Here is a 72,089-nt window from a genome sequence, read left to right as displayed (position 1 = left end):
TCAATAACTTCTTTAGAGACTATCTCCGATTTCCCTCAAAATATTTTATTAGTTAATGCAATTTATACGAATGAAATTTGATTATGAGTAGGTTGACATTGTTTAAACATTAATAAAGGATTAAAGGGTATGCATTAAAGAGTTTTGATTGGATGTATATTTAACGTTAGCGAACATGAATAAGTGGTTTACATTCTAGAGTGTCCATGGCCTAATTCTCAATCACAAATTATACTATGATATGATACCCTAATATGGTGAGACCACATAAAAATGAGCATTTTATGGTAAAAATTTAGCTTTTGATATTAAAAGTTATCACTATATATTTTGTTACTAACAGTAATTACTTAAAAGAAAAAAACAATCATTTTTACACATAATGTTCACTATTTCTTATAAATTGGTCAATTTTACCAGTCTATATTCTACTTACATTGATAAAAGTGATCAATTTCTTATTTCTTATTTCTTATAAATAATAAAACACAAACCATAAATATCTTTTTTAATTTCCCGCCTAAATACTCACCTCATACTAGGCACAATTTTACCAAAATTCATTAGCCCACTAATCAAATGACCCACAATGATCACCAAATTTATATCTACTAACTCATACACGACTAATATTGAATGAAATGAGCCCACCATGTTAACAAAAATGAACCTCAAATTGATTTTTAAATTGATTTTGTACCAATTTCTACCAGTCAAATATTGAATACCTTGAAAATAAAAAATAAATTTAACTCAGTTTATGACTTTTGAATATGTACATCAAAAGATATGAGACACGAGTAATGTTATGGGACATAGAGACCAAATATGTTTCGCGATTAACGGGTCGTAAAGTAATTTCAAAAGCTCAGAGATGTTTTAGTATGATCATTTACATATACTGATTAGTATATCAAATAGAAAATAATTTATAGAGATATCATAATGTTTAATTCATAAGCGTTCTTTCCTTTTACGCCAAGTTTTTAAGTGTATACGTTAACTGATATTGTTTTGACTTAATTCGTAATTCTACTTTTTATTTTGTCCTCATTTCAATTTTAATTTTTGTGCAAACATTTCAAAACTTATCCTATATGGTAAAATTTGCCGATATTTGAAATTATTAACATGTTTTAACATAGGTGGAAACATGTCGGCATATGCATGCTCTAAACAAAGATATGAGATACGACGGGTGTAAGCATAATATACAACAAGAGTGTAATTATGTTTTTACAATTAATACTCTCTTAATACTAATGTTATTTAAAAAAAAAAAAATTAATACTATAATTTAAATATGTAGATTATACTGTTATAGAAGTATTGTATTTGTAATTGTAATTGTCAAGTATATAATTTCCATGTAACATATGGGAAATCCATTACCTCAAATAAGAAACCAAAACAATGTTGTAAATCTAAGAATTTACGAAAATTTTTAAATACACAATCTGTACACGCCCGTGCAACTTTGCACGGGTCCTAAACTAGTTGTCATATATTTAGTGAAGACTAATTTTGAGTCCTAAGAAGGTTAGGATAATTAACTTGGGCTTAAATTTGATTTAAGTATTGTTTTGTGATTTTAATAAGTTATTATCATGTATTTCCACAAAACCGGATTATATATGATATAAGGTATAAGTAGGGCTATTTGGCACATTAATTTGGAATGTTAGACACATATATTTATGCTGCATATCTTATTTATGAATGTCATATTTTAATTATGTAATTTTGAATTATGTAATTTTATCTAAGTATGGCCTAAGTTTTAATCGGTATTACCCGTAATGTAGGGGAATACCGATTCGGTTGTAATTTTAATGTGATCTCGTATCACTTTTATTTTTATTTTTACTAGATTCATTTTTACAAATGTATAATAGAAGTGCTATGTAATTTTATTATTATTTGTAATTCCGGAGTTCCCTCAAGACGGTGCCATTCGGAAAGATATTTCGATCAAGACGGTGTTACCTTAGGAAACGTGCCACTTGAAGTTCAAGGGACCAATGGAGTTGATTTCCGAATTTGTAAATAGAATATTACATTTTCTATTTTAGGAAGGCCATACTAGGAAATTTATTTATTGCTTTGCATTTATTCTTTATATATTTGCATGCATTGCCAAATCGTCATAAACAATATATGCATATCATATCGAGTCCTCGACCTTGTCAATTATAATTATCGTTAGTTCAAAAATTTAGTTCACTTAAATTTGATAGATAATAAATTGACTCGACCTCACACATTTTAAAGATTGAGACTTAGCCTTACCAAATAGTAGGAACCCATGAGTCTCAATTTCATAAGGGTACAATACGATTTTTCGGGGGGCCTCCTATTGACGTTGGCTAAGGGGGGCTATAAATAGTTATTACACTTCGAAATTTGGTTGAACTCAACGGAAGTATTAGCGACCGTAGCCGCAATAGGTCCGGGCTAAAGATGAACTTAACGTAATTTCATCGACCGAGAGTTCTAAGTGTAGAATCGGTTAAAGAGTTAACCCACCAAGTCATATTAATAAGGTTGTCATTATATAAATGCTAAAACATGCTAAAATGTTTTAAATATAACGTTGAATTTTTTTCTTTTCCCACTATTTCGTTGTTTTATGTTGTTCGTTATCATTTCTCCTATTAATATACGATATCAATACGATTGTAACGCGAGTCTCCGCTAAACCTCTATTGCTAATGACAAATAGAATCTCTTTCAAAATCCTCAAATGAACCGTTTAAATAGGGCATGGACTAGTTCCATAGGAATCGTTCTATTTCATAGAACTCCATAGGAGTTGTCTTATGTCATATAAGATTAGCATCTTAAATTCCTAACATCCCTATGTATGATTTCTTGTGAAGATGTGTGAATAAAAGTAATAATTAGTCAAAATATGTTTTGATAATATCTTCTATGCATCCACTGTTCAAAAGTCTTATTGCTCAAACTAAACACTTGTCATTAAGCACTTAAATTATTAAGAACATGACAATGTTAAATTGGCAAATTGATTTGTTAGAAATTTCGATTAACCAAATACCACAATAGAGTTAATCCTTGTGAAGGATTAACTAGGAATATATATAAAGATAAATCTTCATCAAGTATAAATTCTTGAAGTCAGTGGGCGCAATAAGAAGTAAGTCCCTATCTGAATTGTTAAGGATAGAACTAGGCTCGAAAGAGAAGGTGTTAGACACTAAAATAGATACAAACCCCAATAAGTAAAGATCAAGGAAGTTGATCGTGTGACTCCAACATATTCCTTTTTGAAAATCTATGACATTGACATTGCATTCTTGCCAAATACCACATCATGAGTATTTGATACAAATTTGTGGATTTCATCATAATATTTGGCATTATCGTATGACGACTAGCAAGAATGTTGTAGTGTACTCATTTTAGTTTAGAAATGTACCTCAATAATTGTTATGATGTACAATATGTATAAATAAGAATATAAGTTTTGTATAAAACGCAAAGGATTTCTCTATTATGCAGTTAAAACAAGCGTTGTGCCCTAACATACCACGATTAGGTTTATGGTGAGACCATACAAGTCAAGGTAATTATATTCAAACTAGGAATAAAATGTCATATATACAAGACTTATGTTGGTGACCCCAATCATTTCTCAATTCTCGATTGAAAATCACATTTAGAAACTAGTTTTGACTAGTCTCCCAAACCATTTGATTGGGAATCTTTTGGTGTGTACGGATCTTGTATTCAATGCAAGTTAATTCATGACTTTTTCAGGAAAAGGATTACGAATAGAGCAAGATATTTGCCTTATTTACACTTTGATGTGTATGGTCGAATACAATTTCAATCAGAGAAGGTTATTACTTCTTCATCTCTTTTACCAAAGAATTAAGTAGATATTTGATATCCACTTAATGAGGTAAGAAGAGAAATTCTTTGAATAAGTTCAATGAATGTTTAAAAGGTATCAAAACTTACAGATTATAAAACCAAAGAATTAGTACTTTGTTAAAATGGGAAACAATAAAGTGATGACTTTTATCTACACAAAAAAGAGTGTGATATGGTATCGCAAGTTCACTTTCATTATGATATGATTGAATCTTTACATTACAGTTGGAGGTAGTTTCTATTATAAAATTTGTCTGGCATTTAAATTTTCCACTAATATAAAACATGGTTAAAGCAATCATCTACTTTTCATATGAGATATGGTTACGCATGGTACCTAAATTGTAGCTTGTTTCGATAGTAAACATGTGCTCTCTTTTCCTACATGATCACGAGAACAAAGAGTTTGTGGCTCGTGATGCTGTCTATTAAAGAAAAGAGGATTATTTCTTAAAGACAGAGTGGGAGAAAATGTTCATGAGCCACAAACTAAGAATAAGACGTAGGAAGATGTTCCTTCTTGGTCAAAATCAGTAATTATTTCTTCGAAACCTAAAGTGGACAGGAGTCATGTTATTTTTGAAAGTAACAAACCTGTAACCTATTAAGATGCTTTATCTAGTTTCAACTCCGCAAAAGTCTGAACTGAACATAAATATTAAGATGTTTCCATAACTTGGTAGATTGGTGGTAAGAGGTTTACACAAATTACAACGCTTCGTTAAATTCGGATTTAATAATATTATTTGACTGTTGGATTTTAAAATCATCTTGCATGAGTTTTAAAAATCGCAACTATCCTAAGGTAGGATGAAAACTTAAGAAGAAGTCTTAAGTAGAAGTTAAGGAGTTGAATTGTATGTTTTGATCATGTGATAAACTTTTCTCGAATAGTCGAGTAGTTCTTTTTATACATGGAGTTTATTGGGAGTAATGTGGCGTTACTAGTCTTATATGTAAGGGACATATTGATCATTGTGAATGATGGAAGACTTAGGAGAAGAATAATACATCTCTAATGTATCCAGACCTATAAAGATAGTTCTAAGAGGATATTAGCGTTAAATGAATATTCTTATATTGATAAGAGTCTAGACAAGTTCAAAGGTGTTGAACATGTAGAAATTGAATCCACATGCTTCCGCTGCGGGAATAATTCATTACGCTAAGATGTATCACTATTCTTAAACTTCGTATACTTGGAGTATGATGAGAAGTTATAAATCGAATCTTTGAGAGAAGTGTCTATATAGCCACATAGTTCATTAGTTAGTACTCAGGAAGTACTAAAGATATGAAGCTAATCATTTAGAAATAAGATGGATTTATGTGCAAGGAGTTACACAAAAATCATATTCTAAACACATAAGGATGGTTAGAGAACCATCTTGGCTATATTATTTAAGGAGGATATCTGCTAGAAACGTCTTAGGCAGTTGAACAATGAGATATACACAACGAAAATTAAGTACACTTGCAATAATGAGATATGCAAGAAGTAAGGGATGATATTAGGATTCGGTTTTGAGAATTAGAGGAACTATGGTAGTTCTTTTCAATAACCGAAGGTACTATCCCTACTCACTGTGAGGACAGTGGGAACTATTCTAAGGCAAAAGAGCCTATGTCTAGATTGGATCTAGACACGTACTCAAAAGTTTTATAATAAAGATTATACATAACAAATGGAAAAAGTATATAGTAATGTTAGAAAAGTGCAAAGTGTTGCTAAGACTTACTAACCAAAGCCTACTCATAGGTTTAACATGATAATTCATGCCATATCAATTGAATTGAGATGATCTACTATATACAAAATTAAAATTGAATTATAGATTATGTAGTAATTGATATTGAATCAATTTTATATACGTGATAATGCATTCATCGTTTGAGTTTTATTATAAACTCTTTTATTACTTTGTTACATCCAAATAGGATTGTAGGGACAATATTGAACCCTATTAAAGTGATACTGGATTAACATAGTATTGGCCCCTAGTTGTTTATATGAGGTGACGTCTCCAAGTGACTAGAGTGTGATGCGATTGATGGTAAGTTCAAGTGCCATAGAGTCATAAGAGATGACTAGTCGATCACATAGGCAGACTATATGGGACACTCTGTCGGGCAGTGACCGCTTATAGAGTTCTGGCATCATTTATATAGGTTGGTCGTGGCGAGAGCTATTGTAGTATTCTATTGAGTCGATTCTTTGACTAGAGACTGTTCGCCCAAGGTGGCATAGTTTCTGAGTGACTTTGATTTATGCTCTACCATTTTCGTAACTGAGGTCAAATGGGCATCTTTTGGGTCATGATGAGCTGTGGTTGTTCGAAGGGAGCAGTGCGATAGAAATTGTCCACCCCTTGTCAGGGTTGTTTAAAATCTTAAGGCCACTCGAGGAGTAGTGAACTGAAAATGCGTGGCTACGCTCGGAAGGAATCTACGGTAGATAATTTCGGTCAGACAGTTACTCTCCAGATCGAGGAAACCACTCAAGATATGATCAAATGCAAGTACGACCTGCACAACACCTTGCATTGAGTGGGAGATGATGTAATAGGACAAGAGAATTGGTGACGCACACTTGTCTCGGACGAGTGGTAGATTGTTGGAGTATGTGTCCTCAACAATAGTGCGATCACATATTAAATCTCGTAATAAGAATACAAAAGGGATGATTCAATTATATAGTCAACAGATCAACATTAATCGGTAATGATTGGCTAACTAGAGTTTGAGATTACTGTCATTTGACGGTGGTGATCAGTTGATCCCTTTAGGTCACACCTATAGGACGATTCCCAAACAAGAAAGTTAATTAACTGCATATCGATACAGATTAGTTAATTCCTTAAATTGAACAAATTTAAACTATAAGAGAGAGCTTTATATCTTATTATAATATTATTAAATAAGATTTATTTTCGTAATTAAAATGTTAAATTAATAAAATTGATTAATGTTTATGAAACATTTGAGATATGAATTATTAGTTAGTTATAATTACAAAATATTGTAGATTATATTGACTAAATTCAAAATGACCCATTTTACATATATGTAATTGTGAATTACCTTTTAATTTGTTATTTGTAAGTTATTTGTTAAAGTAATGAAATTTAATTTGTTAAATATGTATTAATATGACTTATGACATGTTATGTGTAACATGTCATATGTGACAAATGACAAAAGACATTTTGTAAAACGGAATCCATTTTATAATGGGGTGGACCGATTTTTTTTGGGTGTTTTAGAGTTTTTGTCTTATCTTTGCATAAGATGCTCAAAATATAATAATGACACCTACTACTAACCCTTACACACCTAGTTTTTCTTGTTAAGAACAAAACGCAAAATTGGGAAGAGATGTTTGACTACTCCATGTGCCATAACCGGTTGCCCCTACTACACCAACAAGAGAATTGTTCTCATTTGGTAAGATTATTCTTATGCTCAAAATCTCTTTCTCTCTCCAATACTCAACATAAATTGTTTATGCATAATATTTGTCCTAAATCTAATAAAACCTTAAAAATACTATATTAATAATGAAAAATCACATTAGATCTAATTATTTAAGGTTCTGGTAAACACTATCTAGTTAATAATTTTACTAGAGTTTTGGGATGAATCTTGGGTGCAACAAGAGGAGACTTTCTAATTTGAAAGTTTGAGTTCATGGAGGATCATCCTAATGTTCTAAGCTCAAGAACAAGTGAAGGTGGGAGATCTTACTTGTGCCCAAAAAATTCGAACCATATACAATGTAAGAAATGTGATTTTCTTCTTTATTTTGTTCATTTAATCTTGCATGCAACTAGATCCACATAAATATAAATTATGAGTAATTTATAAAAGATTAGATGAGTCTAATAGGAGTATATGAACCCAACACACTAGTGGCTACTCCATTAGTATTCATCACTACTCATACATGATCAAGGACACTAATAGGCATTTAATTGACACACAATGTGATGCAAAGATTGAAACCATTACCCACACACCAACACATGTTAACCATTTCCCAAACACGCTAATATAAGCATTAAACTTTCTTACACATGTGAAATTTATAGCATCCAAGAGTCTAACCACAATCATATCATTCATTCAATCACACAACATTGTCTATATCATTAACCATTACTTGTGACCAACCACGTAGTGACCAACCGAGGCAATTGGCAGTAGTTTTGACATAAGGGCGCCCACTCTTCCAAAACCGATCTCCTATTGTAATCATGCCAGGTTCATTTTATTAAACCCACCTAGGTTCATTTTGGCTAATTGGTTTAGGTTCCAAAATCGAAGCTCTGATACCAATTTGTAACAACCCCTTCTTACCCGGCCAAGGTAATGGGGAGATGTTACCTTCTCGGTTTCCCGAGGTGGTAAGATCGGAGTCGTAATTAAGAAACAATTAACATAATCAAGTATTTAGTGGATTACATATGCATAAGTGAATAAATGAAATGAATAATATAACTTATGACTACTAACTAATCTAATCAACTATGCTCTACTCGGATATCATCACGGCTCGTCCCCGTCTCCCGCAAGCAAGCAAAGCTAACCTGTATACAAATTCTTCCCATATGATCGGAAATATCATATGGATCGACACAGACTACTCCGAAAATAGGTGACATTTACATGGACAAAACAAACGTCAGTTTCAATACACAAACATAAGACATGACTCGATAAGTGTAGACGCAACATAATCATGTGAATGAGACTCGAATATACAATCACCATACCTGTACCAGGACACCCCAAAACTTACCCACAACCACTGGTGCCAGGGACACGCCCAAGACACCACATCTAACACAAAGGTATCGGGACAATACCAAACATACCGGGTCCGAAAGCCAAACGGATCCCCTAACAGACGTCGTGCCTCAACCACACGAGTCCCTCCGTGACTCAAGTCATTAATGTGCACATCCCTCTTGGAGTGGGAAGCTCCAAGAGGCGACCCGAGCGCAAAACGGTATCCCAACCGTCTTACGTCTCCTCAACAATCAAGTACCACCACCAAAGACCTCCAACACAACACATTCACAACCATACATGACTAATGGAAGAACAATATTTAACATAAGACCAAATTCATGAATCCAATCCCTCATACATACTAACCGACTCATGAATGCACTAGTGAGAAAAGGCATCCAAATATGCATACACAATATTGAAACCGAGTAGGATAAACTACCTTTTAGCATAATCCACAAGCTAAGCGAAATCACCAAGTATCCATCTCATAAAACCATCTCATCCTACATAAATCATGTAATAACTATCACAATTCACTCAATACTAAATTACAACAGTAAATCCCTTATTATTTGTTACTAATTACTCATTTTACATACCTAAATACTAATTAACCTCTCTTAGTAAATCCTAACTCGAATTTACTCATAAGACAAATAGGAAAAGGTGAGATTTCTACTTACAAAGGGAGATCGGGAAATAAGAGAGGTGTTCCACCATTAATCCAAGCTTGAAGGCCAAGACAAGGGCATGGGTGCATTTTAGAGAGAGGGGAGAGGGTTTTAGTGTAATAAGGAAGAAGGAGAAGAATGAAGGGAATAGGGTTGGCATAGAATGAAAGCCCGAAATATTCTTTCTCGGATACAGCTCAGCATCACTCGACCAAGTGGCACTTACTCGGTCGAGTATGCCCTTACTCGACCGAGTGCCAACTCACTTGGTCAACTAGGGGTTCTACTCGATCCACTTGAAGTTTACTAGGTCTAGTTTAAGTCTTACTTGGTCTCGTAGGAGGGTCATCCTTTACTTCTGAGTACATGTGGGCTCCCTCACGTGTCCCTAGGTCTAAGTACGGGTCCCACAAAGGCCGGGTATTACAATCTTCCCATTATAAAATTAACTTCGTCCTTGAAGTTCGCCACTCCCTCTCTTTCCCAAACAGTTCTCGGTCTACCCTTATGCCTCTTTCTCGATTCTCGTGTGTTCTCTTGCCGTCATCACTCTTATTGTTACACACATATAACCTATCTATCCTAGGTCTTATTCACTCTCAGTACTTTGCCACGTATCGTACTCTTTCTTTTCTAATTTTCCAAGTTCTTACATTCATTCCCCGTAAAAGAGAACTTCATCCCGAAGTTCGCTATAAGTCTCACATGACACTCTCCTGGTAACATACCATTATTGTCACAAGTTTTCTTCTCCAAAGAGTCTCGGCTTGTTTACTATGTCTATATGTTATGTGTGTCCAAGGTCGGTATCTATTGATGGGGTTTTTATGTGTATCATTACTATATGTATGTACATGTATATGATTACTCTTCGTGACTAGGCTCAACAACTCTTAATATTCAACATATCATGTTGGACTGCAACAACACATACTAGTGTTACAAACTCATCATGTGGTGTGTACTTACTACTATTGTTTACTTTTGCACTACTATTACGGAATGCATACACATTTTCATGTATTTTATGTCACCCTATAAACATTTGTAGCTTGACTCAGTTTGTATACCACCCAAGCAAGTGACAAGATCAAAAGTAAACAATTCGTAAAGGTCTATCGTGTTGATTTTTTATGGTCATTCGACTCTTAGTAGGTCGGTATAGATCAAAACTAAAGGTCAAATGCGTCGTAGGTGGTCTAAATTTCCTATAATGGATCAAGTTTCAATGTACTCGGTCGAATTCAGCAGTTACTCGACAAGTCAGAGTCACTCGGTCTAGTGGTCACGCCATTCGGTCGAGTGGAGGTCTTTATAGGAGGTTACCAGGTTTGTCTTTCGGCTTACTCGGTCGAGTGACGGCGTCACCCGGTCGAGTGGACCGCCACTCGTTCGAGTGGAGAGCGTACTCGGCTGAGTGTCACTGGGTAGCCTAAGTTCTCTGTCACTAATGGCCTCCAAGTTCCCATATGGTCGAGCATACATGTAATGGAGTCCAAACGGTGTTTACCACACCATTCAATCATACAAGGTCCACAAGTATTGGCCTTATGGCCGGCTTAAAACATGAGAATTAAAGTGTTCAAAGTTATAAACGATAACGAAAAGTCCTAAGGAGTCCGAATCATAAAACCGCCGCTACGCGGAGGGCTTCCTCTACTTGCCAATGTTTGACACCCATCTTGCCAACCCGGAATGACTCTTCACCGTCTTGCTTCCTCTTTGAGCTTGATCCTCCTCCTTGACATATTCCTCTTCCCTCGGTGCCCTATGAGCCACCTCCTCCCATACCTCATCAAGGTCCATGGCCTCCGCCGCCGCGGATGTTCCCGCCTTACTTCCACTCCGTTGGTAGACATTGCCAGGATAGATCCCGACATCACCCATATATGGGTCACGCAAGTGTCCCACACCGAGAGGAAAGTTTATCTCCCAATCCAATAGTTGGATACCTATGCCTTGAAGACTCCGGGGGTGTCTCTGGGTCCGGACCAAAAGCTAGGGCGGTGGACGGGTCTCTCAACACAAGGTCAGTGTTCACTCGGTTTATAAAGTACGACATAGGATAGTTGGAGTCAAATGTGAGTGGGGCTTGGCCGAAGTTCTCGGCATATGGTGGGGGCATCATAGTTGTAGGCATGGACTGGGGAAAAGATGTGGGAGCTTGATCGATTGGATCATAGGGTGAGGGAGGTAATAGAGGTGCCTCCTGCTTCTCGGTAGCATCATCTAGGTCAAAAGTAAAGCTACTAGGGATAGTATACCTTTGGGCCTCGGGGCGGGGTGATCCCTCTCTCACGCTAAAGGGGAAGTCGGGGGTAGATCTTCACCGGCGGGGAGCTTTATATACCACTCATCATCAACCCACCAAGAGTAGATGTCGTCCTCCTCCCCATACACAATCCAAGACTGAGCCCTCAACCAATCAATTCCAAAATAAAAACCTTTCTTCGACATGGGTGCATCCACCACCCCCAGTTCGTAAGCTAACAAGTTCTTAGCCAACCGAGTTACCAAGGCGCCACAATCTAAGGAGCATTGGTCCGACTCGGCCATCCTTCCAAGGTCAAGACACACCAAAGACACGACATTAAAGTAGAAACGACTTTCATAGCGAGGGTTAAGGTAGGAGCTCAAGATCAACACCTCCGTAGAGTTGAGCTTGCTCGGGTCCTTCCTACTATAGAGGAGGTTGGTCAAGGAATGCAAGAAAATCTTTAGGACGGGGTGCTCAATGTCATTAGTCTTCATATTACTCACACTACCTTTTCCTTACTCCTGTAAAGATGATAATACTTTGAAGCTTTTATGTCTTTCTCAACCTTATCATAGTGACCCATGACTCACTTACCCACCCCTAGATGGTCGGCAAAAGCATCACTACCTTTGTTGAAAGGGGTATTTCTAAACCTAAAACTCACATTATGGGTCTCCTTATCATAGGTGAAGGAGCTCAAAAACTCAAGGGGGAGGTTGTGATAACTTATCTCCTCTAAATTGTACAACCCCTCCAATCCAAGAACCTTGAAGATGTTATGCACCTCCTTCTCTATCCCTAGGGCCTCCAAGCTACTTACCGACATGCACTTGGTCGGGGCCATCCTCCTAGTTGCTAGGACCTCAAACTTATCCCCGTGCTCCTCAGTCCCAAAATCTATACACGGGTAGTCCGGGAGGGTGATAGAGGGAGGTGCCTCTTGATATGTTGTAATGTACATTTGATCAAATGTACATTTCTTGGGTGAATTTGGGACGTTTTTGTCTAGAATCTTTTTTGTTGGAACCAGCTGAAAGTCGAACTGATCAAATGTACATTTGTTGTTTTCAGAAAAAACAATCGACCACAGCTGAAACTGTCAAATGTACATTACAAAAAATTGACAAAATGTACATTTATTGTTTTCAGGAAAAAAACATGATAAGTAGAACGCAATGTACATTAAAACACAACCAAATGTACATTACAACATAATAAAATGTACCGAGCAAGAAGGGTGCCTTTTCTTTTGCTGTAGTAGACATCGTCAACAATAGACTGTTGAAGCTCAGATGGCTCTGTACATGGGTCTGTATCCCCTCCTAATAAATCATTTTCACTACCATTATCTAAGTTCGGTTCTGGGATTACTTGGCTTGGGTTCTTTACAATAATCTTCAGATAACATGCTAGATACAAGGTTATTTATAAAATTATCTAGATCAGCTTCTTTCTCATCCTCCTTGTCACTATCAACATAGAGGTAGTTGGAAACATTATTCACATCCTTGTTATCATCAGACATGCTCTTTTCCTAAAACTCCACTTTTGACATGTCTTTATTGTCCTTTTCATTCCTTTGTTGACCAATTTCAACTTTGTTTTCATCATTCTTCCAATCTTCAACTTCCACAACAGGTTTAACTTCTTTTTTCAATGGACGAGCCTTCTGAAATAGTCGAAATGAATCAAATTAAAGAACAAGTAATGAATAAACATATAGCTTTCTATATGGATAAACCATTGAAGAACATGTTAACCTATTAGGCCTTGGGATGAATTAACACCCCATACAATTTTAATGTACATACTTAACAGATCAAATGCACATTAAATGAAGAAATTAGGCCTTGGGATGAATGAACACATTTACCGTTCTGTATGTATGAAAAATCCTCGTCTTCAATGACATCTTTTCAAAAGGGATACTATTATTGAAAGTTAAGTTTACATTCTTCAAAACTTCAACAACCAAAGGATGATTGCTAAGATCAGACTCAGCAGAACCATCTGCAATATCAGTAACATCATTACCAGCAGAACTCTCACTATCAGCGGAGCTGTTATGATTTGGTAAATTGAGTAAACTAAATGCATGATCACAGAGCTTCTTAGTAGTCTTGTTCTCCTTAATTACTGATGCTCAATTTCCTATCTTAGCCTTGACATATTGTAACACCCCCATTTAACTAAGAGCCTTTAGCTAAACATTCCTAGATAAACAGGACTGTTACCATCTCGGTTTCCCGAGGTAGTGAATAACAAAGTATAGCAATCAAAAGTACTTTATTTAAATAATTAACTCAAATGGTTTATTACAACTGTTGAATAAATAACTTAATAAATTAAATTACAAAACACGCAGCGGAAAATAAATAAAGTGAATAATAAACTATGTGATCTACACTTCTAGGTAGACTGGCCAATTCCTCACGCATTCCCATAAGCTCCCACGTCAGCTAATCTTTAGTACCCGTCAAATCTGCTCCACATTATGGTTCATCACAGGTGTTCACGAATACATTGTCAACCACGAGGTTAAGTAAGATAATAATATCATGACAGATAATATAAATAGTATGAAGATTCAAACACAAATACCAGACCAACTATTCTCATAGCCCTTAACCTCCCGTTGAGTCACAATTCAGCCCTCAACCTCCAGTTGAGTAGACACACAAGAGACAGGTCTACCGAACCAGCCTGGGGCCTTACACCACCTTGAAGGTATTAAACGGTGTCTGCTAGTAAGTTTATAATACATCACCCGAAGGCTCTTACCACGATGTCTATCTCAGCCAGTAAGTTTATATCACATCACCCGAAGGCTCTTACCATGATGTCAGCCGAGCAAAACCTGATTACCAATTTATAACAAAGCCAACAGATACAACAACGATGACTATAAACTACATCATTCTCAAAGATAACCCAACCAAAGCTATTAACCACAATGTGCAAGACATACGATAATTCAATAATCCAAACAATTCAATCCACAACATCCAATTAAATGACAAGATACACAAATAATAAGTCTAGTACAATCGTTATCCTACCTGGCAAGCTAATACTCCTTATAAAGCAGTCCAAATAAATAGAAATCCAACAATAATGCTTCTCAACAAATTTGTCACCTTGTGACGATCTCCTAGCTAGTCTTTCTTCCCTTTTCTCTTATTTTAATTATTTGTGTTTTATGATGAATAAGACCTATTTATATTGGTAGGTTATAGGGTATAAGGAAGAAATTAGAAAAATATATAACTACCATATTACTACTATTATACAAATACGAGTACTTTTAGTATTATTGTAGTTATTATTATTATTATTATTATTATTATTATTATTATTATTATTATTATTATTATTATTATTATTATTATTGTTGTTGTTATTATTATTGTTGTTGTTGTTGTTGTTGTTGTTGTTGTTGTTGTTGTTGTTGTTGTTGTTGTTGTTGTTGTTGTTGTTGTTGTTGTTGTTGTTGTTGTTGTTGTTGTTGTTGTTGTTGTTGTTGTTGTTGTTGTTGTTGTTGTTGTTGTTGTTGTTGTTGTTGTTGTTGTTGTTGTTGTTGTTGTTGTTGTTGTTGTTGTTGTTGTTGTTGTTGTTGTTGTTGTTGTTGTTGTTGTTGTTGTTGTTGTTGTTGTTGTTGTTGTTGTTGTTGTTGTTGTTGTTGTTGTTGTTGTTGTTGTTGTTGTTGTTGTTGTTGTTGTTGTTGTTGTTGTTGTTGTTGTTGTTGTTGTTGTTGTTGTTGTTGTTGTTGTTGGTGTTGTTGTTGTTGTTATTCTCGAGTCAATCCCTTTATTACGTGTAGGTCAACCCCTCGGTCAATATTAACCGACTCATCTATTATTTTATTAATTATCGTCTTATTTGTAATTATTAATATAACTGCCTTTTAATTAATTACTCGAATTACATAACTTATTCTTATAAATACTTATCGAATTACGGGGTATTACAGTCTTTCCCCCCTTAAAATGAACTTCGTCCCGAAGTTCACCTAGAAATGCTATGAAAGCCTATAAACATCCATACAACCGAGTACCATTCCAACATATAATCATTGCAACAAAATTAACCAGCTATTATTATCAAGCTATATCAACTTATCGAAATGCATCACAAAATAAAGTTAACACACGGAAATGTATCTTAAAATAAACTCAAAACACGGGGTGTCACATTCTACCCCCCTTAAAAATAAACTTCGTCCCGAAGTTTCAGAACTACTATTACTTTATTAAACTACTAATAAGATAAATACTTAAAAATGGTAAGACTCCATCCTCCGAACGAATACTAATTACCCTTCTCCCCATTCCCTTGTACGGTGCTAGCTGTTGCAAATGTCTTTCCACCATTACTCTGATCACCTCTATTGCCTTGCCTATTGTTGCAACTCTGATTGTAGCTATTATTAAAATTCACCTGATTGCTCCGACCCCTAGTTTTCTGATTGCTCCCATAACCTGACATAGGAGTATAATAACCCTCATTCTGATTCCCATTTCCAATACCACTCCCTTGCTTCTCCAAATTTACCCCACACTCAAACCTTCTTATGTCCTGGCTTCCCACACCTGAATAAATTCACATTACTAGCTCCAATAGACCACCCTCCACTCGAAAAGTATGACTGAGATTGGCCCACATTCTACTTCTTACTGCCTCTTGCACTCTCAGTGGTAATTTTTGCCTTCCTCTTCTCGCCCTTCCCCTTCTTTTCCACCTTCTCCCTCTTCTCTTCCTTTAAAATATCTGCAATCCTCTCAGCATATCCTGTTCTCTGGTATACTTTATCCATATTACCTGGCTGACCAGCTGCCAACCTCTTCTTGATTGTGGTTGTTAATCCCTTTTCAAATATGACTGCCAACATCTCATCACTAAAATTCAAATCAGCTACATATTCTGACAATTCCATAAACCTGTTATAATAAGTCTCTACTGTCATCTCCTCAGTCATCTTGAAAGAATCAAATTCAGTTCTCATCTTACTCCTCACATGTTCTGGTACAAATACTGCCCTCGTAGTCTCCTTGAAACCCTTCCAAGTGACAAAAGATTCATCAGTCTCCCTCCAAGCTTCTCTCACGACCTCCTTATTATGATTCCACCACAAACCAGTCTTTCCCCTCAAATAATAGGCAGCTTGATCTACTTGATGCTCTGCAGGACAACCCATCAACTCAAAAAGATTATCAAACTCCATATGCCAATACCCAAGTAAAGATGGTTCACCTAATCCGTCATACTTCGTCGGGTTGTGCCTTGCGATATTAGCACTCATATTTGCTGGATCCTGAACTGACCTTTTAGCCTTTAATGCCGCAGTCAAAGCCTCATTCATAGATACCAACCGGTCAATCTTCTCTTGGGACATGGTAGAGGGTGTAGGTGTAGATTTCTTTGGAGGCATGGTTCTAAAAAAATAAAACAAGACAACATAAGCTTCTACCCGAGGAAAGATGGCCTAACATTTTAAACATTCTATACTCACAATCAAGGTAATGGGTAGTCCACTATATCCTATCTTACCCCTCTTTGGGTCCTCTATCGCCACTCCTATACCTCAACTATCATAGACTTAGAATTAATGAAGCATTAATATTGAACTTTTGTAAAACTCGTGTTTTCCGAAATGAAGGTCAAGTTGTAACTTTAAAAAAACTCACCATTAAATAACCGTTAAATTTCTTTTTGAGTTTCTATACTTTCCAGAAAATATAGGGAGTCTTCGAAATATGAGAAAAAGAATCAAGTCCAAATCTCGAATAACCATTTTATAAATATTTTTAAAATTCAATGGGTCCAAACAGAAACCGATCAGCAATTTGTCTAAAACTTGGGTCACCTTATAAAAATCACTATTAAATGTCAAAATTTATCTTGCAACGTGGATTATTAATTTGAAAACATATTTGAATCTTTTAAACAGTAGTGTTGAAATTAAGCAAAAATATTAAGTCCAAATTAAATGATAAATTTTAAAACATCGTTTGTCGAAAACTTAACTGTACCGAAACATTCTGACCACTGTCCACTAAAATATTTATTTCTTCCAAACCATAAATATTTTAAATATGAAACCAACAACATTGGAAAGCTAACTCACTGGTTTATCACTCATAAAAATTTCGGCCTTAAACGATAAGCAGAGATCAAACGGCAACTAGATCAAATAGGGGTAAAAATCTGACAAATTAAAGTTCAGCTCTAGGTTCCCTTTTACTAGGTCATACGCCCTTATTAACACCCTCCTATACATGTATTAATACAACTTGGTCATCATAATTCATACACGACTAGCATCCACTCTAAAGCATTCCTATTACAAGTTTAATCATTTCACAATATTGTAAATAGAATGACTTCGGGATTCACATAACCGCATATCACTAGACATGATTCTACTATCACAAAACATCCAACCAAACAATTACTTTCATGCTCAGGATCAAAACAATTCATCATAAAATCCTTACTTCATCCATTAAACAATATTAATTATCATCTCATGGCCAAGCCAACAATCATTCCCAATACTTACCGTAATATTTCTGTGTAACAATGTTAGTAACTTTATATCAAATATCCTCTAAAATATACCTCATTATAACTACCCCATACTCTCAAGTATTCTCTCAGGGTTCCCGGTTCAAAACTGAGAGGGCCATGGTACGAATTAAGGCATGCTTCTTAAGCACTAAGAGGGGCTCCTAACAGTTTATACCCGGGGTTCATTTTATTAGACACATCCTACATTCGTTATTGTTCATTAGTTTAGGTCTGAGGATCGTTTGCTCTGATACCACTTTGTAACACCCCCATTTATCTAAGAGCCTTTAGCTAGATATTCCTAGATAAATAGGACTGTTACCATCTCGGTTTCCCGAGGTAGTGAATAACAAAGTATAGCAATCCAAAGTACCTTATTTAAATAATTACTCAAATGGTTTATTACAACTGTTGAATAAATAACTTAATAGATTAAATTATAAAACATGCAGCGATAAATAAATAAAGTGAATAATAAACTATGTGGTATAAACTTCTACGTAGACTGGCCATGTCCTCACGCATTGTAACACCCCCATTTATTCAGGAGCCTTTAGCTAGACATTTCCAAATAAATGGACTGTTACCATCTCGGTTTCCCGAGGTAGTAGATAACAAAGTCGAACTCACCAAAGTACTTTAAATAAAAACTTTAATGATTACATATGTTTTACAATTTTAATCAACTAAAATTTAATATAAAAATTAATACAACTCGCAGCGAAAAATAAATAAGTGGCATAGCTATATATGTGATCTAGACTTCATCTAAGGTCCCAAGTTTGGCTCTCATCCCAATGCTCCCAAGTCAGCTAATCTTTAGTACCTTTCAAATCTGCTCCCCTAAAACGGTTTACCGTAGGTGTTCACGAATACACTGTCAACCGCGAGGTTGAGTAGGAATGAATACTAACAACAAAAACATACGATAACAATCCAATTCCTTTTTATATTGCACAACCCCCTGACAATGTGTTCCATCCTTTTACTTAGCACACCTCCCTTAACAACGTGCTCACATTACATCATTCCAACCGAAGTTGAAGTATCCACCATCCCAACCGAAGTTGAGGTATCCACCATCCCAACCGAAGTTGAGGTATCCATCATCCCAGTATAAAACTGAGGTATCCAACATAAATGCCATGATCAACAGCAATAGTAATCATCTCAGAACGAGTCTAAGGTATCCAATAATTACGACATGAGATAACCAATAACCACAATATAAACCAATGATATACTTCAGTGGACATGGGCCACAGGCCGGTCTGTGGATTTGGGCCACCTACCGATCTGCGATCACGGGCCACCTGCACGCCAAGCCAATCTATGGACATGCGGCGGTCTTTTGAAAGCCACGCTCGGTGGACGTAAATATGCCTTCGACATGATCACTTTAGATCTGTCAGTTTCGTCTCGGTAAAGGTCTCGAAATGATGCAGAGATGTTCATAGTTGCCACCAAGCATTTGTGGGATTCCTGGAACCCGTTCGAATCCACTTTGTACCTCGTTCAAACGAAGCACAAAGCAGTGTTTGACATAGGTACTAAAGATAAGGACTCGTCCCCCTTTTAGCATTCTATGCCTAAAATGACTCTCGTACGCCCTGGATAAGACCATCCACTATCCAAAGGTTCTGAGTAAGGGGTGAGGGTACGTATTAAGAAGCCCTTTAATCGGACACCCAATCCTGCCCGCGTTTAGCGGCCTCTACTGATCGATCGTGGTTGTTTAAGTACAAAAGTTGATAAAACGGTGTAAATGCATGAATGGACATCCAAAAGTGTTAACCTAACATGTGAGCTTTCTAAGTCGGTTTGTTAATCCAAATATCAAGCATAAGATATCAAGTTGGATTTAGATTGATTTACATGTGAAAACGGAAATTAAACATCCATTTACCAAGTTCAGGTTATGATGCTTAACACGATCCATTTATTGAAAAAGGTTGTCAAATGACAAAGTGTAAAAAACGTAAACTTATTAATCTGATCCGTCACGTATTCGGATAAACCGTAATCAGGATAGTGCCAGGCAGCCCTGTTAAGGCGTGAGCCTATTGGCGAGATAAAGGGCTCTGCCCTGGTTTTGAAAGATGGAAACAGACGGCTGCTTGGGGCGCGAGCCATGAGCCGACCTAAGGGGGCGTCTCCTGGTTCTTGAAAAGGTTATTTAAAACCGTATTTATGATGAAAGATTTGCAAATGTTGTTTGCATGACTCAGAATAATTACTATTGTGTTAGTAACATTCGTTGTCGGATTTGCATGTTTGAAAAGTATAGTTTACAAACAAAAATGTAAAATATTTGACTAGAACTAATCATGTTAAGTTCATTTCTTTGTAATTAGTCAAGTTAATCATCGTACTCGGATTAAACCGACATGGTATAAAGAACCAAGGATGATTATGAATTATGACTAATATATTTACAAATGTAAACAAATGAGAAAAAAATGTAAATAAAATAAAAGGGTGTTAAAATACCCATTAAAATGTAATTAACCATATTATCATCGAGTCACGGAATAAACCATCATGGTATAAAGAACCAAGGATGATTTTTGTAATGGTCAAAATATGTTTATCATAAAAATGAATTAAAATGGTAAATAAAAGAAAAAGATTTCTTTTAAAATGTAATTAACCAATTAATATCACCGAGTCACGGATTAAACCGTCATGGTATATGGAACCAAGGGTGATTATAATTTATGGCTAAAATGTTTATCATAAAAATGATTTGAAACATTTGAAATGTTATAATACATAAAAGGAAAGAAGTAAAAATAAAAGAAAGTGTTGAAGGAAAGACGAGAACAAACACGGATGAGTCTGACCTGGACCCCCACAAGAGGCGCGAGCTTCCCTGCATGGCAATGAGCTTCTATCTGTGGCCAAAACTCAATTTTGGCTCGTCTAACCTATATTTCAATCGTGTTATGCATTATTCATGCATATAAACTCATAAAAACAGTAAAGACATCAAATAAATGAGATGTTTACACCCTCAAACTTACGTATTTTGATGTTTAAATGAGACGACTTTAGAGACGGTTTTCTCGTTGTGACTACTCGCGATCAAAGAAGTTTAAAAAGAGTGACTTAAAGAAGGATTTGGTTTTGAAAATATGTTGAAAATATGTTAATTAAAACATGTTGATTGATGAATTGAGTTGGTCAAATGGGTAGGTCGAATGCACGGCGACGGTACCAAACAAAATGTGTAAGGCTTGTGTTTACGATCGGGGTCGTAAACACGTGTCAATTTTGTGACTTACAATCGGTAGGTCGTAAACAAAATGTGTAGGTCGTAAACACCTGATTTAGGCGTGGGCTACCTCTTGATGGAAAGGGGTGTATTGTCCCTTTCAATTTGGACGTGGCCTATTCTCCATCCATTGTTGATATGTGGTATTCATATAAGATGTCGTGTAACAATATGGACATCTAATAAGATGATTTTGGTGTTACTTGAGGTAGGTGTTTTGTGTGCTTGACTCGGGTTTGACCCGTTTGAGTCGGGATTTGAATTTCGAGTCGGTTTTTGGCCCGGTGTCGGTTTTAACTCTAATTAGAATCATTTTAATGGAAATGACATGATAAAGACATTCATGGCATTATTTTCGACATTTGAGATTTGGGTTGACTTGGGTTGACTCAGGTTGACTCGAGTTGCGGGTTTCTGAGTCGGTTTTGGGTCCGAAGACGGTTTTAACTCTAAATTGTGTTATTTTAATGCAAATGAAGTTAGAAAACTTTTGAAATCATTTTCATATCAGAGTAATGCATTAAACCATCTCATGTATAGCCAATCTACGCACGCATATCAAAAACACATTATAGTCCGATCATCATCGGGTGGTTTTTTGGAAGGTGCAGATACTGGGTATCTACAGAGCCCCCACTTTGACTGAGGCTTAAACAGGGCAAAATTCAAAGTATGATCTCCAGGTCAATCGAAGATTACAACCTGAAGACCATTGCGACGTCGACGCCAGTCAAAAGGGTTTGAGCCAAGGACCTGCCGTCGGGAAGGGCGACGCCAAGGCGACTCGAGGGTACGAGTCAAGGACCTTCCGTTAGGAACATTTTAGAGTATGTCGACTTCCGATTCGGGTCATTTAAAGTCCATTAGACTACGTATAAAGGCTCACCAGCCATAAGAAGGAGTCATACCTGAGGCATCTTCGGGATATGTCCTTGAGTCGTATCTTGTTCGTGGACAAAGGCTCGCCAGCTGTGTGGAGGAGTCGTAACTGAGGCATCTTCGGAATACGTCCTTGAATTTGTTTGTTGTTTGCGGACAAAAGCTCACCAGCTATGTTGAAGGTGGTGCGTTTTGAGGCTCGCCACCCATAGAAAGGAGTCATAACTGAGGCATCTTCGGGATATATCCTTGAGTCATATCTTGTGTGCGTGAAAAGGCTCGCCAGTTGTGATAAGGAGTCGTAATCAAGGCATCATTTGGATATGTCCTTAAGGTAAAAGGTTCGCTCGGCTGAGGTAGAAGGTTCGCTCACACATATGCATACTGACTGACTGACAAATGGGCAGTCGTGAACGTGATCCAACTTAGTATCGACACGACACAGGGGTGACTTTGACAGACTTTGCACATGTAAGTGCAACTCCTAGCCAACAAAGGGTGACAACGCGTATGAAATCCCTGAGGTACAAGGTTCGCTTGACTGGGGAACACGAATTGATCATCTTCTCCAGACATCTTTGCCCATGTTTTCTTACTTGAGATCCCGTCTCGAGGTATGATGATTTGGAGAGCAGAACCAAGACCTTGTCATTGTCCGAACCGAGAACTAGGCTATGGGCGATTTTATTTTGGACTGTAGTTCAGACTCAAAAGATGTTTGAGGATAAAGGATGGGTGGCGGCTCGAAAGAGAAGCCCCCAGAGTGAGAAGGTGGGAATTTTGAAAACGGATGAATGGGCGACGCCTTAAGGAAGAAGCCACCAGTAAAGAGGTGTAAGATTAAATTTTGTAGCTGGATGGTCTGCTTTACAGGATTGATGGTAATGGTTGAGATGTAAACGGGTGTGCGGTTGTGTCCTTGTTGGGGGACTGCCTACGTATTCGCGTGTTTGTGAGATCAAACCAGATCGTAGTTCTGAGCTGGTTATTGAGGATTGAAAATTGGAAATGTTGTGAAAGAAGTATGCGGTTGTGCCCTTGTAATAGGACTGCCTACATATTCGCGTGTTTGCGAAATCAAACAAGATCATAGTTCCGAGTGTGTGTGCAATGGGTTGCAAATTGAAGGTGTGAAAATTGAATGTGTGTGGGGGTGTGGTTGTGCTCTTGTAATAGGACTGCCTACGTATTCGCGTGTTTGCGAAATCAAACCATATCGTAGTTCTGAATGTGTGTGCCTAAGCGAGTTGTTAGGACCTTAAAGTGATTTTAAGGTGTATGGTTGTGTCCTTGAAGGACTGCCTACGTATTCACGTGAAGTGAAATCAAACCAGATCGTAGTTCTGAATGTGTGTGCCTAAGCGAGTTGTTAGGACCTTAAAGTGTGAGAGTCACGACGGTAAAAGCCGTTTGGTGACTCAAAAATTGATTTGAGAGAATCCCTTCTTGATCATGAATCGAAGAGGTGTAATTTGTGAAAATGTTTCTTATCATGTGAGCACACTAAAAAGTGGACCCTAAGGGTGGATTGGGTATGTCGCGTTCTCGGTAGCAAAGCATTCGAGGACTCCGTATATGGGTCAGGGTGAAAATGGCTTCGACATTAGGGAATGTGGAGCTTGGTAATAATGGGTTTGTTTGACAGATAAAAATCTGGAGTTAAGGGTCTCGACGAAAAATTCCGTTTGGTGACTCGAAGGTTGATTGGAGAGAAATACCTCTTGATCATGAATCGAAGAGGCATAGTTTGTGAAAATGTTTCTTTTTATTTGGTAGAAGGTAAGTTCTCATTAAGCACAAAAACATCTATTACAAACTATGGACAATAATAATTAAGAGAAGCTTCTACATTATAGAAGCCATCCAGTTTGGATCTACCCTTGTTACAATCTTACAACTAATCATTCTTAATTTGAAGCATTGCTGAATCTGGTGAATCGAAATGTTCTGTCTCAATACAATGCCCTCCAATCTTGCTTGATTTCTTTGATGCCACACTGCATAGTATACTGCCATGACAACAGCCAGACATACATTCCTCTTCAGTAGACTCCAATTTCTTCTCCCCACCCAGATTATCCGATTCACAGTAGGTTTAGGAATACCGAGCCAATCACACACCCCTGCCAGTACCATTGATACATACTGACAGGTTTGAAATACATGCTCAACTGTCTCTTGACCAGCACCACACAGGCGGCAGATATCATCCTGACAAGTACCATGCTTGAATAATTTAACTTTGACATTCAGTGCAATCTTGAGGATTAACCATGACAGAAATTTATGTTTAGGCAGTGCCCAACTCTTCCATATCAGCTTTGCCCATCCAACTTTCTGTTCCTTATGGCGAATCCAATCATATCCTGAACAAACAGTATAACCCTTCTTATCAGCAAGCCATGTACCAGCATCATATCCAGACTTAAAATCATCTCTAATTTTGTAGATAGTCTTCCAGTTCCAGCTCATATGAGTCTTAGGAACATGACTATCCCAACTGCTACCTTTGATATAAACCTGATGTACCCATTTGACCCACAAACTATCACGCTTGCTATATATCCACCATACTAGCTTCCCAATGGTAGCCCTATTCCAGTCAAGGCTATACCTAAGGCCAAGTCCTCCCTCATTTTTTGGAGTACACACCATCTCCTAGTTAACCATAGGGGTTCTAAGGTAGACATTAGTACCATCCCATAGGTAATTCCTACAAATACTATCAATATTCTTCATCACACCTTTAGGAATCAAAAAGATATTTGCCCAATAAGTAATGAGTGAAGTGAGAACAGATTTAACCAACACAAGCCTCCCAGCATAGGAGAGCTTCCTAGCTTCAAAGGACTTGATTCTCTCAACAATTTTTTCAATCAGAACTTGGCATTCCTTTTTACCCAGTCTACAAGCAGTGATGGGTACACCCAAGTACTTAAAAGGATTCTGCCCTTCCACACAGCCTGAAAGGCCAATAATATATTATCTAACCTTTCTCTGAACTCCAGAAAAGTAGATATTGGACTTATGATTATTCATTTATAGTCCAGAAGCTGTAGAAAAGGTGGCAAAGGATCTCAACAAAACCTCAACAGACTGTGTATCACCTTTGGAGAAAAGTAACAAATCATCAGCAAACATAAGGTGCTGCAATTTAAGTCTACTGCAGAGGGAATGAAACTTGAAAGGTAGCACCTCAGTAGCAAAATTCAGGACCCTAGACAAATACTCCATTGCTATTGTAAATAACAAGGGAGAGAGAGGGTCTCCTTGTCTCAAGCCTTGTTTCCCAGAAAAAAAAACCAAATGGTTCACCATTAAGTACCAGGGAGTAGGAAGCAGTGGTCACACATTCCTGAATCATTGTAATAAACTGAGAAGGAAAGTTCAAAGCCCTCAGCATCTGAAAGAGGAAGGACCAATTGACCTAGTCATAAGCTTTTTTAAGGTCAACTTTAATAAGACATCTAGGTGAAACTGATGTCCTATTGTACAATCTAAAGATATCCTGGCAAACAAGGATATTTTCAATAATATTCCGGCCCTGGATAAAACCTCCTTGATTAGGACTGATAATATGATGGAGGATCTTGGCAAGTCTAGCACAAAGTAGGTTAGAAATAACCTTATACAAGACATTACAGCAAGCTATGGGCCTGAATTGGGTCACATTCTCAGGTAAAGACACCTTAGGGATCAGAGTAACCAAGGTGTGATTTATTTGTTTAAGTAACCTTCCATAAGTAAAAAAATCAGAAATGGCCTTACAGATATCAACCCCAATGATCTCCCAAGGGTCCTTAAAGAAAGCACGTGAGAAACCATCAGGGCCAGGAGCTTTATGATTAGGGATAGAAAATAAAGCATCCTTGATCTCTTCATTAGTCACTGGACTCAACAAAATCTGCTAGTGCTCATCAGTATAAATGGGCCCCTTCTTAACCACGGCTGCTTTAACAGGCTTCAGATCAGCAGACTCACCCAATAGTTGTTGATAAAAGGTTAGGAAAGCCTGCTGGATATCATCAGGTTCAGTACAACAATGCCCCTCCACATTAGTAATTTGAAGGACCTTATTTCTAGCTTGTCTGGCCTTCAAATAACTATGGAACAGTTTAGTATTTGAGTCACCATCAGCAAGCCAAACTGCTTTAGATTTTTGAACCAGGAAGCTATTACAAGCAGTTTGCAACTCCTGATAGTCCTTCAAAGCTACCAACTCAATACCAATCAAGTCAGAGTTAGTAGGATCACTTTTCAGTTGAGTGTGCACATACTCAAGATGCTTCCAAGCCCTCATACAATTGTTCTCAACATCACCAAATAAATCTCTATTCAGAGCTTTCAAGGGATTCTTGAGCATCCTTAGCTTCTGTGCTATCTGAAACATAGGAGTACCAGAGATGCACTTTTCCCAAATCTTCTGAACAGTTGGGATAAAAAGTTCCACACCACTCCAGATATTAAAATATTTAAAGCAGTTTTTCCTCTGATGTTTTAAAGACTGCCTCTGGATAATGCAAGGGGTGTGGTCAAAATACCCTTCAACATGAAAATGAGCATAATAATCAGCTCGTTCATTAACCCACTCATGATTCTCTAAGGCCCTATCCAACCTGATGTACACTCTAGTAGCTGCTTCCTGCTTCTTGTTCCAAGTGAAATAGGAGCCAGTTGCAGCAATGTCCACTAGATTGCAACAGTCCACACAATCCTGAAAATCAGCTATTTCCTCATCAGTTGACAGTCCCCCCAACCTTTCACAAGGACTGAGAACTGTATTAAAATCCCCACAAACAATCCAAGGGCCATTAATAAGACTCTTAAAATGAGTAAGTCTATTCCATAAACCTTTCATATCCTGCAAATCATTGAAGGCATAGACCATGGTAAGATAAAATGAACCACCATAGTCTAACTCCTTCACCTTCACATGAATAAACTTGGCATTATATTCCATAAAATAGATATGATACAAATGAGGCTTCCACAGAAGCCACACCCTTCCCCCCTTATGCCACTGGGAGTTAGTTAAAACACACCACCCAACACAAAGATTGTCCCTGACCATATTTAGAGACGATGGCTTAACCTTCGTCTCAAGGAGGCCAAATAGCCCAATATCATGATGCTGCAAAAACCATTTAACATACATTTGTTTGCTTGGACTATTTAACCCCTGACATTCCAGAAGCCCATCATTGTGACCCACCCCCCTCAGGGGGCAAAATCACAGATCTCGTCCCAATCCCCACTCTAGGAGTTGCATTGTTTAAAGCTTCCATAAAAGAATATTGACCAAAGAAAGTAGAGTTGGACCCATGATCTATCAATTCCTGTCTGCTTAGCCTGATAATGGGTCTAGTAGGAGTATTAGGCTTATGAGAACCAGTACCCATCCCTTGCACAGCAGGTGTCTTAGGTTTGTTCAAAGGAGTACTCTGTATTATTTTCTTAGGAGCAGGCACAACAACTCGGGGAGTGACCACCTTGGGGGATACAGACTTAGCCATAGCCACTTTAGGAGGAACTGGCTTGGTACACTGCACCTTAGGTTGCCACTGCTGAGTAGTCCTTGATTTAGGCTGCCTCTTACTCTGCACCTTACTCTTAACCTTCTTACACATCTGTTCAGAGTGTCCAATCCCACCACAATCCTTACAGAGGATAGGGTTCCACTCACTTTCCACCTTGAGAGTAACCACTTCCCCGTGTTCATGCAGAAATTTGACTGTAGTAGGTAAGGACCTCCCAAAGGGAGCATCAACTAGCACCCTAGCATAAGCCAATCTGGTATGTTCCTCTGTTGGACCATCATACCTAACATAATCCCCAATCAAACCAGATATGCGAGGAATACAGTTGCCCCAAAATTTCAAAGGTAGGTCTAGCAGTCTAACCCACACAGAAACAACATCCACCTTCGCTTTTGTGAGAGGTATAGAAGGAGACCAAGGACGCACAATGATTGGCTTATTCTCAAACAGAAAATGACCATGATGCAATACAGAGTCCATATCTTTTTTCTTACGAAATCTCACCAGGAAGACCCCAGAAGGCAAGAACGAGACTCTGTCAACACCATACTCATCCCATGAACGATAGATAAAATCCTCAACCACCTACCATGGAGGATTAGCCCCTAAAATAAAGCATACAACAGAATTCTGCCAGAAATCAAGCTCCTTTTTAACATCAGAAGCAGAAAATTGAAGCATAGCTTCCGGTTCCTCATGAATGGTAGGTAATTTTTCCGTACTCTTTTCATTCTTCGGTACAGATCATCCCTCAGTTTCATTATCTAAAAGATAATCCAAATCCAAAGGTTCAAGGTCTACCGGATTTGAGACGATCTTAACAGAGGATGCAGGGCCAACAACCGTGAAATCCAAAAGAGAAAAATGATTTTTATTCGAATTTTTTTGTTTTTTTGTAGCAGAAATTGATGAAGATTGCCTAGAATGTTTGAGCGCCGTCATTATGTCAGAGCTAGGTTAAACTTTTCAGGAGATTTTTTGTGATTTTTTGTGGATTTTCCTAAGATTCTGTGCTCTCACTTTCTCTTTCTATCCTTGAAAATGTTTCTTGTTACGTGAGCAAAATAAAAAAGTGGACTCCAAGAACGTAATGGGCATGTGCTGTTCCAGGGAGCAATGTTTTTGAAAACTCCGTATCTCGGTCAGGGTGAAAATGACTACAACATTACGAAATGCGGAGCCTGGTAATGGTAGGTTTGTTTGCCAGATAAAAATATGAGCATGTATTTTGTGGTGTTTAGGGCGATGGGTTACGGCTTGTAGTGTGGTGCTGAATGGGGTATCAAGCTTGATGTGGCTTGAGCACGAAATGGTTGGTAAATAATGTAGGATCAGATTCCCATGTCTGGAACTTAAAGGTTAAGGTGTGATATTACGAGCTTGAGGGAAATCCTCAGAAGCCTAGATAGGACTCCCTGTAGCAGTCTCTAGAAGGACTTAAGGGGGAAGCAGTGTTGGTTGAGGTTTTAGTGTTCGGTGTTTTGGACTTGTTTGTCGGTCCGGAGTTTGGTGTGTTGGACTCGTTGGTCATAGGCTTTGGACTGTTGGTCCTAGACTTGGCATTTTGGGCTTGTCTGTCGGTTCGGAGTTTGTGTGTTGATTGCTTTCTTTGGATTTTGGCCTTTTTGGGAAAAAGGGTTTCAATCTTGTTTTGTTTTGATTTTGGCTTGGGTCTTGGCCGTGACGTTGGGTGAGTAACCTTTGGCTTTGGTTTTTTTGCTTTGAGCGAATTGATTTCGGCTTTGGTTTTTGCTTTGGCCTTGAACTTTGGCTTTGGATGAATGGATATTGGCTTGGGCCTTTGACTTTGGCCTTTCACATTGACTTTGGGTGGATGTCTATTGGCGTGGGCCTTTGATTTTTGCTTTTCGCTTTGGTTTTGCTTTGGGTATATTGGTTTTTACCGTCCTTCGTTCGAGGAAGGTAAAGGTGCGGACGGGGATGTGTCTGGTGGTGTGAGGTCGATTCTTTGTGATGGGAAGTTTTTGTGGGGAATGGGCTTCCCTTCAGTCATTGACATGAACAAGGAGATGTTCTTGTAAAGAGAATGGACACGGAGTTTCGAGTCCTCTTCTTACTCGGTACGGAACGTCACTCGAGTGTACTCACATTAGATTGGAACATATTGTTTGTTTTAAATCAATTCTCAAATCAATTCTCGTTGTCAACGGGAAATGGTAAAGGGGAGAATATATGATAGATGGAAATCGTGCTTTTATTTAGATAAATAAGATGTTAGCACAGACTCGATGAATACGTGTGACTCATGGGGACAACCCCCAGTTGTCATTTAGGAATAAAAGGACAGACGCTAGGATAGATATGAGAAAGCCTAAGACTCGGACTCGGACTCAGACTCAATCGTAGATACAAACTCCTAATCATCATGTTCCTCCTCGAAGGTCTCCTTTGCAGCATCCAACGGCTTTATTGTCTTGTTTTGAGCATTGACCCACTTGAGCACTTCACCCTCGTTGTTTAGGACGCCAGAAGGCTGAGGTCCTAAAAGGTTGTTCTGTTTTTGAGGAGTAAGGCATCCATAGGGACCTTTCTTTTCCATTAAATGATTCAGGGCTGATAAAGACAACCTGCCACCATCGAGCATGTTTTGGATGATATGTTTGAGCTTCCAGCACATCTCTATCTTGTGCCCATTACCCCTATAGAATAGGCAATATTGGGAACCGTCCCAAAATCGGCCTCTTTTCTTAAGTGTAAGATCTGGAATGGGGCCAATCGGTTGGATTAGTCCTTCAGAGACAAGCACTCTAAAAGCAATGGCATAAGGCATGCCCAAGTATGAAAATTGTCTTTGCGGGTGTGTGGCTCTTTCTGGCAAAGGCTGTACATATTTTACTTCGGTAATGCAGAAGGTTTTATTTTCGGGAGGGGTCGCAGATGTTGAGCATCCTTTAATGATTTCATCGATGCGAGAAATTTCTGTTGATAGGTCCTCGACGCTTTTGATGTTACAACCCTTCAAACGGGATGCATAATTTGGGTGAAGGCAGTCAATGCCATGTTTAACTAAAGCCTCATCTCCATGCTGATAGGATGCTGTTGATCCTACCTTTCTCCTTTTTACCAAATGATCGGCAGAATAGTCATCTTCTCGATCACCCAAATCGATGAACTTCCTATAGGCCGCCCAGGTTCTTTGTCTGGACTGGTTAAGAGTAAGGTAGAAAACCTGCCATCCTCAATTCCATCTTCTATGGCATGCTTGAGCTCGTAGCATGCTTCAGTTTTATGCCCCTTGCCTCTGTGATATTGACAATATGCATAGCCATTCCAAAATTGGGTTATGTTTTAGGGTTTTGGATCCGGAGTGGGACCAATAGGTTGTACTAATCCTTCTGAATAAAGTATCCTCACAGCGGTGCCATATGTTATTCCCAGATCTGTGAATACCCTTTGATGTTTTCCCCTGATTCCAACATTGGTGTTTTTTGGGATGTTTTTGTGAGTTTTGTTTTTGTCAATCCTAGGCGGAACTAGGATTTGGTTGTTCTCAATGGGAAGTGTTGGGGATGTTGTTTGATATTTTAAAGGGTATTTTGGTGAGGCAATTTCATGTTCTTTGTTGGTGGGTTTTTGGGTATGGGAACCATCAGACGGTTCCTCATTTTCAGCATTTGTTTGTTGGGGAATCAGGTGTTGGTCTTCTCCTTGGAGGTCAGGTTCATTTTCGGCATTACCGATCTTTTTCCCCAAATTAGCTACCTGAGTGTTCAAATCATTGATAGCCACTCGCAGCTTTGAGAATATGGTGTTGATGGAGACGGAGATCATGGATATATCTCTTTGTAGTCCGTCTTCACTAATTGCACGGATTTTTTCATCGTCGGGAAGGATGAGATGAGAGCAATCAAAGGAAAGTTTCTGACTGTGTCCAATAGGGTTTTTTGGAGGGTTGTTTTTATTGTGGGCAAGTAGTCGGCTTTCAAGGAGCTTAACCCTTTGCTCAATATCGGAAGAGGTAAAATTCTCGGTTATCATTTTATCCTCAACTTGGGAGAGATGAGTGCTCAAGTTTTCCACGGTAGCTAGGAGTCGAAGGACCAAGTTGTTGGTTTCAGCAGAAGTCATGGCGGTTGCAGATTGATCAGTTTCTTGAGTTCCTGGTAGACGATTGATGGCACCCAAGGGATTCCTATTTGACATAACGATAGGCATTATAACTTGTCTTGGCAAGGAATCGCACAAACAAAGGCGTGTAAGACACATATGTAGAAAAGGTACTTTTGTCATGAAGACACGACGGTGTGACCAGGTTATGAGTTCATTAAAGATTGTGAATGATCGCTTGTGTTTGAACTCTTGGTGCATGACGTTGAACTTAAACTGAAGTGTCGAATTTGGTATAGTGAGGCCTAGACAGAGAGACTTGACCTTTGACCCGAAATGTGGGGGGAAAGATGGGTTTAATACCTTAGAGGTTTTGACTCTGCTAACGCCATTGAAGATGCCTCGACAATTAGGCGACACGACCTAAACCACAAGGTAGGTGCTAACTTCGGTGGAGACTCGACGTTATCTAGACGACCTGACTTGAAATCGAGTAGACTCTAATCGACTGGAGGTTGAATCGGAAAGGTGGACTGAAATTTTCGAAAATAGAAATTTTCAAAAGGGGTCATTTGTTTATGGACGGCTTCCGAAGAGTAGGGATCTTTAGAAGGTCGGCCAGTTGAAAGGGTTGTCTTAGGTTTATTTTCAAAAGACGGTTTGAGTTGAAATTGCGGCGGCTCTGAAAACAAAGTGATGTTTCCAGAAGTCGGTTTTTGAAATTCCAAATCACGGATTGGAAAATCGAGAATTGAAGAATTTGGAATCGTCATCACAATGGCCATGAAAACGATTAAATTTGTTTCCAAAGGATTTAAAATTAGGTTGAAAATTTGAAAACGGTTAAATTTGTTTTCAAAGATTTAAATTTTGAATTTGAAATTTGAAAACGGTTAAATTTGTTTTCAAATGGTTTGAAATTGGATTGAAATTTGAAAACGGTTAAATTTGTTTTCAAAGAATTTGATTTTGAATTTGAAATTTGAAAATGGTTCGATTTGTTTTCAAAGATTTGATTTTGAATTGAAATTTGAAAACGGTTAATTTTGTTTTCAAATGATTTGAAATTGGATTTGAAATCTGAAAAAGGTTAAATTTGTTTTCAAACATTTAATTTTGAATTGAAATTTGAAAATGGTTAAATTTGTTTTCAAATGATTTGAAATTGGATTTAAAATTGAAAAATGGTTAAGTTTGTTTTCAAATGATTTGATTTTGAATTTAAATTTGAAAACAGTTAAATTTGTTTTCAAAGATTGAAATTTGGTAATTGTGAGGATTGAATTCGTCATTGCGACAGCTTAGAAAAGCCAAAATTGATTTCGAAGATCAGATTTGTAATTTGGAAAGTTGCATGGGTTGAAATCGTCATTACGACGGTTTGTAAAACATTTCTGTTTAAAAAAACTGATTTCGAATTTTTGAAGATTCGAGGGTAGAATTCGTAATTACGACGGCGTAAAAGGGTGATTTGAGAAATGCAACGATCGGCGAGAGACGGAAGTTTGAAAAAGCCATTATGACGACGTAAAAGGGCATTTTGAAATGGTCTCTGTAAACCAAGGTTCGAAATCGGCATTACAACGGCATAAAAAGGCGTATTTGAAATGGTTATAAAATCCGGGTTTTGAAATGGCCATTATAACGGCATAAAAAGGTGCTTTAAAATGGTTATAAAAACCGGGTTCAAAAATCGTCATTACGACGGCCTAGAAAGGCGTGTTGAAATGGTTACAAAAACCGGGTTTGAAAATCGTCAGTACGACGGCCTAGAAAGGCGTGTTGAAATGGTTATAAAAAACCAGGTTTGAAAATCGTCATTACGACGGCCTAGATTGGCGTGTTGAAATGGTTATAAAAACCGGGTTTGAAAATCGTCATTACGACGACCTAGAAAGGCGTGTTGAAAAGCAACGGTCGGCGAAAGACCGGGGTTTGAAATGGCCATTATAATGGCGCAAAAATGTGTTTTTGAAGGTTTGAAATTGACACGGAAGGACTTATGATCACATAACACATAAACAATCACAGTTTCATTATATTATGCATAATGCTGACAGGGGTTTTGGCTTAAAAGTGTGGGTTACACACCAAGCAATCAAACCCTGATTTGCGAGAGGGATACCAATCCAAACAAAATGTGAAAGGAGGGTGTAACACCCCCTCATACCAAGGTGCCTTACCAGGACCACTCTAACATGAAAGTGTGTTACCGTCTCGGTTGCCCGAGGTTAGTACATATCAAAAGCGTCTGAACTGAGCACATTTATTAAAGTACTGTCTAGTATAAAGTTTACAACATCCAAATCCAAATACTGATTCAACAAAATACAACTCCAATGTCTGAGAATAAAAGAAATCAAACTAAGACTCAGACGGTGATGCTATGACTGGTGATGACAACACTCCCATGACTGTCCCTAAGCTCACACTCGCAATACCTGTCAAGCCTGCTCACCATCCCCGAATGGATCACCGCAGATTCCACAAACAACAAGGGGGTCAGTATTACTCAATCAATATAAGACAACAAACGAAGTAATCAACTGATCATCGTCCAACCCCAATCTTCCGTTCTCACACTGTAATCGACTACACACCTGAAGTGTGTAGCCCTGCCAGATTACCCATCGCAACTGGTAATCCTCGCCGCCAGTGGGTGACCGCAGCCGATCCCACCTAGTCCAGCTCCTCAACGAGCGACAAACAATCCCTGTCCCTTAATGTGCGCATCCCCTCCCGTGGCGGGTTCCACGGAGGGCGAACTAGGGTGTGAAGCCACTCCCGCAAGTGACTCCACCACAATCACAATCACACGACATCACAGCCGTCACAACACCCTCACACCAACATCGTCACGACAAACTCCATACTCCGATGATCAACAGTTAACAATAATCACACAACAAACATGTCTTAACAAAGAACAGTAACTGAGTAGGGAAACCCTACCTTAGAAATCAACAGTGGAATGAACTCGAACAATCAGAAAGGCTCCTCTACGAAGTCTTCTCCTATACCATAATCATATAACACAATTACACATTGCACAACTCCCATATTCCCAATTCCGTAAATATACACAGTAACCCCAACGAATACGAAAAACATAGAAATAGAACTTACCAACAGTAGAATGAGGAATTATACGCAAGAACTCCGATGATTACACACACAACAATGCTATGGGATGATTAGGGAGTGATTATGGAGAGATTAGGGTTAACGTAGAAATGATGAAGTTGAAATGATGTTTAGAAACTGACGCGGGATATAAAAATAATCTTAAACACTCCCTAATCAAACCGTCAAAATAACACTCGTCAGACCGAATACTCGGTCGAGTAAAGTTATACTCGGCCGAGTATCCTCTACTCGGTCGAGTATTCACTATACTCGGCCGAGTATTCATCGGCAGAACCAAAACAACCCATAACAACAACACTACTCGGCCGAGTAGGCTCTACTCGGTCGAGTAGTAACCAAAGAAAATCCGTAGTATTACAGTCTTCCCCCCTTAAAAAGAACTTCGTCCCAAAGTTCACACTCCACTTTAAAACAAGGCACAACACAATGCAACAAAAATATACTAACCACATGTAACAACACCAAAGAACTACACAAGTCACCACAAAATTCACTACCCCGAGTCAAAACAAAACAATAAAACAAGATAAAACACGATCGCGACCATCTCCTACCCCCCTAAAAAGACAACGGTTATGTCCCGTAACCAAACATACCTGATCAAAAAAGGTTAGGGAAACGTTCTCGCATGGCTTCCTCGGGTTCCCATATGGCTTCCTCCACATTATGATTAGACCAAAGGACCTTGAGTAAGACCGTCTCACCATTCCGGGTCTTACGAACCTTGCGATCAAGAACCTCCTTAGGAATCTCGGCGTAGGACAAGGATTCATCAAGCTCGATGTTCTCCATCTCAAGGATATGCGACGGATCGCTCACATACTTCCGAAGTTGAGATATATGAAAAACATTGTGTACCCTATCCAAAGCTGGTGGTAACGCTAACCTGTAAGCTACCTCGCCAACACGGTCCAAAATCTCATAAGGACCTATAAACGTTTGGCTTAGCTTACCCTTTTCCCAAACCCCATAACACCTCGCATAGGTGACACTTTCAAAAGGACCTTGTCACCTACCGCAAACTCAATGTCCCTGCGGTGTAAATCGGCATAGCTCTTCTGACGATCTTGAGCTTCTCTCATCTTTTGCCGAATTAATTGGACTTGCTCAACCATATCTTGTACCAGCTGTGGCCCTAAAACCACTGTCTCAGAACTATCATCCCAACTAACTGGACTTCGGCATTTCCGGCCATACAAAGATTCAAAAGGTGCCATCCCGATGCTCGTACGATAACTGTTATTGTATGAAAACTCGATCAGATCAAGCCTGTCTTCCTAACTGCCCCCAAACTCCATAACACATGCCCTCAACATGTCCTCTAAGGTCTTGATGGTCCGTTCTGTCTGACCATCGGTTGCCGGATGAAAGACTGTACTCATCTTCAAAGTTGTACCCATCAACTCTTGCAGTTCTTGCCAAAACTTGGATTTAAACCTCGCATCACGATCAGCAACGATATCTTTAGGTATACCATGTAACCGAACCACATGCCTCCTGTAACCCAATGCCAGCTGCATCTTAGACCAAGTATCTTTCATGGGAACGAAATGGGCTGAATTGGTTAACCGATCAACAATCACCCAAATCATGTTGTTACCTTGCTTTGACCTAGGCAACCCCACAATGAAGTCCATGGAGATCGACTCCCACTTCCACTCGGGTACTTCCAAAGACTGTATCTTACCTTGTGGTCTCCTCTGTTCACCCTTGACCCTTTGACAGGTCAAACATATGGCTACAAACTCAGCTACATCTCTCTTCATGTTTGGCCACCAAAAAGTCTTCTTAATGTCTTTGTAAAGCTTGTCACCACTCGGGTGAACTGAATAGGGAGTGCAATGAGCCTCCATCAAGATAAGTCTCCGCAACTCTGCATCCTCAGGGACACACCATCTCCCATCAAAATGAACACTCCCATCTGTATGGATAGAAAACCTGAAAATCGTTCCTCTCACTACCCTTGACTTCCACTCTTGAATCTTAGGATCAAGCTCTTGCTTACTCTTGATGTTCTCATACAACTCTGGCTCGATCGTCAAATCCCCGATGGTATCCCCCTTTCGAATCATAAATATCCCCAACCTAGACATCTCATCCCTCAACTTCAGCAAGGACATAGCTGTACATAGCGAATGAACGCTCTTCCTACTCAGTGCATCTGCAACAACATTAGCCTTACCCTCGTGATAGATGATCTCCATATCATAATCTCCGATCAGCTCCATCCACCGTCTCTGTTGCATGTTAAGCTCCTTCTGAGTGTAGATATATTTTAGACTCTTATGATCAGAGAACACCTTAAAAGTTGCTCCATAAAGGTAGTGCCTCCAAATCTTAAGAGCGAAAACAATCTCACCCACTCTCCGTCATGAGTAGGGTAGTTCTCCTCATATTGCTTCAGCTGCCTTGAAGCATAAGCTATGACTTTCCCTTCCTGCATCAAAACACAACCAAGACCATTATTTGAAGCATTGGTATATACCTAAAAGTTCTCACATCCCTCTGGCAAGGCTAGGATAGGGGCTGTGGTCAAGCGTTCCTTTAAGGTCTGAAACGCCATCTCACAACTCTCATCCCAAACAAACTTGACTTCCTTCCTCATCAAAGATGTCATAGGCCGCGCTATGGTAGAGAAATCTTTCACGAATGTCCTGTTGTAGCCAGCAAGGCCTAAGAAACTCCAAATCTCAACAACATTCTTCGGCGATTCCCACTTGGTTACGGCCTCAATCTTACTAGGATCCACAGATACTCCCTTCTTAGATATGACATGGCCTAGAAAAGCCACTTCCTCTAACCAGAACTCGCACTTAGATAGCTTGGCATAAAGATGATTCTCTCTCAAGGTCTGCAAGACTATCCTCAAGTGCTCCTCATGCTCTTCCTTAGTCTTAGAATAAACTAAGATGTCGTCGATGAAAACAACCACAAACCTGTCCAAAAACAGTGTAAAGATCCGATTCATCAAATCCATGAAAGCTGCTGGTGCATTGGTCAACCCAAAAGGCATCACCACGTACTCGTAATGACCATATCGACATCAGAACGATGTCATAGGAATATCGTCATCTGCTATCCTCAGCTGGTGATATCCCGACCTCAGATCAATCTTGGAAAACACACCTACTCCACTTAGCTGATACCACTTTGTAACACCCCCTCATACCAAGGTGTCTTACCAGGACCACTCTACCATGAAAGTGTGTTACCGTCTCGGTTGCCCGAGGTTAGTACATATCAAAAGCGTCTGAACTGAGCACACTTATTAAAGTACTATGAAGTATAAAGTTTACAACATCCAAATCCAAATACTGATTCAACAAAATACAACTCCAATGTCTAACAATAAAAGAAATCAAACTAAGACTCAGACGGTGATGTTATGACTGGTGATGACAACACTCCCATGACTGTCCTCAAGCTCACACTCGCAATACCTATCAAGCCTGCTCACCATCCCCGAATGGATCACCGCAGATTACAAAAACAACAACGGGGTCAGTATTACTCAATCAATATAAGACAACAAACGAAGTAATCAACTGATCATCGTCCAACCCCAATCTTCCGTTCTCACACTGTAACCGACTACAAACCGAAGTGTGTAGCCCTGCTAGATTACCCATCGCAACAGGTAATCCTCGCCGCCGGTGGGTGACCGCAGCCGATCCCACCTAGTCCAGCTCCTCAACGAGCGACAAACAATCCATGTCCCTTAATGTGCACATCCCCTCCCGTGGCGGGTTCCACGGAGGGCGAACTAGGGTGTGAAGCCACTCCCGCAAGTGACTCCACCACAATCACAATCACACGACATCACAGCCGTCACAACACCCTCACACCAACATCTTCACGACAAACTCCATACTCTGATAATCAACAGTTAACAATAATCACACAACAAACATGTCTTAACAAAGAACAGTAACTGAGTAGGGAAACCCTACCTTAGCAATCAACAGTGGAATGAACTCGAACAATCAGAAAGGCTCCTCTACGAAGTCTTCTCCTATACCATAATCATATAACACAATTACACATTGCACAACTCCCATATTCCCAATTCCGTAAATGTACACAGTAACCCCAACGAATACGAAAAACATAGAAATAGAAGTTACCAACAGTATAATGAGGAATTATACGCAAGAACTCCGATGATTACACACACAACAATGCTATAGGATGATTAGGGAGTGATTAGGGAGAGATTAGGGTTAACGTAGAAATGATGAAGTTGAAATGATGTTTAGAAACTGACGCGGGATATAAAAATAATCTTAAACACTCCCTAATCAAACCGTCAAAATAACACTCGTCAGACCGAATACTAGGTCGAGTAAAGTTATACTCGGCCGAGTATCCTCTACTCGGTCGAGTGCTCACTATACTCGGCCGAGTATTCATCGGCAGAACCAAAACAACCCATAACAACAGCACTACTCGGCCGAGTAGGCTCTACTCGGTCGAGTAGTAACAAAAGAAAATCCGCAGTATTACAGTCTTCCCCCCTTAAAAAGAACTTCGTCCCGAAGTTCACACTCCACTCTAAAACAAGGCACAACACAACGCAACAAAAATATACTAACCACATGTAACAACACCAAAGAACTACACAAGTCACCACAAAATTCACTACCCCGACTCAAAACAAAACAATAAAACAATATAAAACACGATCGCGACCATCTCCTACCCCCCTAAAAAGACAACGGTTACGTCCCGTAACCAAACATACCTGATCAAAAAAGGTTAGGAAAACGTTCTCGCATGGCTTCCTCGGGTTCCCATATGGCTTCCTCCACATTATGATTAGACCAAAGGACCTTGAGTAAGACCGTCTCACCATTCCGGGTCTTACGAACCTTGCGATCAAGAACCTCCTTAGGAATCTCGGCGTAGGACAAGGATTCATCAAGCTCGATGTTCTCCATTTCAAGGATATGCGACGGATCGCTCACATACTTTCGAAGTTGAGATATATGAAAAACATTGTGTACCCTATCCAAAGCTGGTGGTAACACTAACCTGTAAGCTACCTCGCCAACACGGTCCAAAATCACATAAGGACCTATAAACGTTTGGCTTAGCTTACCCTTTTTCCCAAACCCCATAACACCTCGCATAGGTGACACTTTCAAGAGGACCTGGTCACCTACCGCAAACTCAATGTCCCTGCGGTGTAAATCGGCATAGCTCTTCTGACGATCTTGAGCTTCTCTCATCTTTTGCCGAATTAATTGGACTTGCTCAACCATATCTTGTACCAGCTGTGGCCCTAAAACCACTGTCTCAGAACTATCATCCCAACAAACTGGACTTCGGCATTTCCAGCCATACAAAGCTTCAAAAGGTGCCATCCCGATGCTCGTACGATAACTGTTATTGTATGAAAACTCGATCAGATCAAGCATGTCTTCCCAACTGCCCCCAAACTCCATAACACATGCCCTCAACATGTCCTCTAAGGTCTTGATGGTCCGTTCTGTCTGACCATCGGTTGCCGGATGAAAGACTGTACTCATCTTCAAATTGTACCCATCAACTCTTGCAGTTCTTGCCAAAACTTGGATATAAACCTCGCATCACGATCAGAAACGATATCTTTAGGTATACCATGTAACCGAACCACATGCCTCCTGTAACCCAATGCCAGCTGCATCTTAGACCAAGTATCTTTCATGGGAACGAAATGGGCTGACTTGGTTAACCGATCAACAATCACCCAAATCATGTTGTTACCTTGCTGTGACCTAGGCAACCCCACAATGAAGTCCATGGAGATCGACTCCCACTTCCACTCTGGTACTTCCAAAGACTGTATCTTACCTTGTGGTCTCCTCTTTTCACCCTTGACCCTTTGACAGGTCAAACATCTGGCTACAAACTCAGCTACATCTCTCTTCATGTTTTGCCACCAAAAAGTTTTCTTAAGGTCTTTGTAAAGCTTGTCACCACCCGGGTGAACTGAATAGGGAGTGCAATGAGCCTCCGTCAAGATAACTCTCCGCAACTCTGCATCCTCAGGGACACACCATCTCCCATCAAAACGAACACTCCCATCTGTATGGATAGAAAACCTGGAAATCGTTCCACTCACTACCCTTGACTTCTACTCTTGAATCTTAGGATCAAGCTCTTGCTTACTCTTGATGTTCTCATACAACTCTGGCTCGATCGTCAAATCCCCGATGGTATCCCCCTTTCGAATCATAAATATCCCCAACCTAGACATCTCATCCCTCAACTTCAGCAAGGGAATAGCTGTACATAGCGAATGAACGCTCTTCCTACTCAGTGCATCTGCAACAACATTAGCCTTACCCTCGTGATAGATGATCTCCATATCATAATCTCTAATCAGCTCCATCCATCGTCTCTGTTGCATGTTAAGCTCCTTTTGAGTGTAGATATATTTTACTCTTATGATCAGAGAACACCTTAAAAGTTGCTCCATAAAGGTAGTGCCTCCAAATCTTAAGAGCGAAAACAATCGCACCTCTCAGTGTCATGAGGTCATGAGTAGGGTAGTTCTCCTCATATTGCTTCAGCTGCCTTGAAGCATAAGCTATGACTTTCCCTTCCTGCATCAAAACACAACCAAAACCATTATTTGAAGCATCGGTATATACCTCAAAGTTCTCACATCCCTCTGGCAAGGCTAGGATAGGGGCTGTGGTCAAGTGTTCCTTTAAGGTCTGAAACGCCATCTCACAACTCTCATCCCAAACAAACCTGACTTCCTTCCTCATCAAAGATGTCATAGGCCGCGCTATGGTAGAGAAATCTTTCACGAATCTTCTGTTGTAGCCAGCAAGGCCTAAGCAACTCCGAATCTCAACAACATTCTTCGGCGATTCCCACTTGGTTACGGCCTCAATCTTACTAGGATCCACAGATACTCCCTTCTTAGATATGACATGGCGTAGAAAAGCCACTTCCTCTAACCAGAACTCGCACTTAGATAGCTTGGCATAAAGCTGATTCTCTCTCAAGGTCTGCAAGACTATCCTCAAGTGCTCCTCATGCTCTTCCTTAGTCTTAGAATAGACTAAGATGTCGTCGATGAAAACAACCACAAACCTGTCCAAAAACAGTGAAAAGATCCTATTCATCAAATCCATGAAAGCTGCTGGTGCATTGGTCAACCCAAAAGGCATCACCACATACTCGGAATGACCATATCGACATCAGAACGATGTCATAGGAATATCCTCATCTGCTATCCTCAGCTGGTGATATCTCGACCTCAGATCAATCTCGGAAAACACGCCTGCTCCACTTAGCTGATACCACTTTGTAACACCCCCTCATACCAAGGTGTCTTACCAGGACCACTCTACCATGAAAGTGTGTTACCGTAGTACATATCAAAAGCGTCTGAACTGAGCACAGTTATTAAAGTACTATGAAGTATAAAGTTTACAACATCCAAATCCAAATACTTATTCAACAAAATACAACTCCAATGTCTGACAATAAAAGAAATCAAACTAAGACTCAGACGGTGATGCTATGACTGGTGATGACAACACTCCCATGACTGTCCCCAAGCTCACACTCGCAATACCTGTCAAGCCTGCTCCCCATCCCCGAATGGATCACCGCAGATTACACAAACAACAACGGGGTCCGTATTACTCAATCAATATAAGACAACAAACGAAGTAATCAACTGATCATCGTCCAACCCCAATCTTCCGTTCTCACACTGTAACCGACTACACACCGAAGTGTGTAGCCCTGCTAGATTACCCATCGCAACAGGTAATCCTCGCCGCCAGTGGGTGACCGCAGCTGATCCCACTTAGTCCAGTCCTCAACGAGCGACAAACAATCCATGTTCCTTAATGTGCACATCCCCTCCCGTGGCGGGTTCCACGGAGGGCGAACTAGGGTGTGAAGCCACTCCCGCAAGTGACTTCACCACAATAACAATCACACGACATCACAGCCGTCACAACACCCTCACACCAACATCGTCACGACAAACTCCATACTCTGATAATCAACAGTTAACAATAATCACACAACAAACATGTCTTAACAAAGAACAGTAACTGAGTAGGGAAACCCTACCTTAGCAATCAACAGTGGAATGAACTCGAACAATCAGAAAGGCTCCTCTACGAAGTCTTCTCCTATAGAATAATCATATAACACAATTACACATTGCACAACTCCCATATTCCCAATTCCGTAAATGTACACAGTAACCCCAACGAATACGAATAACATAGAAATAGAACTTACCTACAGTAGAATGAGGAATTATATGCAAGAACTCCGAAGATTACACACACAACAATGCTATGGGATGATTGGGGAGTGATTAGGGAGAGATTAGGGTTAACGTAGAAATGATGAAGTTGAAATGATGTTTAGAAACTGACGCGGGATATAAAAATAATCTTAAACACTCCCTAATCAAACCGTCAAAATAACACTCATCAGACCGAATACTCGGTCGTGTAAAGTTATACTCGGCCGAGTATCCTCTACTCGGTCGAGTATTCACTATACTCGGCCGAGTATTCATCGACAGAAGCAAAACAACCCACAACAACAGCACTACTCGTCCGAGTAGGCTGTACTCGGTCGAGTAGTAACCAAAGAAAATCCGTAGTATTACAGAGGGTGCCCTAGCCTCGTGCTCGAAAGTGATGAAAGCTCTTTGACGAAACAGAAATGTGTAACGTCAATGGTATGCTTGACTCAATCGGGATTCGAAACGCGGGGATGAGAAAACTCACGCCGTCGGGATAAGCTAATTGGTCGATAAAGGTTAGGTTGTGGGCCCGGACAAGGAACCCGACTTATGACCGTAATATCAATTAATGCACTTTAACCACGACCACGTTCGAGTTTCACCTCTAAGGATCATAAAGACAAGAGTGTCCTAGTTTTCCCCAGTGGAGTCGCCAAAATGTGGACATGGGCCACAGGCCGGTCTGTGGATTCGGGCCACCTACCGATCTGCGATCACGGGCCACCTGGACGCCAAGCCAATCCGTGGACATGCAGCGGTCTTTTGAAAGCCACGCTCGGCGGCGTAAAAATGCCTTCGACCTGATCGCTTTAGATTGGTCGATTTCGTCTCGGTAAAGGTCTTGAAACGATGCAGAGATGTTCGGAGTCGCCACCAAGAATTTGTGGGATGCCTAGAACCCGTTCGAATCCACTTTATACCTCGGTCAAATAAAGCACAAAGCAGTGTTTGACATAGGTACTAAAGATAAGGACTCGTCCCCCTTTTAGCATTTTATGCCTAAAATGACTCTCGTACGCCCTGGATAAGGCCATCCACTATCCAAAGGTTATGAGTAAAGGGTGAGGGTACATATTGGGAAGCCCTTTAATCGGACACCCAATCCCGCCCGCGTTAGCGGCCTCTACTGATCGATCGTGGTTGTTTAAGTGCAACAGTTGATAAAACGGTGTAAATGCATGAATGCACATTCAAAAGTTTTAACCTAACATGTGAGCTTTCTAAGTCGGTTTGTTAATCTAAATATCAAGCATAAGATGTCAAATTAGATTTAGATTGATTTACATGTGAAAACGGAAATTAAACATCCATTTACCAAGTTCGGGTTATGATGCTTAACACGATCCTTTTATTGAAAAAGGGTGTCAAATGACAAAGTGTAAAAAACGTAAACTTATCAATCTGATCCGTCACGTATTCGGATAAACCGTAATCGGGATCGTCCTAGACAAGTACCAAAATGGGACAGAGCAGTGCAAGGCAGCCTTGTTAAGGCGCGAGCCTATTGGCGAGATAAAGGGCTCTGCCCTGGTTTTGAAAGATGGAAACAGACGGCCGCTTGGGGCGCGATCCATGAGCCAACCTAAGGGGGCGTCTCCTGGTTCTTGAAAAGGTTATTTAAAACCGTATTTATGATGAAAGATTTGCAAATGTTGTTTGCATGACTCGGAATAATTACTATTGTGTTAGTAACATTCGTTGTCGGATTTGCATGTTTGAAAAGTATAGTTTACAAACAAAAATGTAAAATATTTGACTTTAACTAATCATGTTAAGTTCATTTCTTTGTAATTAGTCAAGTTAATCATCGTATTCGGATTAAACCGACATGGTATAAAGAACCAAGGATGATTATGAATTATGACTAATGTATTTACAAATGTAAACAAATGAGAAAAAAATGTAAATAAAATAAAAGGTTGTTAAAATACCCATTAAAATGTAATTAACCATAATATCATCGAGTCACGGAATAAACCATCATGGTATAAAGAACCAAGGATGACTTTTGTAATGGTCAAAATATGTTTATCATAAAAATGAATTAAAATGGTAAATAAAAGAAAAGGATTTCTTTTAAAATGTAATTAACCAATTAATATCACCGAGTCACGGATTAAACCGTCATGGTATATGGAACCAAGGGTGATTATAATTTATGGCTAAAATGTTGGTCTTAAAAATGATTTGAAACATTTGAAATGGTAAAAACCGTAAAAGGAAATAAGTAAAAATAAAAGAAAGTGTTGAAGGAAAGACGAGAACAAACACGGATGAGTCTGACCTGGACGCCCACAAGAGGCGCGAGCTTCCCTGCATAGCAAGGAGCTTCTTTCTCAGGCCAAAACTCAGTTTTGGCTCGTCTAACCTATATTTGAATCGTGTTATGCATTGTTCATGCATATAAACTCGTGTTATGCATTTTTCATGTTGAAAATATGTTAATTAAAACATGTTGATTGATGAATTGAGTTGGTCAAATGGGTCGGTCGAATGCACGGCGACGGTACCAAACAAAATGTGTAAGGCTTGTGTTTACTATCGGTAGGTCGTAAACACGTGTCGATTTTGTGACTTAGGAAGTCGAGTCTAGAAGTTTAAGGGAGAGGTGAAGGGGCGGACGCTCGCGTAAGGTTTATGGTGTGTGATGATGGGTATTTATAGAGAAATGTGGGAGGTAGGTCGGTTGTGTTTGCTTAGAGGATAAGAGACACCTGCTTTAGGCGCCGGCTACCTCGTGATGGAAAGGGTGTATTGTCCCTTTCAATTTGGACGTGGCCTATTCTCCATCCATTGTTGATATGTGGTATTCATATAAGATGTCGTGTAACAATATGGGCATCTAATAAGATGATTTTGGTGTTACTTAAGGTGGGTGTTTTGTGTGCTTGACTCGGGTTTGACCCGTGTGAGTCGGGATTTGAATTTCGAGTCTGTTTTTGGCCCGGTGTCGGTTTTGACTCTAATTAGGGTCATTTTAATGGAAATGACATGATAAAGACATTCATGGCATTATTTTCAACATTTGAGATTTTGGTTGACTCGGGTTGACTCAGGTTGACTTGAGTTGTGGGTTTCTGAGTCGGTTTTGGGTCCGAAGACGGTTTTAACTCTAAATAGTGTTATTTTAATGAAAATGAAGTTAGAAAACTTTTGAAATCATTTTTCATATCATAGTAGTGAAGTAAAACGTCTCATGTATAGCCAATCCACGCACGCATATCAAAAACACGTTATAGTCTGATCATCATCGGGTGGTTTTTTGGATGGTGCAGATACTGGGTATCTATAACTTCACATCTGATAATTCGTCCAACAAACATTATCGAATAAAAGTTGAGTAGGATTTATCCCTACCTGGCAAGCAAGCACTCCAATTACGCAATCCAATAATTAAAGCGAACAAATCCGATTATAAACTCTTCACAATTTCCGTCACCTATATAATAATAACAATTACCACAATTATAATTACTAACTTTATTTATTTATTCTTCTTATTATATTAATTATTCAACCGACTCATTTATTTAATTATTACGATATTAAAGACCCGTTTATAAACTAACCCGAGTCACCACCCGAATTATTTAATTAAACCCGTCACAACAACATCCAACACCCAAAACCCGCGTCCAAAATAAAAGTACAAAATTTACTAACACCTAGTCAAACACGGTTTAACCCGTGTCTCACACACCACCCAAAACCCGTATCACACGCCTTCCCACGACCACCACACGTCCTGCCTACTTTCTCCCTACACCACCGCCCATCCAAACACCCACTCACCACCCATCAAACCACCACCCGCAACCTATAAACCTACGCCTAAACCACCCGACACCAACAACACCCCTCTCACACACCCACAAAAGCCATCCCCAAACAAGGACACGACTACCTCCCCTGTTTCCCTTGTTTACCGCCACCACCAACACCAGCCGCCACGCCAACACTACCACCATGGTCGACTAACTACCCCCGTCACAACCCCTCTATACCCAGGTTAAGAAGAGGTCGATTAGGGGTTCAATTACCCATTCCAATCCTCCACGACCAAACCCGTATAACCCAAAACCCGCCACCTTTAAACACCGTAAACACCACCCTATCACGGTCAACGACGGTCAACAATGGTCAGGTCAGAAACTTTGCAGTCCAATGTCGCTATAGGTACAATTTTCGAATCCCATGGTGGTCCATAGAAGTCATACCATCGATCTAAAGATGCTTGCATGAAAAGAATATAAGCCGTTTTAAGCTAAGTAATTACCTCGAGTTGATTAATTGATTTATGTTAATTCCTTCCTCTTCCGTCTCCTAAAGCTTCTTCTTTTAATTTGTGACTTATTTCTCAGATTTAAGGTGGTATTTATAGTGTAAGATTTAGAGAATACGAGGTCAATTAGGAAACTATTATGACTTACCTTATTCTAATAAGTATAGGAATTGCTATTACAATTATATTATTATTATCATATATTATTAACTTTACCATAACTAGGATTTCCTCACACAATATTTACTAATTTATTATTGCCATAACTTTATTATTATTATTATTATTATAATTACCTTATTATATTATTATTATTTTCCCGATATAAATCCCGATTACACTCATACCAATTTAATAAGTTTTCGTCCAATAAACAATAGCACACGGCCTATATTATATTAGCTAAACCCTATTCCCGACTTGTATACTTAATTTATTATTTAATTAACGTCTTACTTGTATTTATTATTAGAAATGTCATTTAATCAATTATTAAATTACATAAATTACCTTCACAATTTATTATTAAAATACGGAGTATTACACGCATTCCCATAAGCTCCCAAGTCAGCTAATCTTTAGTACCTGCCAAATCTGCTCCCCATTCTGGTTCATCCCAGGTGTTCACGAATACACTGTCAACCACGAGGTTGAGTACGATAACAATCTCAAGACAGATAATATAAATAGTACGAAGATTCAAACATAAATGCCAGACTAACTGTTCTCATAGCCCTCAACCTCCCGTTGAGTCACAATTCAGCCCTCAACCTCCAGTTGAGTAGACACACCAGAGACAAGTCTAATGAACCAGCATGGGGCCTTACACCACCATGAAGGTATTAAACGGTGTCTGCCATTAAGTTTATAATATATCACCCGAAGGCTCTTACCACGATGTCTACCTCAGCCAGTAAGTTTATATCACATCACCTGAAGGCTCTTACCATGATGTCAGCCAGGCTAAACCTGATTACCAATTTATAACCAAGCTAACAGATATAACAACGATGACTATAAACCACACCATTCTCAAAGATAACCCAACCAAAGCTATTAACCACAATGTGCAAGACATACGATAATTCAATAATCCAAACAATTCAATCCACAACATCCAATTAAATGACAAGATACACAAATAATAAGTCTAGTAGAATCGTTATCCTACCTGGCAAGCTAATGTTAGGTTCATATACCCATATTAGACTCATCTAATCATTTTATAAATTACTTATAATTTATATTTATGTGGATCTAGTTGCATGCACAACAAAATAAACAAAACAAGAAAGGAAAAGCCGCTTTCCTTACATCATATGTACGAATTTAAGGGCACTAGTTTTGGACTCTTTTGAAAGCTAGACTTGAGCTATTACTATTATGGATGATCCTCTAAGAATCTTCATGCATTCAAATGTAGAATGCCTCCTTTTAGTTGCACCCAAGACTACCCCAAAACACTAATAAACTTATTAACTAGATAAAGTTTATTAGTAACCTTAAATTTTAGATCTAATAAAAATATTAATACTACAATAGTATTTTGTGATGATATTAGATTTAAGAACAAATTCTATGCATAAAAAAAACCCATTTTTATGAGAGAGGAAGGGAGATATTGTAATGAGAAAAATAAGAATGAATAAAATGAAAACTACACTTCTCTAATGTAGTAGGGGCACCGGTTTTTGCTCTTATTGGAAGCCAAAATTGCTCTTCTCAATTTACTTTTCGTCTTCATAAGAAAGGCTAGATGTAGGTCTAGTTTAGGGTAGTCATGATTATGTTTCTCAATTAAAAAACGATAAACCATAAAACCCACTTAAAACCGGCACCCCGTTGGTAAAATGAACTCCATTTTATCTTTTGTAATTTGTCATTTGTAATTTGTGTGACATGTGACAAGTAACATGTCATTAGGCATAATAATGCATATTTAACAAATTAAATATCATTACATATTTAAATAAATTACATTTAACAAATTAACAAGTAATTCACAATTACATGTGAATAAAATGGGTCACATTAACCCTAGTTAATATAATCTTCAACATTTTGTAACTATAACTAACCAATTATTCTTATCTCAAATGTTTCATAAACATTAATCAATTTTAGTAATATAACAAATTAATTATTAAATTGAATCTTATTTAATCACATTAACTCTCTCTTATAAAATAAATTTGTTCAATTTAAGGATTTAATTAATCCGTATTAATATACGATTAATTAACTTTTCAGTTTGGGAATCGTCCTATAGGTGTGACCTTAAGGGATCAACTGATCACCAATGTCAAACGACAGTAATGTCAAACTCTAGTTAGCCAATCATTACCGATTAATGTTGATCAGTTGAGTATATAATTGAATCATCCCTTACGTCTTCTTATTCTGAGATTTAATAATGTGATCGCACTATTGATGAGGACACATACTCGAACAATCTCCCACTTGTCCGAGACAAGTGTGCGTCACCAATTCTCTTGTCCTATTACATCATCTCCCACTCAATGCAAGGTGTCTTGCAGGTCGTACTTGCATTTGATCATATCTTGAGTGGTTTCCTCGATCTGGAGAGTAAAAGTCTGACCGGAATTATCTACCGTAGATACCTTCCGAGCGTGGCCACACATTTTCAGTTCACTACTCCTGACCCTAAGATTTTAGATAACCATGACAAGGGGATGGAAAATTCCTATCGCAATATTCCCTTCGTATTACCACAGCTCATCATGACCCAAAAGATGCACACTCACCCCTTTTGACAGAATGGCTTGGGGCCAAAATCAAATTCAATCAGAACTTGTGCCGACTTAGGCGAATATTTTTTAGTCAGAGAATTGACTCAAAAGAATAATATAGTAGCTCTCGCCACGACCAGGCTTTAAAAAATTACCAGAACTCTATAGCGGTCACTGCCGGACAGAGTGTCCCATACAGTCTGCCTATGTGTTCGACTAGTCATCTCTTATGACTTTATGGCACTTGAACTTGCCATCAATCACATCACACTCTAGTCACTTCGAGACGTCACCTCATATAAGCACCTAGGAGCCAATACTATGTTAATCCAATTCACTTTAATAGGGTTCAACGTTGTCCTTACAACCTATTTGGATATAACAAAGTAATAAAAGAGTTTTTAATAAAACTCAAACGATGAATGCATTATCACATATGTAAAATTGATACGATATCAATTACTACATTATCTATAATCCATACTTAATATTGTTTATAACAATACATCTCAACTCAATTGAAATGGCATGACTTATCATGCTTAGCCTATGAAAAAGCCTTGGTTAGCAAGTTTTAGCAATACATTTCACTTTCCCTAACCTTGATATATACTATTTCCCATTGTTATGTATAATCTTTATTATAAAAAGCTTTTGAGTACATGTCTAGATCCAATCTAGATATAGGCTCTCTTGCCTTTGAAAACCTCCGACTGTCCTCACACTGTGTGGGGATAGGACCTTTGGTTATTGGAACGAACTACCATAGTTCCTCCAATTCATAAAACCGAATCCCAATACCATCCCTTCCTTCTTGCATATCTTATTATTGCAAGTGTACTTAATTTCCGTTGTGTGTATCTCATTGTTCTACGGCCTAGGATGTTTCTAGCAGATGTCCTCCTTAATAAATATATCCAAAATGGTTCTCTAATCATCCTTATTAGTTTAGAATATGGTTTTTATGTAACTCCTTGCACAAAAATCCATCTCAATTCTAAATGCTTAGTTTCATATCTTTAGTACTTCCTGAGTACTAACTAATGAACTATGTGGCTATATAGAGACTTCTCTCATAGATTCGATTTGTAACTTTTCATCATACTCCAAGTATACGAAATTTAAGAATTGTGATACATCTTAGCGTAATGAATTAATCCCGCAGCGGAAGCATGTGGATTCAATTTCTACATGTTCAATACTTTTGAACTTGTCAAGATTCTTATTAACATAAGAATGTTCATTTAATGCTAATATCCTCTTAGAACTATCTTTATAGGTCTGGATACATTAGAGATGTATTATTCTTCTCCTAAGTCTTCTATCATTCACAATAATCAATATGTCCCTTACATATAAGACTACTAACACCACGTTACTCCCACTAAACTCCATGTATAAACAGAACTACTCGACAATTCGAGAAAAGTTTATCACATGATCAAAAAATACAATTCAACTCCTTTACTTCTACTTAAGACTCCTTCTTAATTTTTCATCCTATTTTAGGATAGTTGAGATTATCAAAACTCATGCAAGATGATTTTGAAATCCAACTGTCAAATCATATCCGAATTCAATGAGGCGTTGTTATTGCGTGCAAAACCCTTTGTCACCAACCAACCAAGCTAAATAAACATTTTCATGTTTATGCTCATTTCGGACTTTTGCGGAGTTGAAACTAGATAAAGCATATGTTAAAGCATCTTAATAAGTTACAGGTTTGTTACTTTCAAAAAATAACATGACTTCTGTCCACTTTAGATTTCGAAGAAATAATTACTGATTTTGACCAAGAAGGAACATCTTCCTATGTCTTATTTTCAGTTTGTGGCTTTTGAACACTTTCTCCCACTCTATCTATACGAAATAATCCCCATTTCTTAATAGACAGTATCACGAGCCATAAACCCTTCGTTTTCGTGATCATGTAGAAAAGAGAGAGCACATGGTTACTATTGAAACAAGCTACAACTTAGGTGCCTGGCCTAACCATATCTCATATGAATTGTACCTCGTGGCTTTAACTATATTCTGTTTTAGTGGAAAAATTGCTAGACAAATTTGCAACAAAAATTATCTCCACTTTTATAGTACAGATTCAATCATATCGTAATGGATTCATTGTAACTTTTTAATACACCTTATCTTGATAGGGTGTGATTATGAAAGTGATCTTGTGATACCATATCAGACTCTAAATGGTGAAGAAGATAGGGTGTGATTATGAAAGTGATCTTGTGATACCATATCACACTCTATATGGTGCAGATAAAAGTCATCACTTTATTGTTCCCCATTTAAACAAAGTAATAATACTTTGGTTATATAATATGTTGGTTTTGATACCTTTTCTACATTCATTGAACTTATTCAAAGAACTTCTCTTCTTACCTCATTAAGTGAATACCTAGTATCTACCTAATTTGTTGGTAAAAGAGATGAAGAAGTAATAACCTTTTCTGATTGAAATTGTATTCGACCATACACTTTAAGGTGTAAATGGGGCGAATATATTGCTCTATTCATAATCCTTTTCAAGGAAAAATTCATGAATTAACTTGCTTTGAATACAAGATTCGCATACACCAAAAATTCCTAATCAAATGGTTTGGGACACTAGTCAAAACTAGTTTCTAAATGCAATTTTCAATCGAGAATTGAGAAATGATAGGGGTCACCAACTTAAGTCTTGTATATATGACATTTATTTCTATTTTGAATATAATTACCTTAATTTGTATGGTCTCACCATAAACTTAATCGTGGTATGTAAGATTACAACTCTTTTTTTAATTGCATAATGGTTAAACCCTTTACCTTTTGTGCAAAAACTCAAATTATATTCTTATTTAGACATATTGTACATCATAATAATTATTGAGGTACATGTCTAAATACAAAACCAAAATGAGTACACTATACGACTTATATGTCCATGGATGAAATGGCAACTTCCCTAGTTCCATTCATGTGAATTTCTGAACTTATTCTTGCTAGTCATCACCCGATAATGCCAAATATTATGATGAAATCCACAAATTTGTATCAAATACTCATGATGTGGTAATTGGCAAGAATGCAATGTCAACGTCATAGATATTCAAGAAGGAATATGTTGGAGTCACACGACCAACTTCCTTGATCTTTACTTATTGGGGTTTGTATTTTTTTTATTGTCTAACACTTTCTCTTCCGAGCCTAGTTCTATCCTTAACAATTAAAATAGGAACTTTACTTCTTATTGCTCCCACTCACTTTATGAATTTCTACTTGATGAAGACTTATCTTCATGTAAATTACTAGTTAATCGTTCACAAGGATGAACTCTATTGTGATATTTGGTCAATCAAAATTTCTAACAAATTAAAGAATCTATCACACCCGAAATACTCGAGAAGGGGGGGGGGGGGGTGAATTGAGTATTTAAAAAATTTATGCCTACTTTTTTTTTTATATCAAAGTAATTAATTACTTAAAGTTTATGGATTAAACTTTAACTAATTAACTAAGTGATTATGAACGTAATGAAATGAACGAAAAGAAAAACGGCAAGGACACACGATATTTGAAGTGGTTCAGCTTCACACGTCGAAGCCTACGTCCACTATTCTCGATTAATAATTTTAGTACCTTTCTCCAGATTACAAAATTATCAACCCAACTCGTATAACTAACTCTTGTTATAACTCTGTAATACCCGGTATTTTAATATGATATTATATTAGGCCGAGTTACCAGCTGGGTCGTGTAGTGTATTTGTGACTCGGGTAAATATGTGACTCGGGTTTTAATTAATCTAACTAGGCTAGGCCCGTATCGTCTTAATAGCACCTATCCTATATGTATAACCCATCTAACCAAACCCTAATCTCCCTATCACCATATTCATTTTAACCATGAGAAAAGAGAGAAAAGAGAGAAGAGGGAGCCGTGTGTGAAGGGAGCCGCGTGAGGAATTGCGAGGCAATTTCTCAGCCTATTCTCATCCTATTTCGTAAGTAGACTATCCTATTACCTCTTTATTCAATTATTAGCATAATTATAGTAGTATTGGGATAATTTTCTTAACCCTAGAATTGGTTTGGGGGCTTTTGATTATAAATTGTATGAGATAAATGAATGGAATAGTTACAGCAATTTACAGATTCGTTGGTCTGTGTAATTTGAGTGTTTTACCTGTCTTAAAGCCGTGGGATGTAAAAAGTTAAAGAAGAGACTCATGTTTATTCCAAGCCTAGTTTATGCCTGTGAAAATTGGTAGCATTTCACCGAGTAGTTTTTCCTGAAGAAATTATTTGTGAACGTCTATCTAAAAAGTCCGCAAATCAGTAGAGGCTGAAAGATTACTTCTAAAACATAATTTAGATATTGAATTGGTGCTGGGTCTTTTTCATATATTTAATTTAAAGAGTTTAGATGAGTTAGCCGTTGGTTTTACTTAAGAATCATTTGTCAAACTCGTTTTATGAATCAATACTTTTTATGCGACGGTTTCTGTCAGTTTTTGGAAATCAGTCTGAAAATCCTTGATAAGTTTGGAATTTGAGAAAAACACGTTAGATATAAATTGTAGCTAAGACTCATAGGGTTCCAATTCAATTGGCCTTGCATCAATTCGAATTTTCTGGAATTAGTTATTCATTTTATACAGAGTCTGCCATGAGCAGGAAAATCAGGAAAAGTCGTGTTTGTTCTTTAAATTGATATTCCTATTAAGTTATGATGAGTCTAGGTTATGTGCATGATTAATTGACTGAGTAGATGGTAATTATACATAATTATGTTATGTAGGTGATGGATAAGTGAAGGATCATAAGTGATTGCTTGTGTGTGCTTGGATTGCGAAAAGGTAGGGAAATACACTTGACTTATTATCGTTGATGTTGAATTGTGTTGACTTGTTTGTGTTTCGTATGACCAAACGTGAACGTTGACTTGCTTCGTGGCTGTTGATTTACGTTATGATTCATATCTTTGGAAGGTGATTGTCTGAATTGATCGTATTGAGTATGTTATCACAACATTTGGTAACCGGCATGATTTTATGATTGATCAGTTCAAAGATATATATATTGTGTTGCATTAATTTCTTTTAAGCATTCATATGCATTGGAGATGGAGGATGTTGTGGTGATGTGGTGTGGTGAAGATGATGTTGTGATAAGGCCCAGGCGGGTTCTGCAGGACTTGCCATGGTGTCCTCAGTGCGAGTGCGGATCGGCTACGGTCGATATATAGTCTCTACCGGGATCGGTATGGGTGGGTGTTCGGGTTATGAGATATGAGTTGAGATGGAGATGGAGGTGACGGAGGAGCATGCATATCATATTTTGTTGTTTCATTGTATTCCCTACTCAACCTCGTGGTTGACCCTGTGTATTCGTGAACACCTGTGACGATCCAAATATTGGGGAGCAGGCTTGACAGGTTTATGAGATAGGCTGGGAGCTTGATGGGCGTGAGACACTGGATCAGAAGACTTAGTAGCTAGATCATCATTTAGAAGACTTTCACTTTCATTTATGTTAGTTCCTTGTAATTTGATGTAAAAGAGGTTTTGTAATAATTAAGTTAAAGTAATTATATATTTTGCCTTGGAGTTTAATTTGTTATTCACTACCTCGGGAAACCGAGATGGTAACAGTCCGGTTTATTAGGGAATGTCTTGCTAAAGGCTCCTTCATAAATCAGGGTGTTACAAACTCAATTGAATATACCTAGATATTCGGTTTTGACTATCTTAAGTTACTAAGAAAGCACTTGATTGTTCTTCTAAGTGTTCACACAAGTGAACGAGTAAGAAACAATATGAAGTACTATTTTCTTGTAACGTAACCTTAAGAATAATATGCAATTTTAAGAGCACGACTTTTCGCAAGGATTTTCAAATGCAAAACAATAAAAACTAACTGATTAAAACTAAACTCAAAATTGTTTGCAAGAGATTTTTATATTTCGAAAAGCTTATTTCAAATGAAGAATGATCATGTGTATTTATAGTAGAAGAGAGGAATAAGGTTTTGCACGAAACCCTAGAAGTGTCGTGAGGTAGGCAGTTTATTTCGCAAGAAATAAATCTCTATCTCTTTCCTAATTTAATCCAAGATAATTTAGTTTAAGTAAATAAGATAAAAGTAAATCTTATTTTTTCCATAACTAAATCTTTAAGATTTTCAGATAAGTAAACAAATTAAATCAAGTATATATTTAAGATATGAGAATATCTTATAAAAATATAAGCTAGATTTAATTAGATAGATTACTTGTACTAGAGGAGTTGTGAAACCTAACGGCTCAAAGCCAATGGCCGAAACCCTAGGCCCATGTCCATCTAGACGAAAATCCTTCTACTTAGATTAGGGTTAGGTTAAATAAACTAGCAAACCCTAGGTAGCATGATGACCCATAAGTCGTTTTACTAACTAATAGAGAAATGCAAGTTATTCATTATAACAACCCATATTTCTTCTCTATTATATACACACATGATTTTGAAATATATTTGAAGAATTTTATCTTTTGAAAATGATTTTAAAACTATTAAAATCGTGCCATAAAATTTCTACTTAAAGTTATAGTAAAAACAGCTATAACATTAAGCTTGGTAAATAAAGTTATAGGTGAAATAGCTATAACTTTACTTTCCCAATATTTAATCTTAAGATACCGTTACTAGACGAAGACCTAAACTAGCTAATCTTCCTGGAGATCTTCAGAATAGAGTCTTCTCATTATCTTGATCATAAGCTCTCCATCTTGAGCTTGTTAAAGACTTGATCGAGCCTTTTGCTTGAGTTATCGTCAAACTTGAAACTTGTTACAGTTACTATGACGCTTTAGGAATCTTCAATGTTATAGCTCAAGCTGCTATAACATTACTTGAATGATGCTTCACAAATCTTCAATGTTATAGCTAAGGATGCTATAACATTACTTGATAAACTTATAACCTAAGTCAATCTTACGAAGACTAAACAAACGATTACGACCAAGAGTATCTATAATATAAAGCGCATACTTGTCATTATCAAAACTTAAATCATATAACTATATATCGTCCAACAAATTCTCCCTTTTTGATGATGACAAGTATCTTATGATTTGTGACTAAGTGTAAGTTCCCCCTCAACATAATACTACAAAAGTCATAGTCAGTCGAACGCAAGAACAATCACTTATAGAAAAAGTATAGCATCTAAGGACCTTAAGAGATTAAAGGTTCTGACAAGGAGCAAGCTAAGGCAAATACTTAAGTGACGATCATTTTCTTCCCCCTCTTGACATCATCGAAAAGACGAGAAAAGACATAAAACAACTAGAATAATATAGATCGAGACACGTATTAATCATGCAAAGAAAGATTATAAAACGAGAAAGTAATCTACAATAAGCATGCGAAGTATAAAATAAGTATACTAAAAACCAAAGTAGTCTAATTGTCAATGGGCCGAATGAAATAACAAGGTATAAAGCCTAATGGGCCGAATAAAAGTGTAAGCCAAAAGGGGCCGAATTAGACAATTATCCAAAAACATAAAGTCTTAATAAAAAGAAAGGCAAGGAAAGGATGGTGTCGGGTTTAAGGATAGTCGCGTTTCACGACATTGGGGTTCACATAACCGGGACGGGTCCTAAACTCAAGAGAGTCAAGACGATCAAAGCAAGAGCGGACATGGTTAGCTTGTGCCGTGAGGCACGTCTCGAAATTAAGCACCTTTAAGGACAAGGCATTAGTAGCCTCGTAAATAACCCGCATATCCTCGTGCATAGCCTTCCCTTCGCGCCATATCGCCCCTCCTTTATTAGCTAAATTAGCCAATGACCCGAAATGACGGACACACTCCTTAGCTGCCCTAGCCGCAACCTTAGCCATAGCATCAACCTGAGTTTCCAAGCCATGCAATTAAGACAAGACCTCAGCATGATTCGAACCCTTCGAACCCGAAGCCCCATTCGTGTCTTGACCCAAACCCGAGACCAACTCCGCAAAAAACTTATTTTGAGCATCTAATTTTTCACAAATACTCACCATAAACGAGTCCAATTTTTGCTCCACAATTGACACCACATCCGACGATTTCTCCACCACATTACCCTTTGCCAAAAACGCAAAATCGGGTCCAATTGCTCCAATTTCCATAAGCTTAAGATGAGTGTCACACATCTCATCTTTGACAATTGCACCATAGCTAGAAGACCCGACAACCTCTTTTTGTTCTAAAAGCCGAGAGACCCACATCCCATAAGGCAAGTCTAATGTAGTATACAATTTCTCCTCGGTGACGGAAATACTAGTTTGTATAATCCGATGAAAAACTAGACGAGGAAGACTAACCTTAGATCCTTCGAGCTACTTTGACACCAACACCATTTCATAACTTGACAATTTATCACGACCACCCCTCCTCGGAACAACTGTGTTCCAAAGAAAATTTAAAAAGAACTTCAATTTAGGAGTGAACGACCCCGCAAGCATGTTACTAGTCCCCGTAGAATCAACATCGAAAGACTTCTTAATTTTGAGCTTTTCTTCCTCCGTCATATCTCCCCATTCCGCACTCGGGTTTATTTCGATCCCATCATCAGGGACCGAAAACATAGTACAAAAATCGGTGAGGGATATTTTAACTTCGGATTCATTTACTGTTGCATGCAACACATTATTTCTCATGGAGACTGAAGAGTAAAACTGGATTACCTCTATTGGATAAACTGGACCAACAAAGGAGCTGACCTTCTTCCATTCTTAAAAGGTCAAGAAATCCTTGAAAAATTGCAAAGCTTCGATTTTTCCATACCATTTTCCGGAGTAAGACCGACCACCATGAATACCATACCTCATAACATTGTTGACTCGGGTTCTTTCATCCGCGGTAAGTCTTACTTTATCAAGACCCGATGATGTTGCATTCAGCATATACTCTCGGAACATTGTTCTATGATGAACTTCTTGATTGACCACAACCTCGGTTTCCTCCACCGAAGCCTCAAACCCGACAACCTTCTTCTTATCCTTATTTAGCTTTCGTCTTTTCCCTTCCAAGTTAGGATTAACCCGGTTATGATCGGGGTTGGTAGGCTTATGGTTTGATTGAGGTGAGGGATTTTTGATAGGGACAAAAGTTTTGTTGCATGGTGGTTTGGAGGACCCGGTCCGAGTTGTGGACCGAGTTGAGGGTGAGTGAAGACCAGTTGAGGGAGGAGTCATAATGATGATTTGATTTTGGAGGCTGAATGTAGAAAAATTTAAGAGAAAATTTTTTGGGTGTTGTGTTTTGATTGTGACGGTAGGAGGTGGGGTATTTATGGGGTGTACAAATATGAATTATGGCAAAAGGTGTTTGTGTAAGATTAGGAAAGGTGGAAGTGGCGTGTAGGAATAGGTAAATAACTTTTATGTTTTTATTATTTACTTACCATAAGAATAATATAAGTGGTTCGGGTTAATCTTTTTGTGAGATAAGATAAAATGAAATTTGGCAAAAGATAGAATTTCGGTAAGTAGGATATAAAAGAATAATTTCTTACCGACTTTATGGTTCGTAATAAAACATAAAATATACATGACGAGCAGACGGAATATTCTCGAAATATAATATAACATTTACCACAATTAAACTTGCAACGAAAAATACGGACACAGTCATACAATCTCGTCAAATACTAGTCAGTCATATGGGAAACAAAATATTTGTGACAAGTTTAGTTGCCACCGATTAGACCAATTTCCAACCGTAAAATCTCAAAACGTTCTCTAGCCAATGCTTTGGTAAAAATGTCAGCCCATTGTTTTCTGTACTATAAAATTCGTCTTATGTTGCCCTTATCTACATGGTCACGTAGAAAATGGGGTCTGATGTCTATATGCTTAGTTCGTGAGTGCTGCGCAGGGTTTTCTGATATAATTATAGCACTCGTATTATCGCATAAAATAGGTATACAACCGACATTAACACCGTAATCACATAGCTGTTGCTTAAGCCATAAAATTTGAGAACATATCAATCCAGCGGCAATGTATTCGACTTCAGCTGTAGATAACGCAACGGAATTTTGCTTCTTTGACCCCCACGTGATAATACATGGTCCAACAAACGTGGCTATACCGGAAGTACATTTTTTGTCAAGTGAACAACCTGCATAATCTGCATCTGAATACCCTATGAGATCGAAATTACACTCAAGAGGATACCATAGATATAATTTAGATGTACCAATTAAATACTTCAAGATTCTTTTAACTGCAATCATATGCGATTCTTTAGGTCACGACTGAAATTGAGCACATACGCATACACTAAACATAATAACAGGACGACTTGCAGTTAAATAAAGAAGTGAGTCAATCATACCTCGATAAGTCGTCTCATCGACACACTTACCATTTTCATCAAAAGTCAACTTCTTATCCGTACCCATAGGAGTTGGCTTTGAATTAGAATTTTCCATACCGAATTTCTTGATTAGCTCCTTGATGTATTTCTGTTGGTGTATCATAATTCCTTCAGGAGTTTGTTTAATTTGGAGTCCAAGGAAGAGCTTTCGTTCTCCCATCATGCTGATCTCGAATTCTGAGGTCATTAATTCTGAAAAATACTTACATAAACGATCATTAGTTGAACCAAAAATAATATCATAACCGTAAAATTGAACAACTAATAAATCGGAATCCTCAGTTTTCAGAAATAGGGTTTTGTCAACTGATCCTCTTATAAAACCACTTTCAAGAAGATATTTTGACAAACTGTCGTACCATGACCTCGCAGCTTGTTTCAAACCATATAAGGCTTTATCTAATTTAAAAACATGGTTTTGAAACTTGTAATCGAGAAATCCTGGAGGTTGTTCAACGAAAACCTCCCCATTCAAATAACCGTTAAGAAATGATGTCTTAACTTCCATTTGATAAAGTTTAATTCCTTTATGAGCAGCAAATGCTATTAATAATCTAATAGCCTCAAGTCTGGCTATAGTAGCGAAGGACTCATCATAGTCAATTCCTTCTTCTTGATTATACCCTTGTACAACCAATCTTGCTTTATTTCGTACTATAACTCCTGTATCGTCCAGCTTGTTTCTAAAAACCCATCTTGTACCAATAACCGTTCGATCTTTAGGTCTTGGAACCAAATGCCAAACTTTGTTCCGTTCGAACTGTTGAAGCTCTTCTTGCATAGCAACGATCCAATCTGGTTCTGCAAGTGCTTCTTTGATATTTGTTGGCTCAATGGTTGAGAGAAAGGAGTAGAACGAGCAAAAGTTGTTAAGTCTTCTACGAGTTCGAACACCTTCATTCAAACTTCCTAGGATGGTTTCCATTGGATGAGAGTCCTTATATCTCCATTTCTTAGAAACAGGAGGCACATCTTCATCTGAACTAGTCTCACCTTCTTCGAATGATTGGGGTTCAAGCCTTGTTCCCCCTGAATTTAATCCTTCGGTTATAACAGAATCGGGTATAATATTGGATCTAGTTTGCTGGCTTGGAGTTGATGTTATAGCATCATCAGCTATAACTTTATTCTCCAGTTGCTTGGATTCAGAAGAGGTTTTAGTATCATCAACTAAACTCTCAATTCTCTTTCCTTTATCATTCGAAGGGCTTCCTTGTTCATCATTTGTACCCTGTATTTCTTTATCTTCCTCATCCAATTCTGGAAGATCATCTCTGGATAGTCGGAAATCAGGTTCGTTCAAATCTTCTTCCTCATCCTGTTCAGCTTTATCAAACATATTATTCTCATCAAAAACAACATGAATACTTTCTTTGATGCAAAAGGTTCTCTTATTAAAAACCTTATATGCTTTACTATGATTAGAATAACCAACAAACACAGCTTCGTCACTTCTGGGATCGAATTTGCTTAATCTATTTTTGCCATTATTATAGACAAAACATTTACTCCCGAAGCAACGTAGAAGTGATATGTTGGGTTTACGTCCCCTAAGAAGCTCTTACGAAGTGTTCCTTAGAATGAGTCTAATCAAAGCTCGATTATGAACATAGCATGCAGTACTAATAGCTTCAGCCCAGAAATTACGAGGTAGTCGACTACACAACAACATAGTGCGTGCCATATCCTCCATTGTCCTTTGCATACGCTCAACAACACCGTTTTGTTGTGGGGTTCGTGGTGCCGAGAAGTTATGCCCAACATCATTCTCCCTACAAAACTCTATAAAGGCGTGGTTATCAAATTCGGTCCCATGATCCGTACGAATGGAAACAAATTTTGATTTATAATTTTTTTGGGCAAGCTTCATTAGAACTGCAAACTCTTCGAAAGTTTCATCCTTTAAATTGAGAAATATAGGCCAAACATATCTAGAGTAATCATCAACTAGAACGAAGACATACTTGGATCCACCTCTACTTCTCACCTTCATTGGGCCACATAGATCCATATGCACGAGTTCTAGTGGTTCCTTGGTACTTACCATTCTCTTGGGTTTGAACGATGATCTCACTTGTTTGCATCGAGCACATGAATCACATAATGTATCTTGATCGAATTTGATTGAGGGAAGTACTTCAACCAAATCCCATTTCTTTAGCTTAGTCAACGTTATTGAATTTATGTGAGAAAATCTTTTGTGCCAAAGGCACGGATCATCTGTTGTTACTTTCATGCATGTGAATGAATTAGTAGAAATATTATTTATATCAATCATATAAACATTCCTTCTACGATGTCCTTCAAGCACAACACTGCTTATTCCTTCAATTATTATTCGACAAGAATCTGAATGAACGATAACTTTATTTCCTTTGTCGTATAATTGAGAGATACTCAGTAAATTGTGCTTGAGACCACTAACCAGATACACATCACTAATAGCGTGAGAAGAAGATATTCTAACTTTACCAACACCGATGATCTTACCCTTCTTGTTATCGCCAAATGTGACCTTACCTCCATCGAAGGGCTCAAGTGAAAGAAATAAATTTACATCTCCAGTCACGTGCCTTGAACATCCACTATCAAGGTACCATAAGTTATTTTCTTTCACTACAACCTGCAAAAATGATTAGAGACAGTTTTAGGTACCCAAGCTAAGTTGGGTCCTTTGGCGTTAGTTACTCTAAAGACCATATCCATTCTAACCCAAACCCTTTTAGTAACTTTACGTTTTGGAGCTGAATAGGTTTGTCTGGGAACCGTCTTGGGTTGAGTTCTAGGTTCCTTATATCGTGGTCTTTTAGGTTGTTTTGGGGGAGCTTTTGTTTTAAAGGGCCCTTTAGATTTGGTTGTTTGTTCTGATTTGGTGGCCTTCTTAAAATCAAAGCTCATATCATAGAACCAACAGTAAACATTATTTCGTTTATCACTTATACTTGGTTCTGATGGGGTACAATCATTATCCTCGAAAATAGTGTCAGATGCTTTAACAAAATTGATTCCTTTTCTTAAATCCTGAGCATACTTGACATGGTTTTCTTGGATATGACCAGTATGACCACAGTAATTACAACTCAAATATTCTGGTAAATTTGTATATTTTCTCCTTCTGAAATCTCATTCGGAAGGGGTTGATTTGCATTTAGAGTGATCTCTACGACCATAGCAATCGTGCCCCAATCCCATCTTCATGTTGTTATCCGATTGCTCAGTTAGGAAATTTAGGACACGTGTGCTACCTTCCCATTTATCGTGAACCTTTCTAGCATGCAAGAGTAATTCTTTTAAAGATTGTATCTCTTCATTGCATTTGGAATGGTCTGACTCTATGATCTTGGGAGGATGATCCTCTTCATAATTGTCACGGAAGTTCTGGAATCTATCATTAAGAACTCGTACCATCTCGGTATGCGTTCTTTTAGTATTTGAAAGAACGGTTTTAGATTCCTTTAATTGCTGAGTTAGAGATTCAATCTCCTTCTTTTGATCTGACATCACGGCTTCTCTAGCCATAGCCTTGGACTCAAGAAGCTCTTTGACTTTCCTCAATTCCAATGTTATAGCTTCACTAGCTATAACTTTGGCTTGAAGATGCTTAATGTTGAGTTTCAGGTCTGAGGTTATAGCTTCATTAGCTATAACTTTAGACTCAAGAGCCTTCTTCTCAGCATTTGTCGTATCTGAAGTTGTAGCCATATTAGCTGTAACTTTAGATTTGAGTTTTTTAGCCTTTGCTTTAAGGAGGTGATACTCTTCAGCAATATCGAGAATTTGTTCTTTCAAGTCTGTTAATTACATCTCTTGTTCGTGACACTTATCAAGAGATTGCTCAAAATATTCAATTAAAGCATTCTTAGCCAATTTCTTAACACTTTTCTTATGTTCAAGATAAGTTACCTCTTCTTCTTCTTCTGAATCGGAATCTCCTAGGAAGCAGCAGTAGGAGTCCACGCTATCTTTATCATTGTCTGAGAAGAGGTCAAGACTGACGTTGCTTAGACATAGGTTAGCAACTTCTTATTCTTCCGAAGCTTCGTCGCCCTCAGGGTCGAGATCTCCCCAGCATGATGCCATCATCACTTGCTTGAATTCCTTCTTAGTTTTCTCACGTTTTGCTTTGTCTTTAATTTTCTCCCATGTGGGACAATCCTTAATCATATGACTGGATTCTCCACACTTGAAGCATCCTCTATTAGCAAACGTATTCTTAGACTCGAAAGTTTTCTTATTGTAGGACTGGTTGTTGTTGTTGTTGTTGAACAATTTTGCTTGCTTATTTCTGAAAATTCGTTTATTAAATCGTTTAGCAAACAAAACCGTTTCGTCTTCTATTTCAACGTCTTCCTTTTCCTTAGCAGATGCTTGTAAAGCCATGCTCTTAGTAGTACTGGACTCGGCCTCATCGTCATCCAGGACGCGTACATGAGCCATGAGAGCACCAATAAGTTATGCGTAAGGAAGAGAAGTGAGATCTCCGACTTCTTCCATAACCGTGACCTTGGGACGCCATTTCTTGGTTAGACTCCTAAGTACTTTTCCAGAAATATCCTCGGAGTTAAAACTTTTACCAAGATTTTTGAGCTCATTGACTATAGTAGAAAATCGTGCTGACATGCTATCGAGTGATTAATTCTTTTCCATTTTAAAAAGTTTATATTTTTGAATCAGCAGGTGAATACGATATTTTCTAATAGCCGACGTTCCTTCATAAGCCAACTCAAGGCCATCCCATATTTCCTTGGCCGAAGTGCAAGAAGAAAAACGATCAAATTCGGTCGATGTCATGCCGTTTTGTAACAGGCTTATCGCTTTCGATTTTTCTCAGCCTTCTTGTAATCAGCCTCAATATAGTCTTCTACCTTTTTCTCATAGGTAGTGCCTTCCAAAGATGCAACCAAAATTTTGGTTGGTCCATTCTTGATAATCGTCCAGCACTCCCAATTATGTCCTTTTATTTATGTAGTGTGTCATCATGTTTTTCCAAAGTTCATAATTTTTCCCATCAAAGATAGGACACTTAAGATACTTGGAATCCATTTCACACGTGTAAGGCAGCGGAATGAAAATAAAATAAAAAGATATAAAGATAGACGGATCTAGCCTCTTTGCGGTTAGGCAATCACGAGCACGAGGCTATGATACCAATTGGAGAGTCTATCACACCCGAAATACTCGAGAGGGGGGGGGGGGGAGGGGTGAATTGAGTATTTAAAAAATTTATGCCTACTTTTTTTTATATCAAAGTAATTAATTACTTAAAGTTTATTGATTAAACGTTAACTAATTAACTACGTGATTATGAACGTAATGAAATGAACGAAAAGAAAAACGGTAAGGACACACGATATTTGAAGTGGTTCAGCTTCACACGTTGAAGCCTACGTCCACTGTTCTCGATTAATAATTTTAGTACCTTCTCTCCAGATTACAAAATTATCAACCCAACTCGTATGACTAACTCTAGTTATAACTCAATTGAATATCACTATATATTCGGTTTTGACTATCTTAAGTTACTAAGAAATCACTTGATTGTTCTTCTAAGTGTTCACATAATTGAACAAGTAAGAAACAATATGAAGTACTATTATCTTATAACGTAACATTAAGAACAATAAGCAATTTTAAGAGCACGACTTTTCGCAAGGATTTTCAAATGCAAAACAATAAAAACTAACTGATTAAAATTAAACTCAAAATTTTTTGCAAGAGATTTTAATATTTCGAAACGGTTATTTCAAATGAAGAATGATCATGTGTATTTTTGTAGTATAAGAGAGGAATAGGGTTTTGCACGAAACCCTAGAAGTGCCGTGAGGTAGGTAGTTTATTTCGCAAGAAATAAGGGGGTGTTTGGTTGGAGCTTTTGGAATGGATTGGAATGGATTCAGGCCATTCCAATGTTTGGTTGGAGCATTTTGGAATGGACTTAGATACCTGAAGGATTCTAACTCTATTCCAACCCCTTGGAATCCCATACCCATCTCTCTCCCCAAGTTTCCAACTCCATTCCACCCAACACATCATTATTCCCATACCCGGATTGAACCAAACAACTTTAAACATGAATGGGGTTCTAACTCCATACTCCCTTGGAGTTAGAATCCATTCCATTCCATACCTAATGTTTGAACCAAACGCCCCCTAAATCTCTATCTCTTTCCTAATTTAATCCAAGATAATTTAGTTTAAGTAAATAAGATAAAAGTAAATCTTATTTTTTCCATAACTATATCTTTAAGATTTTCAGATAAGTAAACAAATTAAATCAAGTATATACTTAACATATGAGAATATCTTATAAAAATATAAGCTAGATTTAATTAGATACGAGTAGATTACTTTTACTAGAGGACTTGTGAAACCTAACGGCTCAAAGTCAATGGCCGAAACCCTAGGCCCTTGTCCATCTAGACGAAAATCCTTCTACTTGGATTAGGGTTAGGTTAAATAAACTAGCAAACCCTAGGTACCATGACGACCCATAAGTCGTTTTACTAACTAATAGAGAAATGCAAGTTATTCATTATAACAACCCATATTTTATCTCTATTATATACACATATGATTTTGAAATATATTTGAAGAATTTTATCTTTTGAAAATGATTTTAAAACTATTAAAATCGTGCCATAAAATTGCCACTTAAAGTTATAGTAGAAACAGCTATAACATTAAGCTTGGTAAATAAAGTTATAGGTGAAATAGCTATAACTTTACTTTCCCAATATTTAATCTTAAGATACCGAAGACCTAAACTAGCTAATCTTCATGCAGATCTTCAGAATATAGTCTTCTCTTTATCTTGATCATAAGGTCTTCATCTTGAGCATGTTAAAGACTTGATCGAGCCTTTTGCTTTAGCGATCGTCAAACTTGAAACTTATTATAGTTACTATGACGCTTTAGGAATCTTCAATGTTATAGCTCAAGCTGCAATAACATTACTTGAATGATGCTTCACAAATCTTCAATGTTATAGCTAAGGATGCTATAACATTACTTGCTAAACTTGTAACCTAAGTCAATCTTACGAAGACTAAACAAACGATTACGAGCAAGAGTATATATATAAAGCGTATACTTGTCATTATCAAAACTTAACCATATAACTATATGGTCCAACACAAATTAATTTACCAATTTAAAATTGTCATGTTCTTAACAACTTAAGTGCTTGATGAAAAGTGTTTAGGTTGAGCAATAAGACTTTTGAACCATGGATGCTTAGAAGATATGATCAAAACATATTTTGGCTAATCATTACCCCTAGTCATATTACTTCACAAGAATAACTCATGTGGAGTTCTATGGAATAGAACGATTCCTATGGAGCTAGTCCACAATCTATGATACGGTTCATTATTAGAAAGAGATTCTTTGTCGTTAGCAATAGTGGTTTAATGGAGACTCGTGTTACAATCGAACGATATCGCTTATGAGTAGGAGTAATGAAATAGAACAACATTAAAAACAACGAAATAGTGGGAAAATACAACATTCATCGTTATATCTAAAACATTTTAGCATGTTCTAGCATTTATATAATGACTTCCACCCAATTATATAAATGATTCCGAGATCCAAATACATACTAGCTTGATTGTGGGACAACGGTCCCTCTACAACCTTTACTAGTACAACTTGGTGGATTAACCCTCTTAACCGATTCTACAATTAGAACTCTCGGTCGATGAATTCACATTAAGTTCATCTTTATCCCGAACCTATTGCGACTACGGTCGCAAAATACCTTCGTTGAGATCAACCAAATTTTCGAAGTGTAATAACTATTTATTATCCCACTTACCCAACGTCAAAGCAAGCACCCTGGTATAATATTTCAATACCGTATTGTATCTATATAAAATTTAGATTCATGGGCTCCTACTATTTGGTAAGGCTAAGTCTCAATCTTTTAAAAGTAAAGGTATTGTCAATTTATTATCTATCAATTTAAAGTGAGCTAAAAGTTGAATTATCGATAACTATAATTGACACAGTCGATTACTCGATATGATATGCATTTGTTGTTTATGGCGCTTTGGCAATGCATGCAACATATTAAAAGAAATGCAAAGCAAATAATAATTTCCTAGTATGACCTTCCTAAAATAGAAAATCAAATAATCTATTACATATTCGGAAACCAACTCCTTTGGTCCCTTGAACTTCATGACACACCTCCCAAGGAAAACACCGTCTTGACCGGAACTCCTTTCCGAATGGCTCCGTCTTTAGGAAACTCCGGAATTACAAAATAATAATAAAAATACATGGCTATTCCTATTATACATTTGTAATAAAAATTTAAATCTTTTAAATTGCAAAACGATGATGTGAAATCACATTAAAATTACAATCAAATCGATATTCCCTTTTATTACGGGTAATACCAATTAAAAACTAAGGCCATACTAAGATAAAATTACATAATTCAAAATTACATAAATAAAAATGACATTCAACAATGAAATATGCAGCATTATAATATGTGATTAACATGCTAAATTAATGTGCCAAATCGCCCTACTTAAACCTTATATCGCATATAATCCGGTTTTATGGAAATGCGTGATAATAACTTATTAAAATCACAAATCAATACTTAAATTAAATTTAAGTCCAAGTTAATTATCCTAACCTTCTTAGGACTCAAAAATTAGTCTTCACTCAATTTTTGACTATAATTTAACTTGGTTTTCTATTATTGCTTATTAACCTTCTCTTAATCATAACAATTATGAAATAATTCCCAATAAATGATAAAATTTTTAAAAATTTCGAAATCACAATTTTTTAAATACTTGAATATTATTAATATTCCAAAAACTCAATAAAACTTTGTTCAAAAAATATTTATAATTTATTTCATTAATAAATCGTATAAAACATAACTTTTAGCATTTAATTCTAAATTAAACATAAAAATTATGGAAAAATCAAAATCAAAATTTTGAACATTCTTAAATAAATTCCAGAACCTGGAAATTTCAACCAAAATTTCAAATTTATTTATATGACTAATAAAGTTGCCCTTTTATCGATTTTATCACATAAAAATCAATAAACATACCAAATCAATCAAAATTAATTATGCAACTTTAGATCTGATGTTCATATCAAATTTAAAACATTAGGAAAAAAGTTCATGCCATAAAATTCATTTTAGCTATTTTTGCTAAAAATAGTCACTATTTATATCATTTTAACCATTAAAATTATAAATCATGCATAATAAATCACATTTATCTAAAATTTTACATACAATCTGTAAAATATGCACATATTAAAATTTCATGGCCTGTTTCAAAGTTTAACTATTTTTAGTCATTTAACCTCTATTTATACCATTTTTATCAAATAAAAATCATAAATCATGAAATACTAATCACATTAATACAAAATTTTACATAAAATGCATAAAATATTCATGTGAGGTCATACTAAAAAATCACGGCTAGTAGTAAAGTTTAACTATTATTAGTAAATAAAAGTTCATTTTACTCAATAAAATGTAATTATTTCACTAAAAATCATTAAATTAAGCAATAATCATCCATAAATCATCAAAATGACATAAAAATATTTTAGGACTAGAATATATTACATGCAAAATAATTTCGTGGCTTTATCACATAAAAAACAAAATAACTAGTAATAATTAAGTTACATTTAACTCGGAAAAACTAAACCGATTATGCATGCAACCCCAAAGCTCTTGATGCCAATTGTTAGGTTCATATACTCATATTAGACTCATCTAATCATTTTATAAATTACTTATAATTTATACTTATGTGGATCTAGTTGCATGCACAACAAAATAAACAAAATAAGAAAGGAAAAACCGATTTCCTTACATCATATGGACGAATTTAAGGGCACTACTTTTGGACTCCTTCCAAAGCTAGATCTTGAGCTATTACTATTATGGATGATCCTCCAATAATCTTCATGCATTCAAATGTAGAATGCCTCCTTTTAGTTGCGTCCAAGACTATCCCAAAACACTAATAAACTTATTAACTAGATAAAGTTTATTAGTAACCTTAAATTTTAGATCTAATATAAATATTAATACTACAATAGTATTTTGTGATGATATTAGATTTAAGAACAAATTCTATGCATAAAAAAACCCATTTTTATGAGAGAGGAAGAGAGATATTGTACTGAGAAAAATAGGAATGAATAAAATGAAAACTACACTTCTCTAATGTAGTAGGGGGCACCGATTTTTGCTCTTATTGGGAGCCAAAATTGCTCTTCTCAATTTACTTTTTGTCTTCACAAGAAAGGCTAGATGTAGGTCTAGTTTAGGGTAGTCATGATTATATTTCTCAATTAAAAAACAATAAATCATAAACAACCCACTTAAATATTTGTAATTTGTAATTTGTGTGACATGTGACAAGTAACATGTCATTAGGCATAATAATGCATATTTAACAAATTAAATATCATTACATATTTAAATAAATTACATTTAACAAATGAACAAGTAATTCACAATTACATGTATATAAAATGGGTCATATTAAGCCTAGTTAATATAATCTATAACATTTTGTAATTATAACTAACCAATTATTCTTATCTCAAATGTTTCATAAACATTAATCAATTTTAGTAATATAACAAATTAATTACAAAATTGAATCTTATTTAATCACATAACAATAAGATATATAACTCTTTCTTATAAAATAATTTTTTTCAATTTAAGGTTTTAATTAATCCGTATCAATATACGATTAATTAACTTTTCAGTTTGGGAATCGTCCTATAGGTTTGACCTTAAGCGATCAACTGATCACCACCGTCAAACGACAGTAACATCAAACTCTAGTTAGCCAATCATTACCGATTAATGTTGATCAGTTGACTATATAATTGAATCATCCCTTATGTATTCTTATTATGAGATTTAATAATGTGATCGCACTATTGTAGAGGACACATACTCCAAGTGCTAATACTCCTTATAAAGCAGTCCAAATAAATAGAAATCCAACAATAATGCTTCTCAACAAATCCGTCACCTTATGACGATCTCCTAGCTAGTCTTTCTTCCCTTTTCTCTTATGTGAATTATTTGTGTTTTATGATGAATAAGACCTATTTATATAGGTAGGTTATAGGGTATATGGAAGCAATTAGAAAACTATGTAATTACCATATTACTACTGTTATACAAATACGATTATTATTAGTATTATTGTAATTATTTTTAATATTATTATTGTTTTGAGTGGTTTTTGCGCAAGGCAAAATCAGGTTAAGGTAGA

At 37.5% G+C, this 72,089-nt stretch overlaps 2 protein-coding genes across 2 annotated transcripts; both read right to left on the bottom strand.

The window, feature by feature from the left end:
• Positions 1 to 24,184: 24,184 nt before the first annotated feature.
• Positions 24,185 to 24,994, bottom strand: LOC141637290 (uncharacterized). The gene has a single exon (XM_074446849.1). It carries the CDS (start codon positions 24,992 to 24,994, stop codon positions 24,185 to 24,187), a length of 810 nt encoding a protein of 269 aa, XP_074302950.1.
• Positions 24,995 to 25,766: 772 nt separating this feature from the next.
• On the bottom strand, positions 25,767 to 58,637 carry LOC141637289 (uncharacterized). Its single transcript, XM_074446848.1, has 5 exons — positions 58,428 to 58,637; positions 58,113 to 58,280; positions 27,574 to 28,461; positions 26,321 to 27,470; positions 25,767 to 26,227 (listed from the first exon to the last, which is right to left on the bottom strand). Exons 1-5 carry the CDS (start codon positions 58,635 to 58,637, stop codon positions 25,767 to 25,769), a joined length of 2,877 nt encoding a protein of 958 aa, XP_074302949.1.
• Positions 58,638 to 72,089: the final 13,452 nt, after the last annotated feature.

Source organism: Silene latifolia, unplaced genomic scaffold (assembly GCF_048544455.1).
Source record: "Silene latifolia isolate original U9 population unplaced genomic scaffold, ASM4854445v1 chrun_scaffold_16, whole genome shotgun sequence".
Taxonomy (NCBI): domain Eukaryota; kingdom Viridiplantae; phylum Streptophyta; class Magnoliopsida; order Caryophyllales; family Caryophyllaceae; genus Silene; species Silene latifolia.
This window is presented reverse-complemented; position numbering and strand designations above follow the sequence as displayed.

Bases quoted from the DNA above. Each gene is read 5' to 3' on its own strand.
- LOC141637290 (XM_074446849.1), bottom strand. From the start codon at position 24,994: ATGGTGTGTACTCCAAAAAATGAGGGAGGACTTGGCCTTAGGTATAGC.
- LOC141637289 (XM_074446848.1), bottom strand. From the start codon at position 58,637: ATGTGGGTCTCTCGGCTTTTAGAACAAAAAGAGGTTGTCGGGTCTTCT. The intron at 28,462-58,112 runs GTGCTTAATTTC...CCTCCATGGTAG, and splicing joins CTAATGCCTTGTCCTTAAAG to GTGGTTGAGGATTTTATCTA. The intron at 27,471-27,573 runs GTGATTTTGCCC...TGGTTTTTGCAG, and splicing joins TGGGGATTGGGACGAGATCT to CATCATGATATTGGGCTATT.